Here is a 72,089-nt window from a genome sequence, read left to right as displayed (position 1 = left end):
AGGTTCTCCAGTTTTGTTGAGTATATCCTTTTGTAGAAGGATCTGATGGTGGTTTGGATTTCTTCAGGATCTGTTGTTATGTCTCCCTTTTCATTTCTGATTTTGTTAATTAGGATGCTTTCCCTGTGCCCTCTTGTGAGTCTGGCTAAGGGTTTATCTATCTTGTTGATTTTCTCAAGTAACCAGCTCCTCGTTTGGTTGATTCTTTGAATAGTTCTTCTTGTTTCCGCTTGTTTGATTTCGCCCCTGAGTGATTATTTCCTGCCATCTACTCCTCTTGTGTGAATTTGCTTCCTTTTGTTCTAGAGCTTTAGGTGTGTTGTCAAGCTGCTAATGTATGCTCTCTCTAGTTTCTTTTTGGAGGCACTCAGAGCAATGAGTTTTCCTCTTAGAAATGCTTTCATTGTGTCCCATAAGTTTGGGTATGAAGTGGCTTCATTTTCATTGAACTCTAAGAAGTCCTTAATTTCTTTCTTTATTCCTTCCTTGACCAAGGTATCATTGAGAAGAGTGTTGTTCAGTTTCCACGTGAATGTTGGCTTTCTATTATTTATTTTGTTATTGAAGATCAGCCTTAGTCCATGATGATCTGATAGGATGAATGGGACAATTTCAAAATTGTTGTATATGTTGAGGCTTGTTTTGTGACCAATTATGTGGTCAATTTTGGAGAAGGTACCATGAGTTGCTGAGAAGAAGGTATATCCTTTTGTTTTAGGATAAAATGTTCTGTAGATATCTGTTAAATCCATTTGTTTCATAACTTCTGTTAGTTTCACTGTGTCCCTGTTTATTTTCTGTTTCCATGATCTGTCCATTGGTGAAAGTGGTGTGTTGAAGTCACCCACTATTATTGTGTGAGGTGCCATGTGTGCTTTGAGCTTTACTAAAGTTCCTTTAATGAATGTGGCTGCCCTTGTATTTGGAGTATAGATATTCAGAATTGAGAGTTCCTCTTGGAGGATTTTACCTTTGATGAGTATGAAGTGTCCCTCCATGTCTTTTTTGATGACTTTGGGTTGGAAGTCAATTTTATTAGATATTAGAATGGCTACTCCAGCTTGTTTCTTCAGACCATTTGCTTGGAAAATTGTTTTCCAGCCTTTCATTCTGAGGTAGTGTCTATCTTTTTCTCTGAGATGAGTTTCCTTAAGCAGCAATATGTTGGGTCCTGTTTGTGTAGCCAGTCTGTTAGTGTATGTCTTTTTATTGGGGCATTGAGTCCATTGATATTAAGAGATATTAAGGAAAAGTAATTGTTGCTTCCTATTATTTTTGTTGTTAAAGTTGGCATTCTGTGCTTGTGGCTGTCTTCTTTTAGGTTTGTTGAGGGATTACCTTCTTGCTTTTTCTAGGACATGGTTTCCGTCCTTGTATTTGTTTTTTTCTGTTATTATCCCTTGAAGGGTTGGATTTGTGTAAAGATAATGTGTGAATTTGGTTTTGTCGTGGAATGCTTTGGTTTCTCCATCTATGGTAATTGAGAGTTTTGCTGGGTATCATAGCCTGAGCTGGCATTTGTGTTCTCTTAGTGTCTGTATAACGTCTGTCCAGGCTCTTCTGGCTTTCATAGTCTCTGGTGAAAAGTCTGGTGTAATTCTGATAGGCTTGCCTTTATATGTTACTTGACCTTTTTCCCTTACTGCTTTTAATATTCTATCTATATTTAGTGCATTTGTTGTTCTGATTATTATGTGTCAGGAGGAATTTCTTTTCTGGTCCAGTCTATTTGGAGTTCTGTAGGCTTCTTGTATGTTCATGGGCATCTCTTTCTTTAGGTTTGGGAAGTTTTCTTCTATAATTTTGTTGAAGATATTTGCCGATCCTTTGAGTTGAAAATCTTCATTCTCATCTACTCGTATTATCCGTAGGTTTGGTCTTCTCATTGTGTCCTGAATTTCCTGGATGTTTTGAGTTAGGATCTTTTTGCATTTTCAATTTTCTTTGATTGTTGTGCCGATGTTTTCTATGGAATCTTCTGCACCCGAGATTCTCTCTTCCATCTCTTGTATTCTGTTGCTGATGCTCGCATCTATGGTTCCAGATTTCTTTCCTAAGGTTTCTATCTCCAGCGTTGCCTCACTTTGGATTTTCTTTATTGTGTCTACTTCCCTTTTTAGGTCTTGGATGGTTTTGTTCAATTCCATCACCTGTTTGGTTGTGTTTTCCTGCAATTCTTTAAGGGATTTTTGATCATCCTCTTTAAGGTCTTCTACCTGTTTAGCAGTGTTCTCCTGTATTTCTTTAAGTGAGTTATTAAAGTCCTTCTTGATGTCCTCTACCATCATCATGAGATATGCTTTTAAATCGTGTCTAGATTTTCGGGTGTTTTGGGGTGCCCTGGACTGGGCGAAATGGGAGTGCTGTGTCTGATGATGGTGAGTGGTCTTGGTTTCTGTTAGTAAGATTCTTACATTTACTTTTCACCATCTGGTAATCTCTAGAGTTAGTTGTTATAGTTGTCTCTGTTTAGAGATTGTTCCTCTGGTGATTCTGTTACCCTCTATCAGCAGATCTGGGAGATTAGCTCTCTCCTCTGAGTTTCAGTGGTCAGAGCACTCTCTGCAGGCAAGCTCTCCTCTTACAAGGAAGGTGCACAGATATCTGGCATTCGGATCTCCCTCCTGGCTGAAGATGAAGGCCCAAAACAGGACCTTTCCCAGAAGCTGTGTTGCTTTGGCCTGTCACAGAAACTGTTAGCTTCTGTAGTCCACACTCTCACCTGTGCAGACTACTTTCAGCGGAGTCCCGGAACCAAGATGGCTCCCTCTGATCCTGAGGTAAAGGCCTCCCGGGCCGGGCGGACACCTCTCCTCTGGCCAGGAAGGTGGCCGGATGTCTGGAACCTGAAAAGGGTGCTGCCTCAGAAGCTCTGTGGCTCCCGCCTGGCCCAGAAGCTGTCAGCTTCTGTAGTCTACTCCTACTATTCTTAGATTTGGACTTTTCATTGTGTCCTGAATTTCTTGGATGCTTTTTGTTAGGAGTTTTTTATGTTTTTAATTTTCTTTGATAGTTGTGTCATTCTGACCTCTTTCCTAGGTTTTCCAGTTCCATGTTTGCCTCCATTTGTGTTTTCTTTAGAATCCACTTAGGAAGTCCTTGACAGTCCCATAGGTAGAACATGAACTGCACACTCACACTTGATCTTACTTGTCCATCTTCCTGTTTGTATTATGTCACCAGGCCCTTGATCCATCCCCCTCCAGTTATTTTCTAAGTCTATTAGTTAGTTTCATTAATTTGTTTTGTCTTGAAACAGATTCTCAGTATGTGTGCCTGAATTGTCTGGAACTTACTATGCAGACCAGGCTGGCACTGCTTCTGCATCCTGATTGTTTAGATTAAATGTATGCACCACTACTCCCAGCCTTAACCAATCTATTTGCATAAATTTATGCTTACATCTCTCTAAAGTCTTCCCTTTCTTACTCTTTGTTGCCTTCCCCCATGTCTCCTCTGCCTATGGCTCTCACCCTTCTTGGCACCACAAGGATTGCTCCTTGCCATATAGAAGCACAAATATCATCTTTCTGTTTACTACAATTTGAAAGTTTTATCCAGAAGCATTTATTTTTGTTTTTCCTAGAGGCTTTACTTTTTTCCCCCAATTTCCTGTAACTCCTCAAACAGTCTTTTCTGTCCTTGTAAACTGGGCACCATCCACCACCCCTTTTCTTATTTTACTTTGTAAAATTCTTCTCTCATCCTGACTGTAGTTTCCCCTTTCTTCCTTCCCTGTGTCTTCCCTTTCCCAGACACACCAACTGCCTCCCCTAAGAAAAGATCAGGCCTCCCAGGGACATCATACAAACATAGCATAATGAGCTGCAATAAGACCAGAGACATTCCATCACATCAATGCTGGACAAGGCAACCCAGTAGGAAGAAAGGGATCCCACTAGCAGGCAAAGAATCAGGAACAAAAGCCTCAGTTACCACTGTTAGGAGTCCCACAAGAACATCAAGTTACTCATAGTCAATATCTATAGCTATATGTATCTATATATTTGCATATAGATATATTATGTTGTATATATCTATCTTTATCTCTCTCTATATCTCTATCTATCTATCTATCTATCTATCTATCTATCTATCTATCTATCATCAATTAGCTAGATCAGACCCTACAGGCTCCATGATCTCTGCTAGACTCCATGAGTCTCAGTCCGTTGTTTCTGTGTGCCATGTTCCTGTGGTGTCTTTGAGTTTTCTGCTTCCTCCAATATTTCCTCTCCCTCCTCTAAAGGACTCCCCAAGCTCTTTCTACTGTTTGGCTGTGGGATTCTGCATCTGCTCCCATCAGTTGCTGGATGAAGTCTCTCTGGTCTCTTTGATAATGATTCTGCTAGGCTCCAGTACCAACACACTTTCAGACAAACTGTAGGTGGAGGGTTTTATGGTTGGATTGGTATTTCAGTCCTTCCACCAGAGGCCCTACCTGGTTATAACACATGGCTGGTTCAGGCTCTGTGTGCCCCATTAATAGGAATCGTTGTTAGGTTTGCTCAAGTAGATCCCATGGAGTTTCGATTGCAGTTTCCCCTTTCTTCCTTCCCTGTGTCTTCCCTTTCCCAGACACACCAACTGCCTCCCCTAAGAAAATATCAGGCCTCCCAGGGACATCATACAAACATAGCATAAAAACCATGCCTCCGAAATGCCCTTTCCCCGATTCCATTTCAGTTTCCCAGTATTTTTCCCCTACTCCCCCACCTGGTCCCTCCTGGTCCCAATTGCTCCTGTCCACCTGTGAAATCTATTTCCCTTCCTCAGGGATATCTTTTCATCCTCCCATGAAGCCCCCTTGTCATTTAAACTCTCTGGGTCTGTGGGCTATAGATGATTGTCTTTTAGTTTACAGATAAATCCACTTATAAGTGAATATATAATATGTTTGTTTTTCTGGGTCTGGGTTACCTCACTCAGGATGATGTTTTTTCTACTTCTATCTATGTAGCATACAAACTTCAAGAAGCCATTATTTTTAACCACTGACTAATACTCCATTGTGTATAATACCATATTTTCTTTTTCCGTTCACCAGTTGAGCAACATCTAGGTTGGTTCCAGTTTCTGGCTAGTATGAATAAAGCTGCTTGCTATAAACATAGTGGCTGTATAAATTTCCATTCCCACCAACAATGGAGAAGTGTTTCCCTTGCTCTACATCTTTGCCCTATTCCTTGGGTTGTTGATCCTAGCCATTGTGACATGTATAACCTAGAATCTCAAATTTGTTTTGATTTGCATTTCCCTGGTGGCTAGGGATGTAGAACATTTTTGTCAGTGCCTCTCAGCAATTTGATATTTCTCTGTTGAGAATTCTCTTATTAAATCTGTACCCTATTTTCTAATTGGATTATTTAACTTATTGATGTCTGTTTTCTTGAATTCTTTAATTATTTTGGATATTAGCTCTCTGTCAGATGTGGAGGTGGTGACAACCCTTTCCCATTCTGTGGGCTCCAGTTTTGTCCCATTGATAGTGTCCTTTGCCTTACAGAAGCTTTCAGTTTCATGAGGTCCCATTTATTAGTTGTTATCTCAGTGCCTGTGCTATTGGTGTTCTAGTCAGGAATTTGTTTCCTGTGCCAGTGCCTTCAAGGCTATCCCCCATTTTCTGTTCTATCTGGTTTAATGAATGTGGTTTTATCTTTAGGTATTTAATTCATTTGGAGTTTGTTTTTGTGCAGGGTAATAGATATGGATTTATCTGCCTTCTTCTACATGCCAATATCTGGTTAGATCAGCACCAATTGTTGAAAATGCTTTCTTTTTTCATTGTATATTTCTGGCTCCTTTATAAAAAATCATATGTGCATAGGTAAATGGATTTTCTTCTATTTCTTTGACTTGATTCCACTGATAAAAATAATATGTCTGTTTTTATGCCAACACCATGCAGTTTTGTATTACAGCTTGAGATCAAAGATGGTGATACCTCTAGAAGATTTTTTTGTTGCATAGAATTTCTTTAGTTATTTTTTCCTTTCTGTTTCTCCAATAATGAGTTCAGCATTTTTCCTTCAAAGTCTGTAAAGAATTGTTTTGGAATTTTGATAGAATTTATGTTGAATTTGTAGATTGCTTTTGGTAAGAAGGCCATTTTTATTATGTCAATCCTACCAATCCCTGAGTATGGGAGATCTTTCCATCTTCTGATATCTTCTTCAATTTCTTTCTTCAAAGACTTGACATTCTTGTCATACTAGTCTGTCACTTGCTTGGTTAGAGATACTGCAAGATACATTATTTGTAACTATTTTGAAAGGTATTTTTTCCATAGTTTCTTTCTTAGCCCATTTGTTATTTGTGTACAGAAGGGTTACTGGTGCCCCCCCCCCCTTGGAGTGGTTCTTATATCTAGCCACTTTGCTGAAGGTGTTTATCAGCTGTCAGAGTTCTCTGGTAGGGCCCTGGGATTTATTTATTTTTCCAATTGGGAGATTTTAATGACTTTCTATTTCCTTAGGGATTATAGGTCAATTTAAATTGTTTATCTGATCTTAATTTAACTTTGGTAAGCGGTATTTATCAAGGAAATTGCCTATTTCTTTTAGATTTTCCAATTTTATGGAGTATAAGCTTCTGAAGTATGACCTAATTATTATTTGAATTTCCTTGGTGTCTGTTGTTATGTCTCCCCTTTCCTTTCTGATTTTGTTAATTTGAATATTCTCTCTTTGTCTTTTAGTTAGATTGGACGAGGGTCTGTCTATCTATTGATTTTTCTCAAAAAAAAACTTTAAAAATTTTGATTCTTTGTTTTATTCTCTTTGTTTCTAATTTACTGATTTCAGCTCTCACCTTATTTCCTTTCATCTACTCCTCTTGGGTGTGTTTGCTTCTTTTTCTTCTAGAGCTTTCAGGTATGCTGTTAAGTTGCTAGTATGAAATCTTTCCAAGTTCTTTCTCTCTCTTTTTCTTTCTTGATTCTAAAGACAGGGTTTCTCTGTGCAGCACTGGCTTTCCCAGAACTCTCTCTGTAGACCAAGCTGGCCTTGAACTCACAGAAATCTACCTGTCTCTGTGATTAAAGACTTGTGCCACCATACAGCTCTCTTTCTTTCTTCTTTTTTTTTTTTTTAAGGACACTCATTTTTAAAAAATAATTTGTTTATTTTCTATCTTATATGCAGTAGTGTTTTATCTGAATGTATGTCTGTGTGAAGATGTCAGATCTTGGATTTATAGACAGTTGTGAGTTGCCATTAAGGTGCCAGGTATTCCTCTGGAATGCTCTTAACTGCTGATCCATTTTTCAGTTCCTCTCTCAGTTTTTTTATGAAGGCACTTTTTGCAATGAACTTTCCTCTTTTAGCACTACTTTCGTTATGTTCCATACAGTTGGGTATGTTGTACATTCATTTTCATTAGGTTCCAGGAAGATTTTAATTCTATCTTTGTTTATGTCTTGACACCAAAGTCATTCAGTAGGGAATTGTTCAGTTTCTCTGAGTTTGTAGGCTTTCTGTTTTTTCTGTTTTTCTTGAAATCCAACTTTAACCCATGGTGGTCTGATAGGATACAGAGGGTTATCTTTGTGTTTTGTATATGTTGAGACTTGTTTTATAAGCAAGGATTGTGGCCACTTTTTGATAATGTTCCATAAGGTGCTGAGAAGAAGGTATATTCTTTTGTCTTTAGGTGAAATATTCTGTAGATATCTGTTAGGTTCTTTTGAGTCATAAAGTCTGTTATCTCCATTATTTCTTTCTCAATGAACTGTCCATTGGTGAGAGTGGGAAACTGACGTTGTCTACTATTAATGTGTGAGGTTTGTTGTGTGATTTAAGTTTCGGAATATTTCTTTGACAAATGTGGATTCCCTGAGTATGAAGTGCCCTTCTGTGGGAAAACTCTGTAATTAAGGTTGAAATCCACCATGAATGGATATCTCTCTGGGAAACTCCCTTCAAGTGGGACTTCTTCTCTGACCTTGTCTGGGGAATTCTAAGCCCCTACACATGTTTCTACCTGAGGAATGTCACATTGCCTTAACTAGATGACAGGATCAATTTCCTTTCTCTTCATTAGAACCTATTCAGCTAGCACCTGAGATTCCTGAAATGCTTCCCCATGTTAATGAGGCATTTTGGTACCCTAAGCCCTCAGCCAATGACCTTTGCCCATCCTGGCTCATTCCCCCAAAATTTAATAAGCCCTGAATCACTCTAAATAGAGTTGATTTGCCTTCTGATCCTGGTCCCAGTGTGGTTATTCATTGTGCATACTCATGGGGCTTCTGCAACCTGCCCCCTCCCCATTGTCTCTGCCGCCACTGCCCTTGTGGATCATATTGGCTGACAATCCATGAGATCAAGGAGACCCACATCCTTCCTCATCTCTTTTGATTAATGCTGATAGGAAGTCTATTTTGTTAGACATTAGAATAGCTACAATTGCTTCTTGGGTCTATTTGCTTGGAAAATCGTTTCCAACCCATTACTTTGAAGTAATTTCTATCTTTGATATTCAGACATATTTCTTGTATGCAGCAGAAGGATGGATCTTGTTTTCACACTCATTCTGTTAGCCTGTGCCTTTTTATTTGGGGAATTGAGTCCACTGATATTGAGAGATATTAATGACCAATGATGGTTAATTCCTATTATTATGGTGCTGTTGTTTGTGCATGTGTGTGTGTGTTCCCTCTTTAGGTTTTGCTGGTGTGATCTTTTTTATTCCCTCTGTTTTAATGGGTCTAGTTAACCTTCTTGGGTTAGAGTTTTTCTTCTAGTACTTTCTGTTGGGCTGGAGTTGTTTAAATTTGACTTTGTCTGGTAATATCTTGATTTTTCTATGTATGGTGATTAAAAGTTTTGGTGGGTTATAGTAGTTTGGGCTGGCATTCGTGGTCTCTGAGAGACTGTCAAGGCCCTTCCTTTAAGAGTCTTTGTTGAGAAGTCTTGTGGAATTCCAATAGGCCTGCCTTCATGTGTTACTTGGCCTTTTCCTGTGCAGCTTTTAATATTATTCTTTGTTCTGTGTTTAGTTTTTTGATTATTATTATTTTATCCAGAAGCCTTTATTTATGTTTTATCCCAGAGGCTTCACTTGTTTATCCCAGAGTCTTTTCTGGACCTGTGAACTAGGCATCATGCACCTTAATTTTTCAAAATTATTTTTAATTAAAATATAATTGCATAATATTCCCCATCTCTATAACCTTAACCCCTTTTATATTCCTCCTTTTTATTATCCCTCTCAAATCCATGGCCGCCTTCTTTATTATTCACACACACACACACTCACACAACGTGCTGTTTAATGCTTAGTGTAGTTTATTTGTATGTGCTTTTAGAGATTACTAAATCATATTGGATAGCCAATTAAGGGCTCATCTCTGGGGGAAAACTAATTTTACTCTCTTAGCAGTCATTAAATACATTAAATACTCTTTATCTAGAATTGGCACCCTGTAAGATCCTTCAGCTAAGCTCAGATATCAACTGATGTTTTTGTTCAGGGCATGTTTAAGTAGCCATACTTTTGATGTATCATGTGTGTAGTTTCCATGTTATATCAATGTTTGCTTCTCCTTGTCCCTGTTTGCTATGTGCAAGGAATTTACTCTTGTCTCTTGGATCTCAGTGGAAGTATTCCTTCTTTGTCATCCAAGGGAGTGCATCTCTGATCTCACCTGTCTCTTGAGAGTTATATGCTCATCTCCTTACATTAGTTGCAGCCTTGCTGCCATTATATTGGACAATTCTTTTCTCAACATCAATTTTCCCTCCCATACTTTCCCTTCAAATGGAAGAAATTGTGTTCTTATATAAGTCAAACCACGGAATCATAGAAAGCATCTCTAGAAGATATTAAACATGGTAAAAGAATGAGTCAAGGGAGGAGAGCAGACTAGAGAATGTTGGTCTAAAGGCACATAATATCATTTGCTCATAAATAATGACAGGAGGCATATTGTGCAGTAGCAACTATACATTTGTAAGCTTGGAAACTGATAAGGGCAGGGGCGGTAAATATTCACAAAAAGGTAAATTCACATGCTTTAAATTTGTCTCTTGATATATGTATGTATATGTATATATGTGTATATACATATATGATTTTATGGGGGTGCTCCTACATCTAGGTAGTTTGAAGCAGGTAGGATTTTTAGCTCCAATAACAGAATGGAAAGAAGGTGGAGATAAAGGTAGAGAACACAGAGGTCCCTGAAGTAAGCGGGGGGGGGGGGGGGGAGCAGTGGGCTCTGCAGCAGACATGTCAAGACTGTTGTTCTGAGATTGCCTTGGATCAATCTTTACCAGACTCAACATGTGGTCAATAAGGTCCTTATTGCCATATGATGGGTATTAATGTGCACAGAAAGTGGAGATATTATAATGCTGGAGTTTGATCGTGTCTAGAGAACTCTAAATTTGGTAAGAAAATGGATTGGTGCACCTAAATTGGTTTTCTGTTATGGCACTGTCCTCACTGTGTATATTAAGATTCCTGCTCTCCTCTCTTCTAGGTTCTCTGCCTGATATTACCATCTTCCCTAATTCAAGTCTTATGATCTCCCAAGGGACTTTTGTAACTGTTGTGTGCTCATACTCTGATAAACACGACTTGTATAACATGGTCCGCCTGGAGAAGGACGGCAGCACCTTTATGGAAAAGAGCACTGAGCCTTATAAAACAGAGGATGAATTTGAGATTGGGCCAGTGAATGAAACCATTACTGGACATTATAGCTGTATCTATTCGAAGGGGATTACCTGGTCCGAACGTAGTAAGACGCTGGAGCTAAAGGTGATCAAAGAAAATGTCATCCAGACTCCTGCCCCAGGTCCAACCTCAGGTTTGTTCTTACAACCCTGGATTCTACCCATAGTTGTGATTCCTTGCCTCCATCGCCTTTGTTATTTCTTAACCCCAAGGTTCCTTTCCCCAACCCCACTCATCACATGTCCCCCTTAATCTAACACTTCAGATTCTCTGGAACTTTACTCTTACTAGACACCATGAATGGCTTGGATACAGCTACAGTCTGAGGGGTAGAGTACAGAGCTGTCGCTTCTTACTGGGTAGCAACTGAGCCTCAGCAGTGGTAGGGGCAGTCTGCTCTCAAGGTGATTTACGTCTTTTTACTGGTTACAGTAAACTCTCCTGTCCTTCTACCAAGTCAGAGCCCGTCGTGGCTGCAGGAAATAATCTCCTGTAGGGAGGTGTCATCTCACTAGACAGGTAATGTGGTTCAAGGATGGCTTGTGGGCAGGCCTGGGTCGTTGTTCTGGGGGTGCTTTGGTACGAAATGGTCAGGCTCCAGAATGTCCCGGAGTCAGGTCCAGGGAGAAGCTTTAGTCTACTTCCCATTGTCTTCCAGGTCTTCCCAGGAGTTGCTTAGTACTGATTCTGTGAGGCCATGCAGAGCAAATGAGGAAAGAACAGAGGAAGGGTCACCTCACCCCCACTCCCCCCCCCCCCCAGCAGGAGGTATTGAGGAGGGACTCTGTCGGGTTTCTTGTTTTCCATGCCCTGCCCTTTCAGGTGTTTCTCATAATTTGTGACTGAGTGATTGGCAGTTCACTCATTTTGGATGAATACTTAGGATGGAGAAGAGGTCTACATAGCTGCTCTCATAAGCTCTCAATCCTTCACCCTGCCTCTTTGATGGTGTAGTAGTTTGTTAGAGCTTATATGCTGGGTTGATGTCACAACCAGCCTTTTGCTTAACTTTGGAACGAGGCATCAGGATGTCATTAATACTATTTTTTGTTGTTATTTTGTTTCATTATTTTGTTTTTAAGACCGGGTTTCTCTATGTAATGCTGGCTGACCTTAACTTGCCACATAGACCAGGCTAACCTTGAACTTACAGAGATCCTCCTGCTCATGCCTTCTGAGTTCTGGGATTAAAGGAGTATGCCAGCATGCCCATGCCCAGAGATCCTACTTTTTTTTTTTTTTTAAGGAGGAACATCAATATGAACTAACCAGTACCCCTAGAACTCCTTGGAACTGTAACATCAATCAAAGAAAACACATGGTGAAACTTGTGGCTCTAGCTATATATGTAGCAGAGGATGGCCTATTTGGTTATCAATGAGAGGAGAGGCCCTTGGTTCTGTGAAATCTGTATGCTCCAGTATAGGGGAATGCCAGGAATGGGAATGGGTATGTTGGGGAGCAGGGGGAGGGGAGAGGGGATAGGGAATTTTCAGAGGGGAAACTAGGAAAGGGGATAACATTTGAAATGTAAATAAAGAAAATATCTAATTAAAAAAAAGATTTATTCTGTTTACACTGTCTGTGTGCATGCCAGAAGAGGGCACCAGATCTAATTATATATGGTTGTGAGCCTCCATGTGGTTGCTGGGCTTCTGGAAAAGTAGTCAGTGCTCTCAACCTCTGAGACATCTCTCCAGCCTCCTTCTATATTAAATATGAAGAAAATTAACTTTTGGTCAAAGACACCAAGTTCTGAAGACTCTGGGAAGAAGCAGAAGCAGTCTTCACAGCGACAGCCAGACCACTGCACAGCTGTATGCTACCCCCTTGTGGTATGTGTCTCATTGTACACATTGTGTGAGCAAGATCATTAGGGCTCAACCTGAGCCAGTTTCGTCTCTGTGACAAAGAAGAGAACTTTCTCAGTGTCTGTGCAGACACAATGGGAAGAATCCCTGAGATGAAAGGGGCATGAGAAGGGTGTGGCCTGTGAACAGTCAATCTGCGGTGCTGTGTGATGTGAATAAGCTTTTCTCACTCCTCCTGTCCCAGGCTGTTGGGCTGTATTACTCCCTAGGTGTTGCTGCACTTTGGCCACAACTCTCTCAGGAGGAGATGTAGTCCTGAGTCTTCTATGCTCATTCTGATCTAGGCCATGATAGTGTAAAGCTAAGATCCTAGCTCAGGCAGGTTGATGGTGGTCAGAAACACACGGTGTGGGGAAAGTAGAGGGGACCAAGATAATGAATGCTGTTTCGTTCAGAGCCTATTGTGTGCCATTTTGGTGGGACATGCCATGATGTGTTTCCCAGCTGAACAGATCTGGGTCACCATCCTATCTTTGAATTTATTAATAAATATCCTCTCATTTGAAATGCATTAGTCTGAAAGTGAGTTGAAGCAGACACTTTTGGAGAGGGAAGAGAAATGCTCCCGCCCTTCTGAGCATTAATGGAGAGATGGGGCAAACCAAAGAAACACATTAAAATTTCAGATCTAAAACTAAATTTATATTAAATTATATAAATTTATATGACTTATATAAACACATAAGCAATATTATTGGTGTAACAGTATAATGTATCTTTTTAAATTACATGTTATAATTTATTTTTTAATTGGTTATTTTATTTATTTATATTTCAAATGTTGTCCCCTTTCCCAGTTCCCCCTCCGCAAATCCCCCATCCCATTCTCCCTCCCCTTTGACTCTAAGAGAGTGCTCACCCACCCACCCACCCACTCTTGCCTCACCCCTCTATAATCCCCTTACATTATGGCAACAAGCCTCCACAGGACCAAGGGCCTACCTCCCACGGAGGCAGATAAGGCAATACTCTGCTACATATGTAGCTGGAGTCATGAACCCGTCCATGTATACTCTTTGGTTGGTAGTTTAATCCCTGGATACTCTTGGGGGTCTGGTTAGCTGATATTGTTCTTCCTATGGGGTTGTAATCCCCTTCAGCTCCTTTAGTCCTTCTCCTCACTCTTCCCTTGGGGTCTCCAGGCTCTGTCTGATGATTGGCTGTGAGTATCTGCATGTGTCTTAGTCAGATGCTGGCAAAAACTCTGAGTCATCCTAGGGTCTTGTCTGGGAGCACTTCTTGGCATCAGCAATAGTGTCTGGGCTTGGTGTCTGCAGGTGGGATGGACTCAAAGGTGGAGCAGTCACTGGATGGACTTTCCTTCATATTTTGTCCCTGCATTTCCTTTACCCAAAACAATTCTGGGTTAAAAATTTTGAAATGAGTACATGGTCCTATTCCTCAACTGGGGGCCATGCCTATCTACTGGAGTTAGTTTCTTCAGATTCTATTTCCTCCTTGTTGGGTATTTCAGCTAATGCCATTCCTGTTGGGTCCTGGGAACCTTTCACTTTCCTGGCATCTGGGATTTTTTAGTGGTCCCCCCTCCTTCTTCCCTACCCTGCACTGCAATGTATTTCTATTCATTCACTTGAGCCTCTGGACTTCTCTCTTGTCTCTTCCTATACCTGATCCTGCCCCCTTTTCCCTTCCCATCTTCTCTCCCTCTCAGGTCTCTTCCTTCTTCTTCTTCCTGTGGTTATTTGTTCCCCCTTCTAAGTAGGATTGAAGCATACACACTTTGGTCTTTATTCTTGTAAAACTTGATATGATTTGTGAGTTGTATTGTGAGTATTCTGACATTTTGGGCTAATATCCACTTATCAGTGAGTGTCCATGTGTGTCCTTTTGAGTCTGGGTTAGTTCACTCAAGATGATATCTTCTACTTCTATCCATTTTCCTGCAAAATTCATGAAGTCATCATTTTTTAATAGCTGTGTAGTACACCATTGTATAAACATACTGCATTCTCTGTATCCATTCTTCTGTTGAGGGACATCTGAGTTGTTTCCAGCTTCTGACTAGTATAAAAAAGGTTGCTATGAACATAATGGAGCATGTGTCCTTGTTATATGTTGGAGCATCTTTTGGGTATATGCCCAGTAGTAGTATACCTGGGTCTTCAGATCAAATTATTTCCAATTTTCTGAGGAACTGCCAGATTGATTTCCAAAGTGCTTGTACAAGTTTGCAATCTCACCAGCAACGGATTAGTGTTCCTCTTTCTCCACATCCTCGCCAGTATCTGCTGTCACCTGAATTTTTGATCTTAGCCATTCTGACTGATGTGAGGCAGAATCTCAGAGTCTTTTTGATTTGCATTTCCCTGATGACTAAGGATGTTGAACATTTCTTTATGTGCTTCTCAGCCATTCAAGTTTTCTCAATTGAGAATTCTCTGATTAGCTCTGTTCCCCAGTTTTGTTTTTTTTTTATCCTTCTTTTTTTTTTTTTTTCATATTCTCTAGGTTTTTTTTTTTCCATTTTTTATTAGGTATTTAACTCATTTACATTTCCAATGCTATACCAAAAGTCCCCCATATCCACCCACCCCCACTCCCCTGCCCACCCACTCCCCCTTTTTGGCCCTGGTATTCCCCTGTACTGGGGCATATAAAGTTTGCAAGTCCAATGGGCCTCTCTTTCCAGTGATGGCCGACTAGGCCATCTTTTGATACATATGCAGCTAGAGTCAAGAGCTCCGGGGTACTGGTTAGCTCATAATGTTGTTCCACCTATAGGGTTGCAGATCCCTTTAGCTCCTTGGCTACTTTCTCTAGCTCCTCCATTGGGAGCCCTATGATCCATCCATTAGCTGACTGTGAGCATCCACTTCTGTGTTTGCTGGGCCCCGGCATAGTCTCACAAGAGACAGCTACATCTGCGTCCTTTCAATAAAATCTTGCTAGTGTATGCAATGGTGTCAGCGTTTGGATGCTGATTATGGGGTGGATCCCTGGCTATGGCAGTCTCTACATGGTCCATCCTTTCATCTCAGCTCCAAACTCCGTCTCTGTAACTCCTTCCATGGGTGTTTTGTTCCCAAATCTAAGGAGGGGCATAGTGTCCACACTTCAGTCTTCATTCTCCTTGAGTTTCATGTGTTTAGCAAATTATATCTTATATCTTGGGTATCCTAGGTTTGGGGCTAATATCCACTTATCAGTGAATACATATTGTGTGAGTTTCTTTGTGAATGTGTTACCTCACTCAGGATGATGCCCTCCAGGTCCATCCATTTGGCTAGGAATTTCATAAATTCATTCTTTTTAATAGCTGAGTAGTACTCCATTGTGTAGATGTACCACATTTTCTGTATCCATTCCTCTGTTGAGGGGCATCTAGGTTCTTTCCAGCTTCTGGCTATTATAAATAAGGCTGCTATGAACATAGTGGAGCATGTGTCCTTCTTACCTGTTGGGGCATCTTCTGGATATATGCCCAGGAGAGGTATTGCTGGATCCTCCGGTAGTACTATGTCCAGTTTTCTGAGGAACCGCCAGACTGATTTCCAGAGTGGTTGTACAAGCCTGCACTCCCACCAACAATGGAGGAGTGTTCCTCGTTCTCCACATCCTCGCCAGCATCTGCTGTCACCTGAATTTTTGATCTTAGCCATTCTGACTGGTGTGAGGTGGAATCTCAGGGTTGTTTTGATTTGCATTTCCCTGATGATTAAGGATGTTGAACATTTTTTCAAGTGCTTCTCTGCCATTCGGTATTCCTCAGGTGAGAATTCTTTGTTCAGTTCTGAGCCCCATTTTTTAATGGGGTTATTTGATTTTCTGAAGTCCACCTTCTTGAGTTCTTTATATATGTTGGATATTAGTCCCCTATCTGATTTAGGATAGGTAAAGATCCTTTCCCAATCTGTTGGTGGTCTTTTTGTCTTATTGACAGTGTCTTTTGCCTTGCAGAAACTTTGGAGTTTCATTAGGTCCCATTTGTCGATTCTCGATCTTACAGCACAAGCCATTGCTGTTCTGTTCAGGAATTTTTCCCCTGTGCCCATATCTTCAAGGCTTTTCCCCACTTTCTCCTCTATAAGTTTCAGTGTCTCTGGTTTTATGTGAAGTTCCTTGATCCACTTAGATTTGACCTTAGTACAAGGAGATAAGTATGGATCGATTCGCATTCTTCTACACGATAACAACCAGTTGTGCCAGCACCAATTGTTGAAAATGCTGTCTTTCTTCCACTGGATGGTTTTAGCTCCCTTGTCGAAGATCAAGTGACCATAGGTGTGTGGGTTCATTTCTGGATCTTCAATTCTATTCCATTGGTCTACTTGTCTGTCTCTATACCAGTACCATGCAGTTTTTATCACAATTGCTCTGTAGTAAAGCTTTAGGTCTGGCATGGTGATTCCGCCAGAAGTTCTTTTATCCTTGAGAAGACTTTTTGCTATCCTAGGTTTTTTGTTATTCCAGACAAATTTGCAAATTGCTCCTTCCAATTCGTTGAAGAATTGAGTTGGAATTTTGATGGGGATTGCATTGAATCTGTAGATTGCTTTTGGCAAGATAGCCATTTTTACAATGTTGATCCTGCCAATCCATGAGCATGGGAGATCTTTCCATCTTCTGAGATCTTCTTTAATTTCTTTCTTCAGAGATTTGAAGTTTTTATCATACAGATCTTTCACCTCCTTAGTTAGAGTCACGCCAAGATATTTTATATTATTTGTGACTATTGAGAAGGGTGTTGTTCCCCTAATTTCTTTCTCAGCCTGTTTATTCTTTGTATAGAGAAAGGCCATTGACTTGTTTGAGTTTATTTTATATCCAGCTACTTCACCGAAGCTGTTTATCAGGTTTAGGAGTTCTCTGGTAGAATTTTTAGGGTCACTTATATATACTATCATATCATCTGCAAAAAGTGATATTTTGACTTCCTCTTTTCCAATTTGTATCCCCTTGATCTCCTTTTGTTGTCGAATTGCTCTGGCTAATACTTCAAGTACTATGTTGAAAAGGTAGGGAGAAAGTGGGCAGCCTTGTCTAGTCCCTGATTTTAGTGGGATTGCTTCCAGCTTCTCTCCATTTACTTTGATGTTGGCTACTGGTTTGCTGTAGATTGCTTTTATCATGTTTAGGTATGGGCCTTGAATTCCTGATCTTTCCAAAACTTTTATCATGAATGGGTGTTGGATCTTGTCAAATGCTTTTTCTGCATCTAACGAGATGATCATGTGGTTTTTGTCTTTGAGTTTGTTTATATAATGGATTACATTGATGGATTTTCGTATATTAAACCATCCCTGCATCCCTGGAATAAAACCTACTTGGTCAGGATGGATGATTGCTTTAATGTGTTCTTGGATTCGGTTAGCGAGAATTTTATTGAGGATTTTTGCATCGATATTCATAAGAGAAATTGGTCTGAAGTTCTCTATCTTTGTTGGATCTTTCTGTGGTTTAGGTATCAGAGTAATAGTGGCTTCATAAAATGAGTTGGGTAGAGTACCTTCTACTTCTATTTTGTGAAATAGTTTGTGCAGAATTGGAATTAGATCTTCTTTGAAGGTCTGATAGAACTCTGCACTAAACCCATCTGGTCCTGGGCTTTTTTTGGTTGGGAGACTATTAATAACTGCTTCTATTTCTTTAGGTGATATGGGACTGTTTAGATGGTCAACTTGATCCTGATTCAACTTTGGTACCTGGTATCTGTCCAGAAATTTGTCCATTTCGTCCAGGTTTTCCAGTTTTGTTGAGTATAGCCTTTTGTAGAAGGATCTGATGGTGTTTTGGATTTCTTCAGGATCTGTTGTTATGTCTCCCTTTTCATTTCTGATTTTGTTAATTAGGATTTTGTCCCTGTGCCCTTTAGTGAGTCTAGCTAAGGGTTTATCTATCTTGTTGATTTTCTCAAAGAACCAACTCCTCGTTTGGTTAATTCTTTGAATAGTTCTTCTTGTTTCCACTTGGTTGATTTCACCCCTGAGTTTGATTATTTCCTGCCGTCTACTCCTCTTGGGTGAATTTGCTTCCTTTTTTTCTAGGGCTTTTAGATGTATTGTCAAGCTGCTAGTATGTGCTGTCTCCCGTTTCTTCTTGGAGGCACTCAGCGCTATGAGTTTCCCTCTTAGAAATGCTTTCATTGTGTCCCATAGGTTTGGGTACGTTGTGGCTTCATTTTCATTAAACTCTAAAAAGTCTTTAATTTCTTTCTTTATTCCTTCCTTGACCAAGGTATCATTGAGAAGAGTGTTATTCAGTTTCCACGTGAATGTTGGCTTTCCATTATTTATGTTGTTATTGAAGATCAGTCTTAGGCCATGGTGGTCTGATAGGATACATGGGACAATTTCAATATTTTTGTATCTATTGAGGCCTGTTTTGTGACCAATTATATGGTCAATTTTGGAGAAGGTCCCGTGAGGTGCTGAGAAGAAGGTATATCCTTTTGTTTTAGGATAAAATGTTCTGTAGATATCTGTCAGGTCCATTTGTTTCATAACTTCTGTTAGTTTCACTGTGTCCCTGTTTAGTTTCTGTTTCCACGATCTGTCCTTTGAAGAAAGTGGTGTGTTGAAGTCTCCCACTATTATTGTGTGAGGTGCAATGTATGCTTTGAGCTTTACTAAAGTGTCTCTAATGAATGTGGCTGCCCTTGCATTTGGTGCGTAGATATTCAGAATTGAGAGTTCCTCTTGGAGGATTTTACCTTTGATGAGTATGAAGTGACCCTCCTTGTCTTTTTTGATAACTTTGGGTTGGAAGTCGATTTTATCCGATATTAAAATGGCTACTCCAGCTTGTTTCTTCAGTCCATTTGCTTGGAAAATTGTTTTCCAGCCTTTCACTCTGAGGTAGTGTCTGTCTTTTTCCCTGAGATGGGTTTCCTGTAAGCAGCAGAATGTTGGGTCCTGTTTGTGTAGCCAGTCTGTTAGTCTATGTCTTTTTATTGGGGAATTGAGTCCATTGATATTAAGAGATATTAAGGAAAAGTAATTGTTGCTCCCTTTTATTTTTGTTGTTAGAGTTGGCATTCTGTTCTTGTGGCTGTCTTCTTTTTGGTTTGTTGAATGATTACTTTCTTGGTTGTTCTAGGGCGTGATTTCCGTCCTTGTATTGCTTCTTTTCTGTTATTATCCTTTGAAGGGCTGGATTCGTGGAAAGATATTGTGTGAACTTGGTTTTGTCGTGGAATACTTTGGTTTCTCCATCTATGGTAATTGAGAGTTTGGCCGGGTATAGTAGCCTGGGCTGGCATTTGTGTTCTCTTAGTGTCTGTATAACATCTGTCCAGGCTCTTCTGGCTTTCATAGTCTCTGGTGAAAAGTCTGGTGTAATTCTGATAGGCCTTCCTTTATATGTTACTTGACCTTTCTCCCTTACTGCTTTTAATATTCTATCTTTATTTAGTGCATTTGTTGTTCTGATTATTATGTGTCGGGAGGAATTTCTTTTCTGGTCCAGTCTATTTGGAGTTCTGTATGCTTCTTGTATGATCATGGGCATCTCTTTTTTTATGTTTGGGAAGTTTTCTTCTATTATTTTGTTGAAGATATTAGCTGGCCCTTTAAGTTGAAAATCTTCATTCTCATCAATTCCTATTATCCGTAGGTTTGGTCTTCTCATTGTGTCCTGGATTACCTGGATGTTTTGAGTTAGGATCCTTTTGCATTTTGTATTTTCTTTGACTGTTGTGTCGATGTTCTCTATGGAATCTTCTGCACCTGAGATTCTCTCTTCCATTTCTTGTATTCTGTTGCTGATGCTCGCATCTATGGTTCCAGATCTCTTTCCTAGGGTTTCTATCTCCAGCGTTGCCTCACTTTGGGTTTTCTTTATTGTGTCTACTTCCCCTTTTAGTTCTAGTATGGTTTTGTTCATTTCCATCACCTGTTTGGCTGTGTTTTCCTGCTTTTCTTTAAGAGCCTGTAACTCTTTAGCAGTGCTCTCCTGTAAATCTTTAAGTGACTTATGAAAGTCCTTCTTGATGTCCTCTATCATCATCATGAGAAATGTTTTTAAATCTGGGTCTAGATTTTCGGTTGTGTTGGGGTGCCCAGGACTAGGTGGGGTGGGAGTGCTGCGTTCTGATGATGGTGAGTGGTCTTGATTTCTGTTAGTAGGATTCTTACGTTTGCCTTTTGCCATCTGGTAATCTCTGAAGCTAGCTGTTTTAGTTTTCACTGTTAAGAGCTTGTTCTTCAGGTGACTCTGTTAGCCTCTATGAGCAGACCTGGAGGGTAGCACTCTCCTTAGTTTCAGTGGGCAGAGTATTCTCTGCAGGCAAGCTCTCTTCTTGCAAGGCAGGTACCCAGATATCTGGTGTTCGAACCAGACTCCTGGCAGAAGTTGTGTTCCACTCACTAGAGGTCTTAGGATCACGTGTGGAATCCTGTGTGGGCCCTTGCGGGTGTCAGGCGACTCAGCTGGCAAGGTAGCCGGGGCTCGAGTGGAGTGGAAGGGGTTTGTGCCCCAGATCAAGCCCGGGTAGCCTGCTTCCCTATGTACCGCAGTCTCAAGTTCCACGCGATTGGATTGGGGTAGGCGCTGTGTTCCACTCACCAGAGGTCTTAGGGTCCCGTGGGGAGTCCCGTGTGGGCCCTTGCGGGTGTTGGGCAAGACTCTGCTGTCAAGGTAGCCCGGGGCTCGAGTCTCGAGTCGAGCGGAAGGGACTTGTGCCCCAGATCAGGCCCAGGTAGCCTGCTTCCCTATGTACCGCAGTCTCAAGTTCTGCGCGATTGGATTGGGGCAGGCACTGTGGTCCACTCACCAGAGGTCTTAGGGTCCCGTGGGGAGTCCCGTGTGGACCCTTGCGGGTGTTGGGCAAGACTCTGCTGGCAAGGTAGCCCGGGGCTCGAGTCTCGAGTCGAGCGGAAGGGACTTGTGCCCCAGATCAGGCCCGGGTAGCCTGCTTCCCTATGTACCGCAGTCTCAAGTTCCGCGCGATTGGATTGGGGCAGGCACTGTGATCCACTCACCAGAGGTCTTAGGGTCCCGTGGGGAGTCCCGTGTGGACCCTTGCGGGTGTTGGGCAAGACTCTGCTGGCAAGGTAGCCCGGGGCTCGAGTCTCGAGTCGAGTGGAAGGGCTGTTCCCCAGTTTTAAATAGGGTTATTTAGTTCTTTGGATCTTCCTTCTTGAGTTCTTTGTATATATTGGATATTAGCCCTCTATCGGATGTAGGATTGGTAGAGATCTTTTCCCAATCTGTGGGTTGCTGTTTTGTCCTATTGACAGTGTCCTTTGCCTTACACAAGCTTTGCGATTTTATGAGGCTCCATTTGCCGATTCTTGATCTTAGAGCATAAACCCTAAGTTCTGTTCAGGAACTTTTCCTCTGTGCCCATGTATTTGAAGCTTTCCCCCACTTTACCTTTTATCTTTGTATCTGGTTTTATGTGGAGGTTCTTGATCCACTTATATTTAAGCTTTTTACAAGGAGATAAGAATGGATCAATTTATATTCTACATGCAGACCTCCAGTTGAACTAGCACCATTTGTTGAAAGTGCTTTCTTTTTTCTACTAGATGGTTTTGGCTTCTTTGTCAAAAATGGTGTGACCATTAGATGTGGGGGCTTATTTCTGGGTCTTCAATTCTGTTTTATTGATCTACGTGTCTATCTCTGTACAAATACCATGCAGGGGTTTTGGTTTGGTTTGGTTTTGCTCTGTAGTACAGCTTGAGGTCAGGGATGATGATTCCCCCAGAAATTCTTTTATTGTTGAGAATGGTTTTTGCTATCCTGGATTTTTTTTTTTTTTTGTTATTCCAGATGAAATTGAGAATTGCCCTTTCTATTTCTGCATAGAATTGAGTTGGAATTTTGATGGGGATTGTATTGAATCTGTAGATGGCTTTTGGTAAGATAGCCATTTTTACTATGGTAATCTTATAGATCCATGAGAATGGGAGATCTTTCTATCTTCTGAGATCTTCTTCAATTTCTTTCTTCAGAGACTTGAAGTTCTTGTCATACAGATCTTTCACTTGTTTGGTTAGAGTTAAGCAAGATATTTTATATTATTTGTCACAATTGCAAAGTATGTCTCCCTAATTTCTTTCTCAGACTTTTTACCCTTTGAGTAGAGGAAGGCTACTGATTTGTTTGAGGTTGTTTATCAGCTGTAGGATTTCTCTGGTGGGATTTTTGGGATTGCTTATGTATACTATCATATTATCTTCAAATAGTGATATCTTGGTTTCTTCCTTTTGAATTTGTATCACTTTGACCTCCTGTTGTTTCCTAATTGCTCTAGTTAGAACTTCAAGTACTATATTGAATAAATGGGAAGAGAGAGGACAGCCTTGTCTTGTTTCTGATTTTAGTGGGATTGCTTCAAGTTTCTCTGCATTTAATTTGATGTTGGTTATTGGTTTTCTGAATATTGCTTTATTATGTTTAGGTATGTGCCTTGTATTACTGATCTTTCCAATACTTTTAAATGAAGGGGTGTTGAATTTTGTCAAAGGCTTTTTCAGCATCTAATGAAATGATCATGTGGTTTTCTTCCTCTTAGTTTGTTTATATAATGGATTACATTGACGGATTTCTATATATTGAACTACCCTTGGATCCCTGGGATGAAGCCTACTTGATCATGGTGAATGATTATTTTGATGTAGTCTTAGATTCAGTCTTCAAGAATTTTATCGAGTATTTTGCATTGATTTTTATAAGGGAAATTGGTCAGAAGTTCTCTTTCTTTGTTGGGTTTTTGTGTGGTTTGGGTATCAGAGTAACTGTGCTCCTTCTGTTTCTTTTTTTTTTTTTTCTAACTTTTTTTTAAAGATTTATTTTCTTATTTTATATATGTGAGTACACTGTAGTTGTTTTCAGACACACTAGAAGAGGGTGTCAGATCCCATTACAGATGATTGTGAGCCACCATGTGGCTGCTGGGAATTGAACTCAGGACCTCTGGAAGAGCAGTCAGTGCTCTTAACCATTGAGCCATCTCTCCAGCCCCTTTCCTTCTGTTTCTATTTTGTGGAATAATTTGAGAAGTATTGGTATTAGGTCTTTTTTGAAGGTCTGGTAGAATTCTGCACTAAATCCTACTCCTCTTGGATGTATTTCATTTCTGAAGGTACTCATCACGATGTGTTTTCTTAGTACTGCTTTCATTGTGCTCCATTATGTTTGGGTATGCTGAGCCTTCATTTTCATTAAATTCTAGAAAGACCTTAATTTCTTTCTTTTTTCCCCCCTGACCAAGTTATCATTCAGTAGAACATTGTTCATGTGTATGTGGACGTTCTGTTGTTTTCGTTGTTGTTGAAGACCAGCCTTAGGCCATGGTGGTCTAATAGGATGCATGGGATTATTTCACTCTTCTTGTATTGGTTGATGCTTGTTTTGTGACTGATTATGTGGTCAATTTTGGAGAAGGTACCATGAGGTGCTGAGAAGAAGGTATACTCTTTTGTTTTATGGTGAAATGTTCTGTAGATATGCGCTAAGTGCATTTGGTTCATAACCTCTCTTAAATTCACTTGTTTAGTTGTTTCAATGACCTGTCCATTAAGGAGAGTGGGGTGTTGAAGTCTCCCACTCTTATTGTGTGGGGTTCAATGTGTGTTTTTAGCTTTAGTAAGGTTTCTTTTATGAATGTGGGTACTCTTGAATTTGGGGCATAGATATTAAGAATTGAGACATTCTCTTGGTAGATTTTTTCCTTGCATAAATATGAACTGTCTTTCCTTATCTTTTTTGGTAACTTTTAGTTGAAAATTTATTTTATTTGATATTAAAATGGCTACTCCAGCTTGGTTTTTGGGACCATTTCCTTGGAAAATTTTTCCAGCCTTTTACTCTGAGATAGTGTCTTTGTCACTAGTGTATGTGTGATTCCTGTATGCAGCAAAATGCTGGGTCCTGTTTACATATCCAGCCTGTTATATCTTTTTATTAGGGAATTGAGTTCATTGATACTGAGTGATATTAAGGACCAATGATTGTTGCTTTCTGTTATTTTGTTGTTAGAGGTAGAATTATGTTTGTGTGTTTCTCTTCTTTTGGGTTTATTGTGAGTAGGTTAATTTCTTCTTTTTTCTTGGGTATAGTTTCCTTCATATTTTCCTTCTATTATAAGAGTATAATAGAAGAGCTGGTTTACTGGATTGTTTAAATTTGTTTTTGTTATTGAATATCTTGTTTTCTCCATCTATGATAATTGAATGTTTTGTTGGGTATAGTAGCCTGGGCTGGCATTTTGTCCCCTTACATTCTGTATGACAACTTCCCAAGAGCTTCTGGGCCTTTAGAGTCTCTGTTGAGAAGTCTGTTGTAATTCTGATTGGTCTGCCTTTATATGTTTCTTGACCCTTTCCCCTTATTGCTTTTAATATTCTTTCTTAGTTCTGTCCATTTGGTATTTTGATTATTATATGTCAGAATGAATTTCTTTTCTGGACCAATCTATTTGGTGTTCTGTAGGCTTCTTGCAAGTTTATGGGCATCTCTTTCTTTATGCTAGGAATTTTATTCTTCTAGAATTTTGTTGAAGATATTTACTGGCCCTTTGAGTTGGGAATCTTCACTCTCTTCTATACCTATTATTCTTAGGTTGGGTCTTTTCATTGCATTCTGAATTTCCTGGATGTTTTGGGTTAGGAGCTTTTTGCACTTTTGTATTTTCTTTGACTGCTTTTTCAAATTTTTTTATGGCATCTTCTACAATGAGATTCTCTCTTCTATCTCTGGTATACTGTTGGTGATGCTTGTGTCTGTAACACTTATCACTTTCATAGGTTTTCCATCTCCAGACTCATCTCTGTTTATGATTTTTTATTGTTTTTATTTCCATTTTTATATCCTGGATCATTTTATTCAGTTCCTTCATCCTTTTTATTGTGTTGTCCTGTATTTCTTTAAGGAATTTATGTGATTCCTCTTTAAGGGCTTCTACCTATTTAACTGTGTCCTCCTATATTTCTTTAACAGATTTATTTATGTCCTCCTTAAGGTATTCTATCATCCTCATGAGATAGGATTTTAGAGCTGAATCTTGGTTTTCTGGTGTTTTAGGCTATCCAGGGCTTATTGTAGTGGGAAAGCTGGCTTCTGATGGTGCCAAATGGCATGGTTTTTTTTGCGTATGTTCTTGCACTTGCCTTTCACCATCTGATTATCTCAGGTGTTAACTGGCCTTGCTGTCTCTGACTGGAGCCTGTCCCTCCTATGAGCCTAGTTATGTTGGGCCTCCTTGGGTCAGGCTATCTATGAGTGTGAGAGAGTGTCTGGAGTACCTCATCTGTGAGCCTGGCTGTGATATTTCCCTTGGGAATCAAGCTGACTCTGCGTGTGGGCAGGGTTGGGGATGCTGGAGCACAAGATCTGCTTCCAGGCACAGTTGAGGTCCAGAAGAAAGATGTGTCTCCAGAAGGGTGAGAGGTCTTGGGTCCCAGTTAGGCCAGGTATTGGGGTAGAGGGGGAACTCACCTGTGAGCCTGGTAGTATCAGAACTCCTGGGGGTCAAGCTTTCTCTGGGTGTGGGTAGTTTGTGTGTGGGGGGGTGGCTGGAGTGCATGATGGGCTCCCAGGCACAGTTGCAGATTGGAAAGAAGCATAATGTATCTTATACATAAGTATAATGCGTGTAACCGGGCGTGGTAGCACACACCTTTAATCCCAGCACTCCGGAGGCAGAGGCAGAGGCAAAGGCAGAGGCAGAGGCAGGCAGATTTCTGAGTTTGAGACCAGCCTGGTCTACAAAGTGAATTCCAGGACAACCAGGGATATACAGAGAAACCCGGTCTCCAAAAAAACAAAACAAAAAAAACAAAACAAAACAAAAAAAAACTAAAAAAGAAAGTATAATGCGTGTTATTCCATTTTGAATATGCTATTTAATATTTGCACTATGCAACTTAACATAGTATTTATTACTATTACCCACATGTAGGTAAACACCATTTATTATGATAGCTTTATGTAATTTATTTCCTTGAAAGATAACATTCAGTAGTAAATGACATGTTATTTATATATTAATTTATGTGATAGAAGTTAGCTGTAATGTGCTATTTTCTTTCTCGTCCCAAGTTCCCAGAATAACAACTCAGACTCAAATATATATTTACAAATACTGAGGCCATATAGCTAGGCTCATTCCCTCACTAGCTAATGATGTAGAATAACCCATTTGTACTAATCTAAATTCTGCCACATGGCTGGTTACCATGTATCTGTCCTCCTTACATCTTCCCTGATGACTCTGAGCCTGTCTCTATCTCAGAATTCTTTCTGCCTCCTTGGTTCCCCACCTTCTATTCTACCTTTTCTTATATGCTATCATTTTTTGAAAAAGATTTATTTATTGTATGTATATGAGTACATTGTAGCTGTCTTTGACACACTAGAAGAAGACATTGAATCTGCTACAGATGGTTGTGAGCCACCATGTGGTTGCTTGGAAGTGAACTCAGGACCTCTGGAAAAGCAGTCAGTGCTCTTACCTGCTGAGACATCTCTCTAACTTGGCCATAGGTTTTTAATTGATAGGTGATGCATTCATACAATACCTAAGATATTCTCGCTACTGTTGGAATATAATTTTATTTTATATTTTCTTATTATGTTTTTTATTTGCCTAGATATGTGTGTTATGTACATAGGTATGTTTGTGCGTTCACTGTGTTGGCATGCATGTGGGTGCAGGTGAATATATATGCATATATGTCTGTGTAAGTCCACGACTGATGCTAAGCTTATTATTTAAGTGTTCTCCACCACATTGAGGTATAATCTCTGACTGACCTCAAAATTTACTCTTTCAGCTAGTCTGTCTAGCCAGTTTGCGCAGGGGATTTTCAGTCTTTCTCTCCTTGCACTGAGATTATAGGTAGGCAGTTATAGCGAGTTAACTTTTTCTGTGAACTCTGGGAATTCAACTCTGATTCTCACTCTTGCATACCAAATGTTTTACTCATTGAGCCATATCAATAGCACATTGGCTGTGTTTATTTATATCACATGGGAATGTACAGCCATGAGGTAATTAATGCTGCCTTGTTCTGGAGCTTGTGTCCATAGGCAACGTGGTCATGTGACATCTGTGTTCTGAGAAATGCATCATTGGTAGCCATTGTATCATTGTGTGAAAAAGATGGTATTTATAGCAGCTTAGAAGACAGGGTCTTTTGCACACCTGGCCATATAGTATATAGTAAGCAACTTTTAGACTGTAGTCCTGCAGAAATGTTGCACCAAATGCTACAGGCAACCAAGATTCCATGGCAGGTACAATGCCACTAGGACATAGAAAGTTCTTACCTCACTTATAATCTTACCACAGATCTATGGTTAATCGTAATATCATTGCACTTCATGGGTGACTCCATTTGCATATGTAATATATAATTATAAATATATCCTGAGCATGCATATGCCATGTCTAATTTAAGTTGTGATATGATATGTGGAAAGGACAGAATAGCATGTATGGTCTTGAGTTGGACACGGGCGAGGGGTTAAGGGAACAGCCTCTACAGAGAAATTGTCTGATTTTCATTAAAGGACTTTGACGATTCTGCCTCAGGAACAAGTGAGGGGAGTGGGTACCATCCATGAAGAGGGAGCAGGTGGACTCTATCTTGTATGGTCACCTCTATAGTGTAACAGTGAGTAGAGAAGGGTGTATTTAAGGAAGAGGATGAGATGGGCACTAGATGCTGTCTTTAGGGCTTCAGGCAACAAGACAACATTGGAACTGAGTTCATTTCTATCAGGGGATACCCCGAGGAACATACAAGATGGAAATGAGAGCCCAAAGTGGGTTTGCTGAGGGAGTCCTGATTCTTTTCTTATTGGTTTTCAGTCTCTGCAAAGCTCTACAGTGTGTAGTGGGCAATGCTATTCTACTTGATGTCAATCATGAAGTTAATGCTCTTAGCTGTGGGAACTCAAATGGATGTCATTAGCCACATCTGACTTCTTAGTCCTTAAAACAGCTCTGCCAGTGGCGTGGGCTCCAGAGCACAAATCAGGCCAACACTTATGACCAGTGACACAAGGAAACTAATTACATGTTTCAAGACCACTATACACTTAAAATTTTACATAGTCACGTGCTCATGAATACCACCCAGCATATGTGTGCTATTCAGTGGGTACTCAATAAATGTATGCTGATGATAACCTGGTTCCCATCTTTCCTAGATACATCTTGGCTAAAGACATACAGCATTTACATTTTTACTGTGGTCTCTGTGATTTTCCTCCTTTGTCTTTCCGCCCTTCTGTTCTGCTTCCTCAGGCACCGTCAGAAAAAGCAGGGTAGGTATCTGTGGTGAGAACTGGCTTTCAGGGGTTGTTGGGTGTTCTGGGAACAAGAAATCCCTCCTAAATGTGAACTGATTCTGACTATTCTCAGGACTCCCAAACAACAAAAGACAGCAGCAGAGGCCAGAAGAGAGGTGAGACACTTGGAATAACTCCCATTGCATTGTCCAGTCCTTTGCCTCCAACCAGCCTCTAATGTTCATCTATTCTTTCTGCTCAGGCTAAATCTAGCTACTAATGGCCTGGAGATGACTCCAGGTAAGGAATCTGAGAAACAGTGAAGGGGTTATCCAGTATATTGGGAACCAATTTGGATGAAAATCATCTAGAAACATTCTAGAGGGTGGTGATGTGATATAAAGTGGTAATAATTGTCTTCTAGTATCCACCAAATAGCATTATCCTTTGGTATCTTTTCTATAGACATAGTTGCAGATGACAGGCTTCCTGAGGACAGATGGACAGAAACCTGGGTAGGTATTTGTATTCAGCATCTACAAAACTACTCCCCAATTTAGCAGCTTAGTAACATGTCTTCAGTCTCTTGGATAAGGAATCCAGGGGCAGAAGAATTTAAAAAGTATTGACTGCAGCTGCTGTCATCTCAGGCTTAGTGGATAGAGGATTCTTGTCCTGAGTGGCATATTCTGATGACTACAGGCAGCAGGGCTCTCCATAGCATCTGACTTTCCCCAGAGAGAGCATCCAAAACAAGAGAGGGCAGAAGCTACTTCTGCCATGTCTCTGGGGCATGTAGTCCAATCCCAACACCATTGGGAGAGAACTACAGTATAACATGACTATGACTCATAGAGCAGGTTAGCTTCTCATTCTACAGCTCCTCCCCTCTCCTCAGCAGTCTTAACTCTCCTGGGCCCTTCTTTCCCAGACCCCAGTTGCAGGAGACCTTCAAGAGGTGACGTATATCCAGCTGGACCATCACTCCCTCACACAGAGGGCAGTCGGAGCTGTGACCTCACAGAGCACAGATATGGCTGAGTCCAGCACATATGCAGCCATCATCAGACACTGAGCCTGGGCACACCTGGAGACACACATGGAAAAGCCTGAAGAATCCACTAGGGCCTTCTTTTGGGATCAGCCTGGTGTGGAAAGCTAGGTCCCTGTTCCCCATCCAGATGATGAATTGTATATGTGTTAGTATCATCACTTAGGAAGACTATATTGCAATAACTTTCAGAGCCCTAGTTACACTTACCTAGCTATTTCCAGAGACACAGTTATAGCTCTTTTAGCTGTTTCTTCAGACCCATCCACGTCCCATATTATTTAATGAATAGCACTGTAATTGTCCAGCTGCCTTTACATCCCCAGTTGTGTAATGAGCCCAGTGAACCCTAAAGGCTTCCTTGGATCTCCCTGCTGACTCTGACTGGGATGTACTCATGCAGCTGAAGGCTGAGTCCCTTCTCAGTGCCAGGCCTTATGGAGTGCATCATGGGTATTTTTGAAGATGGAGCATCTACAGTCCATGTGGGTCTTGGAATACAGACTGTAAGGACTCAAACTCTGTTTTCATTGTTATCCAAAGATGAGTGGAGAAATGAAGGCTACAAAAGGGTGCATATAATTCCCTTTTCTTTAAAATATATGTTTAATTGACCAAGATTGTGCATACTCAAGTGTGAACTATCAGAACTCGGTTTGACATTGTGTATGTAGCCATTATCACAAATACTCAACACAACTGCCACTGGATGACTTGAACATATTCACTGATGATTGAACTTTGGGTTGGTGTTTCTTGATGGTATGTGTTGATCAGGATTGGAAGAAAAAGGAGCACTGAAAGGGAAAGGCAGGCTGAGGGTGGGTAGAGGGAGGTGTTCTATCTGTGTACACCTATACTCAGTGATACACTGGGAGATACACAGATATGAATACGCACACAAACATATGTACACAAGTATATTAGTGCACATGGAGTGGAAGAACACTGAATCACTGTGAGATTATATTTGTCAATATCTCTGCTCCATACCCCTTACCTGGAGTCAGATTCAGTGATCCCATACCCATGCACATATAGTCAGCACTAGTTAGACTCAGAGACAGATCAGCAACAACAACAGTGGTAACAGTAATAACTTCAAACAGGACATACCAGGACATGGTGGCACACACCTTTAATCCTGCTACTTAGGAGACAGAGGCAGATGGTTTTTGTGAGTTCTAGACCAGCCTTGTGTATGTATCATGTTCCAGGCCAGCCAGGGCTGCACAGTGAGACCCTGTTTCAAAAAATAGCTGAAACTACCCCAAAAGACATGAAGTCCAGCATGAGACAAATCCTACAACGGTAGGACCCAAAGGGAGTTTGGTAGAGGTATTGGAGAGGGTCATTTCCAAACATTGATTTTTCACTTTTGTGAAAATTTCAGAAATAAATTTAAAATATTAGTTAAAAAAGAAAAATACTCATATGAACTTACAAAAATTGAAGCAGCAAGCACAGGCTCTGCACAGGTTTGCACCAGGTTCTGTATATATATTGTGACTTCCAGTTTAGTTACTTATGGAACTCTTGAGTGTGTGAACAAATGGATCTCTGATTCTCTGTCTTCTTGTGGGCTCCTTTTCCTTCTGCTGGTTTGCCTTATCTGACTTTGATGTGGTGTTTTTTGTTGTAACTTATTATAAGAAGATAAAAGAAAAGAAAAATACCCAGAGGACCACTAGGGGGAATGAGAGTGTCTCATTTTGATGGTCAAAATAAACATGGCTGCAGAAAAAACAAAAACAGAAACAAAAAACAACAACAAAAAAACCCAACCAACCATCACCAAAAACAAAGATCCCCCAACTCCCAAACCTGATTGTTAAAACAATGCTTTCCTAAAAAATGCCCAGTAAGAAATCCTCTCACAAGGAGAAAATTGGATGGTGTCACTCTGGTAGGATACAGAGAGGCAGACTTACTGACATATACACATGAAGACATAACCAGCATGGGAGAGATAGCTTGATGATTAAGAGCACTGGCTACTCTTGTAGAAGCCCTAGGATCAATTATCAGCACCCACCTTGTGGTGCACAATCACCTCTAACTCCAGCTCTAGAGGATTTGACACATTTTTTTTTAAGAAACCATTTTATTTCTATGTCCTTTAGTAGTATTTAGGTTTCCCATATATCTCTTGCATATCTAGTCTCAGGTTCATGGTCCTGTGTACAGTGTCAGGCATGGGTACCAGTTCTTTGAGTGCCAATTACATATTGGTTGGTTAGTTCTAGAAGCTTTGTATCACTATTGTACTAGTCCTTCTTGTAGGCAGGTACATTGTAGATTCAAAGGTTTGTAATCAGGTTGGTTTTTACCTTTCTTCTTTTGTAGTGTGCACTGTACCTCATAGTACTCTGAACACTTGTCCGTATGGGTGAAGGCTACAGGTCATCTCTTGCTCAACTTCTCCATGTTCAATGAATTTTGAAGGTGTGGTGTTCTGAACTAATACACTGTAGTCAATTTGTAAAGAGCAACTAATAGCTTTGGAAAGAGACTTGGTGGTTTGGGGGTTCCCATGGCCAACACATCAAATAGATGTAACCCATTTCCAGAATGGGAGGCAGAAAACTATATATGTAATAAATAAATAAATCTTTAAAGAAGGAGGAGGAGAAGGAAAGGTGATCCTCAGCTGTGGCATCTTCTTCTGGTCTGCCGTCACCTTCTCTAGTTCTTTCATTCCTCTTTTGGATCACCCTTCTATTGAAAGGCCCAGGTAGCTGAAGATGGGGACATCAGTGTGCAACAATAGCTGAAGACAGAGGTTGGTGAAAATATCCATAGTTTAGCTTCTACTTGGCAGCTTTGAATAGCTTAGTCTTGTCACTTTCTCTCCCCTTAGTGAGGAGATGAAGCAGCTGAGAAAGTTGTGTATGGCCTTTACCCCCAAACAGGAGGTTCAGGAAACTGGGAGGACCTATCACTGGAATCCATATGGAGACAGTTGGCTCTGTTTGAATGAGGCTGTTCCAGGTTTATACTGATCATCTTCCTGGATGATCCAGCCTCAAGCCCACCTCTGAGAACCTGACGTCCTTGAACTTCGTGCAGGTCCAGGAACCCCTGAGCCAACTCCAGCTGTTTCCGGGGACCCTAGATTGCACTCCTCACCCCTGGAGCAGGGTACAATGGCTTCCAATACCCTGATGCCTGCCTGGAGCTGGCATGGGGAAAGCACAGTCAAAACTCCTGAGTCCTGCCTCCACCAGCAGCCTGAGCCCTGGTGCAATGCGGGCCATCACTTAACCTACAAACCATAAATATATCAAGACAGTTATAGATGATTTCGGTAGCAACACATCACTTATCTACTTTGATTGCACATATTCAGCTATGACAAGTGAACAATACATATAGGTTTAATCTAGCTTGTAATCTAGCTTGTAACCTTGCTTCAGCCAATTGCAAAAGACATCAGTACATGAAACTAAGAATTTCTGTAACTTACTTGTGGAGGTCCAAATGTTGTTTGGATTTCAGTACCTCCATTCCTGTGATATAGCCCTGTGAGCTCCCTCTTCCTGGTTGAAGAGTCTATCCTTCTACCACAGGGCAGACAGAGCAAGCTGAGCCACTGGACCATGTCCCCATCATATTCCATATACATCAAGGTCTTGCAGAGAGTATGCGAATGAAGAGAGATCAGAGAAACAGAGAGGAAGGGAGACACAAGCCTAAGATCCCATTCACTGTATAGCCCAGGAGTGCCAAATTTCTACGGGGAGGGGCCATTCATACCCACAAGCATCTACCAGCCTAATGTCCTGAGCCAACCCTGAGGACATCTGAGTGTGTGTAGCTCTCTAGTGTGTCATTGAAAGTTGGAGAAAAGTGGATTTAAATGGGGTCATCTGGAGGTTGTTTGATTCTTTTCAGCTTTCTATTACAGAGGAGAATACTCTCATTGGGAAAGGATCCTGATTAGAAAGTTTGCAAGTTTCATGTCACACTTGTTCTCTGACTTTTGACCCCCAGCTGAAGGAACCTGGGCAGTGTATATTTTTCTCACTAGCATTTCTCTTTCAGGATTCTGACTGGGCTGGATCACTCACATGAAGGATGGAGAGTCATATCTACGTGATTCTAACCCCTCCCCATCAATGGCCATAGTAGATAGTAGTTGCATGTATTTGAAGCCTTCTTAAAAAACCCACTTTAAGCCACATGACTATCACACAATAGTCTCCTCCTCCAACATACTATAAATTTTGCAGGTTTCTCATCTACACATACCTGATCTTTCACCCTTGTCTTTGGTGCTGTATCAGATAACAGAGTCTTCTTTGATTCCCTTTTATGTTCACCATCACTTATTAAAAACCAGAATCCAGGTAACTTAGCCATACATTTCTTGACCTCGCCCATCTCTCTTGCTGGTCTCCTTCCTACAAAGTCTGAAACCTCAACAGGGATTCTGTGATAGCAACAGTAGGTTCCCAGAGATGGAGGCTCCTTCTTTTCTCAGTCTTTGTTCTTACACACTCATATTAAACTCATATTTTAATTCACAATGCCACTGCAGCTCCAACCATCACATGTATCTGCATAGTAGACAGAGAGCAAAAATTTTTATGAGTTCTTGAAGGTATCCCTAGCAAGGCTCCATCTCTTTAGCACAGTGTAACTGTAAGCCTTACATGAACCGGGTACTCCTGAAAGGCAGGCTGGGGCTGAAAGAGACTAGATAGCGAGAAAAGAATGAGGCTAAGACAAATTTTTCTCTGATCAAGACCCCAAAGTTTACTAAGAGTCTGTGCTTATAAAGAGGGGAGGCCAATCCCCCGCCAATCCATTCTTGGTGTCTGGAGCCAGCCTGTAGGCGACATGCAGGATAGGATGTGTCTCTGGAATGTCTCAAGGTCTCTCAGCAGGTAGCAGAGTCTTGGAGAACAGTGGTAGTTGACATAATATAGCCATCATAATATAGCTACACTCCAGGTGATCTTATATTCAGTGGCAGCCTGCTTCAAAGCTGAGGGAGGCTACAATTCCTCCCTAAATATATACTAAAAATTAGCTGGACTGAGGCATAAAATTATTTTTATGCTCCATAGTCCTGCCTGGGAGTTATGGTGGCTGGCGGCCGTGCCTGGCTTGGGATATCTCTGATTTTCCCGAACTATTCTTATCTGTCAACTATTCTTATCTTATTCTTATGCAGCTTGTTTGTGTTTATTTTACACCAACATGGCTCTGTGGTGTATTATTAATAAACCACGGCCTCTTGGCATATACCTCTGTCTTCGATTGATATAGTTCTGAAATCTGGTTGCCCGACATTGACTGAATGGCCCTCATACCACACCTTATTCCCAAATCAGACCAAAGCCACAATATATACTCAATATGCTTCTTCATATCAATGAATTTCTGCCACCTGTACTTGCTAGAGGCGGGGCTGCATGCTTGCTGAAAACAGGCTGTAAGGCGTTGACTGATCTGCTTGAAAAAACAAAGTCAGTTGAAAAACAACAGGATAAAAGCTTCTTCCGGGAAGTCCAGGTACTCTATTCAGTTGCAAATTAGCAATGAACAAGCTTAGACTCTGACCTTTCAGTGTAGGAGAGGTGACTCTGAGAATCAACAGAAAGGCTGTAAATTCTCTGGAAATGGAGGCTGAGCTCCAAATAACTTTTTCAACTAAAAAGGATTTTTAGCCATCATCGAGGTTAGAATCATACTTACTAGAAGATTCAGGATCTGTGTCCACTTGACGAACCAGTCTTTCAGGCAGCCATTGAAAGGAAATAAAACTTGAAACCTGTGACTCATGTAATGTATGTCAAAAAGCCCAAAGAGTTGTTTGTGAGCTTTAAAACCTGGGGCTGAGAACATAGCAGAACAGGCCAAGACATGCCCAGGCAGGCCGTTACAAGATGGCGCTGACATCCGTTGCTCGTAGTAAAATGTGCGCAGGCGTCAGGGTATCGTTCCATTACCTGAGCCCTGCCTTTCTCGTGGCGTTAACTGACTGATAGTGGGCAGCCAATCCCAGTGGTGCACATCTCCAACCATTTTTTCGCAGCCTATAAAAGGGAAGGGTTTTCTGCTCTCTGGGTCTCCTCTCCTGAAGCTGATCATCTATCTCTCGAGATGTATTAAAGCTGTACTGCAGAAGGATCCGAGTGGCCTGCATGCGTTTTGCTGGCGAGACGGTAGAGTGGGTCAGCTAGAGAAATGTAATTTATCATGATCACATCTAGTCAAAGCAACAGGATCTGAAATTAAGGCCTCTCCTATTAGAGCTCTGTCGATGAAATCATTGCCTGCAGCAAAAGGTACAGGAAGACCAGAATGTGCTCGTATATGACCAATATAAAACAGATGTTTTTGGGCAAGAATGATATTTTGCAATTGTGAAAACAGAGATCCTTCTTGCATATTAAAGTTAAATGTACCACAAGTCTCCAATAAGGGAATCGATTGTGCAACATATAAACTATTAGTAAAAACATAAAGAGCATCATTTACAGGCTGAAAAACATTCAGTACTGCTGTCAACTATGCTAACTGAGCTGAGAGGCCAGGAGTCTCTATGACTACTTGTTGATTATTCATGAGATATCCAGCTCACCCTTTAGAGGAGCCGTCAGAAAAAAATCAAAAGAACATTATACAAAGGCTGTAAAGAAGTCACATTAGGGTTTCTGGATCCCTCATAGACTAGTCTGTGCAGATGAGAGTGTGGACTACAGAAGCTGCACAGATTCTGCAACAGACAGAAGTGACACAGCTGCTGGGGCAGACCCTGTTTTGGGCTACAGACATCCAGGCACCTTCCCCACCGGAGTAGGGGTGTCCACCCGCCTGGGAGGGCTTTGCCGGAGCACTTGGGGGAGCCATCTCTGGTCCTGGATCTCTGAGGGACTAGTCTGTGCAGGTGAGAGTGTAGACTACAGAAGCTACACAGCTTCTGGGACAGGTCCTGTTTTGGGCCTTCATGTTCACCAAGAGGCAGGTCCGAACACCAGATAATCTGTGCACCTTCCCTGCAAGAGGAGAGCTTGCCTGCGGAGAGTACTCTGAACACTGAAACTCAGGAGAGAGCTAGTCTCACAGGTCTGCTGGCAGAGGTTAACAGAATTATGGGAGGAGCAAGCTCCAAACAGAGACAACTATAACAACTAACTCCAGAGATTACCAGATGGCAAAAGGCAAATGTAAGAATCTTACTAACAGGAACCAAGACCACTCACCATCATCAGAACCCAGCACTCCCACCTGAGCCAGTCCTGGATACCCCAACACATCCAAAAAGCTAGACTCGGATTTAAAAGCATATCTCATAATGATGGTAGAGGACATCAAGATGGACTTTAATAAATCACTTAAAGATGTACAGGAGAAGCCTTGAAGATATGGGCACAGGGGGAAAATTCCTGAATAGAACAGCAATGGCTTGTGCTCTAAGAGCAAGAATAGACAAATGGGACCTCATAAAATTGCAAAGCTTCTGTAAGGCAAAAGACACCGTCAATAAGACAAAAAGACCAACAACAGATTGGGAAAGGACCTTTACCTATCCTAAATCAGATAGGGGAATAATATCCAACATATATAAAGAACTCAAGAAGGTGGACTCCAGAAAATCAAATAATCCCATTAAAAAATGGGGCTCAGAGCTGAACAAAGAATTCTCACCTAAGAAATACCCAATGGCTGAGAAGCACCTGAAAAAAATGTTCAACATCCTTAATCATCAGGGAAATGCAAATCAAAACAACCCTGAGATTCCACCTCACACCAGTCAGAATGGCTAAGATCAAAAATTCAGGTGACAGCAGATGCTGGTGAGAATGTGGAGAAAGAGGAACACTCCTCCATTGTTGGTGGGATTGCAGGCTTGTACAACCACTCTGGAAATGAGTCTGGTGGTTCCTCAGAAAATTGGACATAGTACTACCGGAGGATCCCGCAATACCTCTCCTGAGCATATATCCAGAAGATGTTCCAACCAGTAATAAGGACACATGCTCCACTATGTTCATAGCAGCCTTATTTATAATAGCCAGAAGCTGGAAAGAACCCAGATGCCCCTCAACAGAGGAATGGGTATAGAAAATGTGGTACATTTACACAATGGAGTACTACTCAGCTATTTAAAAGAATGAATTTGTGAAATCCCTAGGCAAATGGATGGACCTGGAGGGCATCATCCTGAGTGAGGTAACCCAATCACAAAAGAACTCACACAATATGTACTCACTGATAAGTGGATATTAGCCCAGAAACTTAGAATACCCAAGATATAAAATACAATTTGCGAAACACATGAAACTCAAGAAGAACAAAGACCAAAGTGTGGACACTTTGCCCCTTCTTAGAATTGGGAACAATACACCCATGAAAGGAGTTACAGAGACAAAGTTTGGAGCTGAGACGAAAGGATGGACCATCTAGAGACTGCCATACTCAGGGATCCATCCCATAATCAGCATCCAAACGCTGACACCATTGCATACACTAGCAAGGATTTGCTGAAAAGAACGAGATATAGCTGTCTCTTGTGAGATTATGCCGGGGCCTAGCAAACACAGAAGTGGACGCTCACAGTCAGCTATTGGATGGATCACAGGGTCCTCAATGGAGGAGCTAGAGAAAGTACCTAAGGAGCTGGAGGAATCTGCAACCCTATAGGTGGAACAACAATATGAACTAACCAGTATGCCCCGAGCTCGTGTCTCTAGCTGCATATGTATCAGAAGGTGGCCTAGGGGGCCATCAGTGGAAAGAGAGGCCCATTGGTCATGCAAACTTTATATGCCTCAATACAGGGGAACATCTGGGCCAAGAAGGGGGAGTGGGTGGGGGATCATGTGGGGGACTCTTGGGATAGCATTTGAAATGTAAATGAAATAAATACCTAATTTTAAAAAAGGAAATACAGGAGAACACCGCTAAAAAGGTAGAAGTCCTTAAAGAAAAACAAGAAAATACAACCAAACAGGTGATGGAATTGAACAAAACAATACAAGACCTAAAAAGGGAAGTAGAAACAATAAAGAAAACCCAAAGTGAGACAATGCTGCAGATAGAAACCCTAGGAAAGAAATCTAGAACCATATATGGGAGAATCAGAAACAGAATTCAAGAGATGGAAGAGAGAATCTCAGGTGCAGAAGATTCCATAGAGAACATGGGCACAAGAATCAAAGAAAATGCAAAATGCAAAAAGATCCTAACTCAAAACATCCAGTAAATCCAGGACACAATGAGAAGACCAAACCTACAGATAATAGGAGTAGATGAGAATGAAGATTTTCAACTTAAAGGACAAGCAAATATCTTTAACAAAATTATAGAAGAAAACTTCCCAAACCTAAAGATAGAGATATCCACGAACATACAAGAAGCCTACAGAACTGTAAATAGATTGGACCATAAAAGAAATTCCTCTGACACATAATAATCAGAACAACAAATGCACTAAATAAAGATAGAATACTAAAAGCAGTAAGGGAAAAAGGTCAAGTAACATATAAAGGCAGGCCTATTAGAATTACACCAGACTTCTCACCAGAGACTATGAAAGCCAGATGATCCTGGACAGATGTTATACAGACACTAAGAAAACACAAATGCCAGCCCAGGCTACTATACCCAGCCAAACTCTCAATTACTATAGATGGAGAAAACAAAGTACTCCATGACAAAACCAAATTCACACAATATCTTTCCACGAATCCAGCCTTTCAAAGGATAATAACAGAAAAAAAAAAACAATACAACAACAAAAACTATGCTCTAGAAAAAGCAAGAAAGTAATCCTTCAACAAACCAAAGAAGACAGCCATGAGAACAGAATCCCAACTCTAACAACAAAAATAATGGAAGCAACAATTACTTTTCCTTAAAATCTCTTAATATCAATGGACTCAATTCCCCAATAAAAAGACATAGACGAACAGACTGGCTACACAAACAGGACCCAACATTATGCTGCTTTAAAGAAACCCATCTCAGGGAAAAAGACAGACACTACATCAGAGTGAAAGGCTGGAAACAATTTTCCAAGCAAATGGTCTGAAGAAACAAGCTGGAGTAGCCATTCTAATATCGAATAAAATCAACTTCCAACCAAAGTTATCAAAAAAAAAAAAAAAAAAAGACAAAGAGTGGCCTTTCATACTCAACAAAGATAAAATCTTCCAAGAGGAAATCTCAATTCTGAATATCTGTGCTCCAAATGCAAGGGCAGCCACATTCATAAAAGAAACTTTAGTAAAGCTCAAAGCACATATTGCACCTCAAACAATAATAATATGAGACTTCAACCTCCCACTTCCATCAATGGACAGATCATACAAACAGAAACTAAACAGGGACACAGTGAAACTAACAGAAGTTATGAAAGAAATGGATTTAACAGATATCTACAAAATATTTTATCCTAAAACAAAAGGACATACCTTCTTCTCAGCACCTCATGGTACCTTCTCCAAAATTGACCATATAAATTGGTCAAAAACAGGCCTCAAAAGATACAAAAATATTGAAATTGTCCCATGAATCCTATCAGATCACCATGGACTAAGGCTGATCTTCAATAACAAAATAAATAATAGAAAGCCAACATTCACATGGACACTGAACAACACTCTCCTCAATGATACCTTGGTCAAGGAAGAAATAAAGAAAGAAAATAAAGACTTTTTAGAGTTTAATGAAAACAAAGCCACAACATACCCAAACTTATGGGACATAATGAAAGCATTTCTAAGAGGAAAACTCATAACTCTGAGTGCCTCCAAAAAGAAACTAGAAAGAGCACACACTAGCAGCTTGACAACACACCTAAAAGGTCTAGAAGAAAAGGAAGCAAATTCACCCAAGAGGAGTAGATGGCAGGAAATAATCAAATTCAGGGGTAAATCAACCAAGTGGAAACAAGAAGAACTATTCAAAGAATCAACCAATCGAGGAGCTGGTTCCTTGAGAAAATCAACAAGATAGATAAACCCTTAGCTAGACTCACGAAAGGGCACAGGGACAGCATCCTAATTAACAAAATCAGAAATGAAAAGGGAGACATAACAACAGATTCTGAAGATCCAAAACACCATCAGATCCTATATCCCCTAAACAGACAGTCCGATATCCCCTAAAGAAGCAGAAGCAGTCGTTAATAGTCTCCCAACCAAAAAAAAGCCCAGGACCAGATGGGTTTAGTACAGAGATCTATCAGACCTTCAAAGAAAATCTAATTCCAGTTCTTCTCAAACTATTCCACAAAATAGAAACAGACGGTTCTCTACCCAATTCATTCTATGAAGCCACAATTACTCTGATACCCAAAGCACACAAAGATCCAACAAAGATAGAGAACTTCAGACCAATTTCACTTATGAATATTCATGCAAAAATACTCAATAAAATCCTCACATACTGAATCCAAGAACACATCAAAACAATCATTCATCCTGACCAAGTAGGTTTCATTCCAGGTTTGCAGGGATGGTTTAATATAAGGAAGTCCATCAATGTAATCCACTATATAAACAAACTCAAAGACAAAAACCACATGATCATCTCGTTAAATGTGAAGAAAGCATTACACAAAATCCAACACCCATTCATGATAAAAGTCTTGGAAAGATGAGAAATTCAAGACCCATACCTAAACATGATAAAAGCAATCTACAGCAAACCAGTAGCCAACTTCAAAGTAAATGGTGAGAAGCTGGGAGCAATCCCACTAAAATCAGGGACTAGACAAGGCTGCCCACTTTCTCTCTACCTGTTCAATATAGCACTTGAAGTCCTAGCCAGAGCAATTCGACAACAAAAGGAGATCAAAGGGAAACAAATTGGAAAGGAAGAAGTCAAAATATCACTATTTGCAGATGATATGATAGTATATATAAGTGACCCTAAAAATTCCACCAGAGGGGGCTCAGCAGGTAAGGGCACTGAGTGCTCTTCCAAAGGACCAGAGTTCAAATCCCAGCAACCACATGGTGGCTCACAACCACCCATAGTGAGATTTGACGCCCTCTTCTGGTGCGTCTGACATCAGCTACAGTGTACTTATGCATAGTACTAAATAAAGTACCATAAAAAAATTCCAGCAGAGAACTCCTTAACCTGATAAATAGCTGGATATAAAATTAACTCAAACAAGTCAATGGCCTTTCTCTACACAAAGGATAAACAGGCTGAGAAAGAAATTAGGGAAACAACACCCATCACAATAGCCATAAATAATATAAAATACCTTGGAGTGATTCTAATTAAGGAAGTGAGAGATCTATATGATAAGAACTTCAAGTCTCTGAAGAAAGAAATTAAAGAAGATCTCAGAAGATGGAAAGATCTCCCATGCTCATGGATTGGCAGGATCAACATTGTAAAAATGGCTATCTTGCCAAAAGCAATCTACAGATTCAATGCAATCCCCATCAAAATTCCAACTCAATTCTTCAAGGAATTAGAAAGGGCAATTTGCAAATTCATCTGGAATAACAAAAAAACCTAGGATAGCAAAAACTCTTCTCAATGATAAAAGAACCTCTGGTGGATTCACCATGCCTGACCTAAAGCTTTACTACAGAGCAATTGTGATAAAAACTGCATGCTACTGGTATAGCGACAGAGAAATAGACCAATGGAATAGAATTGAAGACCCAGAAATGAACCCACACATCTATGGTCACTTGATCTTCGACAAGGGAGTTAAAACCATCCAGTGGAAAAAAGACAGTATTTTCAACAAATGGTGCTGGCACAACTGGTGGTTATCATGTAGAAGAATTCAAATTGATCCATTCCTATCTCCTTGTACTAAGGTCAAATCTAAGTGGATCAAGGAACTTCACATAAAACCAGAGACCCTGGAACTTATAGAGGAGAAAGTGGGAAAAAGCCTCGAAGATATGGGCACAGGGGAAAAAATTCCTGAATAGAACAGCAATGGCTTGTGCTGTAAGATCAAGAATTGACAAATGGGACCTCATGAAACTGCAAAGCTTCTGCAAGGCAAAAGACACCGCCAATAAGACAAAAAGGCCTCCAACAGATTGGGAAAGGATCTTTACCTATCCTAAATTAGATAGGTGACTAATATCCAACATATATAAAGAACTCAAGAAGGTGGACTCCAGAAAATCAAATAACCCCATTAAAAATGGGGCTCAGAGCTAAACAAAGAATTCTCACCTGAGGAATACCGAATGGCTGAGAAGCACCTGAAAAAATGTTCAACATCCTTAATCATCAGGGAAATGCAAATCAAAACAACCCTGAGATTCTACCTCACACCAGTCAGAATGGCTAAGATAAAAATTCAGGTGACAGCATATGCTGTTGAGGATGTGGAGAAAGAGGAACACTCTTCCATTGCTGATGGGATTGTTCTGGGCATGTGGTTGTGGGAGGGCTGCAGAAAGCTTTCCACTTGGGCCTGCATAGGCATCTAAGCCACTGACCTCACTTCATGAGAGGTGGACAAGGAGCAGCCCCAAAACCAAGGGGCCCTGGGGTGACACTCAGTGCCCTGGGGTTATGGGAAAGAGGGCTGTGGGAGAGAGGTTCCCTTAAAGGTGAGAGTCTGTGCAGCAGGCCTTGATGAGCAGAGATTGTCTATGGTTTTAGAGCTTTTTTATAGAAAAGCAGGGAGAAAGTAGAGAGAAGGTGGAAAGAGAGAGAATGGCCATGGCCAAGAGGAGAGAAGGGGGAAAGGAGAGAGACAGAGAGACAGAGAGAGAAGAAAGGCTAGAGTGTAAGAGGGAGAGAGAGGAAGAGAGAGGGGAGAGGAGAGGAGAAGACAAAGAGAAAGGAGTGAGAGTGAAAGGGTGAGGAGGGGCCAAATAGCCCCTCTTATGGTGTGCCTTATCTTTACTGTTGCTAGGTAACTTGGGAAGAGTTTATCCTGAAGGTCAGAAGCTTGGGACATTGCCTACATGACTACTGACCATGCTTCTCCTGTGGGGAATGTGGGTGGGGTAACTTAGACAGGTGCCATAGTTCCAGGAGACAAGAGAGAACTCCTTCCATCCCATGTAGGTTAATTATCACCACTGGGTCCCAGGGTTCAGACCTCAGCTTGACTGGAGACCAGAATGTCTGTGTATAGCCCAATGTCCCACAAAAGGATGGTTTTTTTGTGATTCCTGGTCTCTCACTCAGAGATTCTAGCAATTGGTGAGTGAGTGTTACCAATTTGCTCTCAAGGTCAAGGTAAGATTGAAAAGACTGCTCTAAATCAAGGAATTTTCCTCCCCTGGCCAAATTCCACAGCTGTAGAGCATTCATCCTAGTCCAGGACTTCTGGTTCCAAAACTCAAACACCTTTAACAGATTTCATTGCTCTAGAGCAATATAATAATTTTATGATCAAGGGTCACCACAACATATGGAACTATAATTAAATAGTTGCAGCATTAGAAAAGTTGATAAGTGGTATTAGCCCAAAATATTGGAATACCAAAGATACAATTCATGGAACACATGAAGCTCAACAAGGAAGACCAAACTGTGGATGCTTTGATCCTTCTCAGAAGGGGGAACAAGATACTCACAGGAGAAAATATGAAGACAAAATGAGGAGCAGAGACTGAAGGAAAGGCCATCCAGAGACTGCCCCACCTGGGGATCCATCCCATATATAGACACCAAACCGAGACACTATCGTGGATGCCAACAAGTGCTTGCTGACAGGAGCCTGATACAGCTGTCTTCTGAGGGGCTCTGTCAGTGCCTGACAAATACAGAAGTGGATACTCACAGCCAACCATTGGATTGAGCACAGGGTCATCAAAGGAGGAGTTAGAGAAAGGACTGAAAGAGCTGAAGGGGTTTGTGGCTTCATAGGAAGAACAACAATATCAACCAACCAGTGCCCCAAGAGCTTCTAGGGACTAAATCACAAACCAAAGAGTCCACATGGAGGGGCCCATTGCTCCAGCCACATATATAGCAGAGGATGACTTTGTCAGCCATCAATGGGAGGACAGGCCCTTGGTCCTGTGAAGGCTCTATGCCCCAGTGTAACTGAATGCCAGAACAGGGAAGTTGGAGTTTGTGGTTGGGGGAGCACCCTCATAGAAGCAGGGGGAGGGAGGATGGGATGGGATAGGGCATTTCAGGAGGGGGAACCAGGAAAGGGGATAACATTTGAAATGTAAATAAATAAAATATCCAGTAACAAATAAATAATAAATAAATAAATAAATAAATAAATAAATAAATTCCAAAACAGTAACAACAACAAAGAAGTCCCATAATAAACCCAAGCTTAACAAGCATGGTATGTATGCAGAGGTCCTACCACAGACCCTACCAGGCACTACGATTGCTGTTTCAGTCTCTGGGAGCCCCCATGAGTCCTGCTTAGTTGATTCTTTGGGCCATGTCCTTCTAATGTCCTCAACCTCTCTGGCTCCTACAATCTTTCTTACCCCTCTTCTGTGAGGTTCCCCAAGCTCAGTCTAGTGTTTGGGTGTGGGGTGTATGCATATCCTTTCATCAGCTGTCAGAGGAAGCCTTACTGATAATGATTGTGTATCTATCACCTTTTTTATACAGCCAGATCACCCGGTTAAGGATGGTACCACCCACAGTAAGTAAGATTCTCCCATGTCATTTAAGGAGCTCAAGGGGTTTGCAGCTTCATAGGAGGAACAACAATATGAACCAAGAAGAACCTCCAGAGCTCCCAGGGACTAAACCACCAACCAAAGAGTACACCTGGTGGGATCCATGGCTCCAGGCCCATATGTAGCAAGGATGGCCTTGTGGGACATCAATGGGAGGAGAAGCCCTTGGTCCTGTGAAGGCTCTATGCCCTAGTGTAGGGGAATGCCAGGACAGGGAAGCAGGAGTAGGTGGGTTGGTGAACAGGGGGGATGGGATAGGGGGCTTTCGAAAGGGAAACAAGAAAAGGGGGTAATATTTGAAATATAGATAAAGAAAATATCTAATAAAAAATAAAATCAAATTAAAAAGAGTTTTTTTTTTTTTTTTTTTTTTTTTTTTTTAAAGGTGGAACCGAGCAATGAGGTCCCAAAGGCCAGCTGAAAACTATGCAGATAATGGGAGCAGCATTGGCCAGGGCAGAGCTCCGAGCCTGGCCGGGACTGGAGGTCATGCCTAGAGCTGGATGCGGGGTGGCCAAGGCCAGTAGCCTCTGCTAGCCCTGGGCCACGCCCTGGGACTGGCCATGAGCTGCAGAGGCTGAGGATGATGGTAGGTTGCCAGAGCTCTACGCTGGAGATTAGGCAAGAGCTGATCAACGGGGTCCTCTACTCTATCTTCCTGCACAAGGTTAAGTTACATATACCAAGGAGCCACCAAGGGCCAGCACTGGCTAGAGTGTGAGAACAAGTCTGCTCTGAACCTCTATGAGACCTGCAAGGTGCGCACGGTGAAGGCTGGTACACTGGATAAGTTGGTGGAGCACCAAGTGCCTGTCTTTAAGGGCAGTGACCTTTCCTATGTAACCTTCTTCCTGAGCTCTCTACAGAATGTGTGTAGAGAGAATGAATGTGTGGGGCAGTCCATGCCTTACATAATCAGAGAGTTGATTCCAGAATGGGACCTTGTCTGAGTGTGATGCTTGGCCAAAGATTACACTGCAAATAAACTCTTTATGTGAGGCCAATTTTATAGTACACATTGCATTGGACAGGAAATTCCCTTGGTCTGTCTCAGTCATGCAGTAAGTTCCAGAAATTGCCACCAGGGCTCAGTCTTAACTCCAGAGGTTCCAGGAGAACCCAAGTGTGGGGGATACTAAAGAAACAGTAAAAAGATACAACTTCTAACAAACTGTAAAAAACAAAACAAAACAACCAACCAACCAAACAAAAATAAACCCAGATACACTAAATCTAATAGTAGAGAAAGTGGGAAATACCCTTGAACTCATTGGTGCAGGAGACATCTTTCTGAAAAGAAGACCAACGCTCAGGTGGTAAGATCAACAATTACTAAATGGGACCTCATGAAACTGAGAAGGTGCTTCTGATTTCCATCTGCACACTCCAGAGCTGACCTGTGCCACGGTTTCCATACCCAGATCCCACTACGTTTTATGAAGCTAAAATCATGCTTATATCTAAACCACACAAAGACTCAACAAAGAAAGAGAATTTCAGGCCAATTTTGCATATGAATATTGAGACAAAAATACTAAATAAAATTCTCACAAACTGAATCAAACACATTAAAGTCATCATCCAGGATGATCAAGTAGACTTCATCGAAGGGATACAGGAATGGTTCAATATAAGGAAATCCATCAACATAATCCACTATATAAACAAACTCAAAGAAAAAATATATGATCATCTCATTAGATGCTGAAAAGGCATTTGAAAAAATTCAACACCCCTTTATGGTAAAAGTCTTGTAAAGATCAGGAATTCAAGGCCCATACCTAAACATAGTAAAAGCAATCCCACTAAAATCAGGGACTAGACAAGGCTTCCCACTCTCTTCCTACCTATTCAATATAGTACTTGAAGTCCTAGCCAGAGCAATTAGACAAAAATAGGAGATCAAAGGGACACAAATTGGAATGAAGAAGTCAAAATATCACTATTTGCAGATGATATGATAGTATACTTAAGTGATCCCAATAATTTCACTAGAGAACTCCTTAGCTTGATAAACTTCTTCAGCAAAGTGGCTGAATATAACATTAACTCAAACAAATCAGTGGCCTTTCTCTACTCAAAGGATAAACAGGCTGAGAAAGAAATTAGTGAAACTACACCTTTCACAACAAGCAAAAATAATATAAAATAACTTGGTGTGACTATAACCAAGCAAGTGAAAGATCTTTATGGCAAGAACTTCAAGTCTCTGAAGAAAGAAATTGAAGATCTCAGAAGATAAAAAGATCTCTCATACTCATGATTGACAGGATTAATATAGTCAAATGGCTATCTTGCCTAAAGCAAGCTACAGATTCAATGCAATCCCCATACAAATTCCAACTCAATTCTTCATAGAGTTAGGAAGAGCAATTTGCAAATACATTTGGAATAACCAAAAATTCAGATTATTGAAAACTATTCTCAACAGTAAAAGAACTTCTGGGGGAATCTCCATCCCCGACCTCAAGATGTACTACAGAGCAATAGTGATAAAAACTGCATGGTATTGGTACAGAGATAGGCAGGTGGACCAATGGAATAGAATTGAAGACCCAGAATTGAACCCACACACCTATGGTCACTTGATCTTTGGCAAAGGAGCTAAAACCATCCAGTGGGGGAAAAAAAGACAGCATTTTCAACAAATGGTACTTGTTCAACTGTTGGTTAGCATGTAGAAGAATGCAAATCAATCCATTCTTATCTCCTTGAACAAAGTTCAAGTCCAAGTGGATCAAGGAGCTTCACATAAAATCAGATACACTGAAACTAATAGAAGAGAACGTGGGCAAAACCCTTGAACACAGGGCACAGGAGAAAATTTCCTGAACAGAACACCAATGGCTTATGCTCTAAGATCAACAATCGACAAATGGGACCTTATAAAATTGCAAAGCTTCTGTAAGAAAAGGATGAAATGGCAACCCACCGATTGTAAAAAGATCTTTATCAGTTCTATATCTGATAGAAGGCTAATATCCAATATATACAAAGAGCTCAAGAAGGTAGACTCCAGAGAACAAAATAACCCTATTAAAAATGGAGTATAGAGCTAAAAAAGAATTTTCAACCAAGGAATATCGAATGGCCTAGAGGCACATAAAGAAATATTCAACATACTTAGTCATCAGGGAAATGCAAATCAAAATGACCCTGAGATTCCATCTCACACCTGTCAGAATGGCTAAGATCAAGAACTCAGGTGACAGCAGATGCTGGTGAGGATGTGGAGAAAGAGGAACACTCCTCCATTGTTGGTGGGATTGCAAGCTGGTACAACCACTCTGGAAATCAGTCTGGTGGTTCCTCAGAAAATTTGACATAGTGTTACCTGAGGACCCAGCTACACCACTCCTGGGCATATACTCAGAAGATGCTCCAACATGTAATAAGGACACATGCTCCACTATGTTTATAGCAGTCTTATTTATAATAGCCCGAAGCTGGAAAGAACTCAGTTGTCCTTCAACAGAGGAATGGATACAGAAAATGTGATACATTTACACAATGGAGTACTACTCAGCAATGAAAAATAATGAGTTTATGAAATTCTTAGGCAAATGGATGGATCTGGAGGGTATCATCCTGAGTGAGGTAACCCAATCACAAAAGAACTCACATAGTATGTACTCACTGTTAAGTGGATATTAGGCAAAAAGCTCAAAAATACCCATGATATAACTCACAGACCATATTATGTTCAAGAAGAAGGAAGACCAAAGTGTGGATGTTCTAGTTCTACTTAGAAGGGGCAAGAAAATAATCACTGAAGGTAGAAGGTGGGAGGTATTTGGGAGGAAGAGAAGAGGGGCGAGGGTAAAAAAGGGACAGAATTAGGTATGGGAGGAGATGGAAGGTGATTGCCATATCCAGAGATCCATCCCATGATCAGCTTCCAAACGCTGACACCATTGCATACACTAGCAAGATTTTGCTGAAAGGACCCAGATATAGCTGTCTCTTGTGAGACTATGCCAGGGCCTAGCAAACACAGAAGTGGATGCCTACAGTCTGCAAGAGAATTCTCAATAGAGGAATCTGGAATGACTGAGAAGCACTTTAAAGAAATGTTCAAAGTCCTTATTCATCAAGGAAATGTAAATCAAAATAACTCTGAGATTCCTCCTTATACCCATCAGAATGGCTAAGGTCAAAACCTCCAGCAACAGAACCTTTTGTCATTGGTGGTGGCAGTGCAAATGTGAACAACCACTTTGAAACTCAACCTGGCATTTTCTCAGAAAATTGTAAATAGTTCTACCTCAAGACCCAGTCATACCACTCCTAGGTATATACTCTAAAGATGATCTCCCATACTACAAGGACTCGGGCTTCACTACATTAATAGCGGCTTTATTCTTAATATCCAGAAACTTAAAACAGCTCACATTCCCCTCAACCAAAAATGGATACAGAATAGTGGTTCACTGACACAATGGAATACTACTCAGCTATTAAAAACAAGGACATCATGAATTTTCAGGCAAATGGATGCAACTAGAAAATATCCTGAGTGAGGTAGCTGAGACCCCAAAGGACATGCATGGCACCTTATAAGTGGATATTAGACATAAAGTACAGGATAGTCAAGATGTACTCCAGAGACCAAAATAAGCTAAAGAAAGGAGGCCCAAGTGAGGATGACTGAATCTCACTTAGAACTAGAAATCAAATAGTCATAGTGGAAGATGAAGGGAGAGAACTGAGTGGGAGAGTGAATGGGGAGGGCAATTGTGAGAATTCAGGTTTAGGTGTGAAGAGAGACCAGAGTGAGTGTCAGAGAGTCAGGAGAAAGAATGGAAATTGACAGCTGGTGGTGGTGAGTGTGAGGGGGAATCTCTAGGACACACCAGATACCTGGGATTGGAGAGGCTCCTAGGAGACTATGGTGTGTCTTTAGCTGAGACTCCTAGCAGTGGGGATATGGAACCTGAAGTGGCCACTTCCTGTTGCCAGTCAAGATCCCCATTGGAGTGATAAGGACACCAACCCACCCACAAAACTTTCCGCCCAAAATTTGTCCTGTCTTCAAGAAATGCAGGGACTAAAATGGATCAAACACTGAGGGAATGGCCAACCAATAACTGGCCCAACCTGAGACCCATCCCCTGGGCAACCACCAGTCCCTGATAATTAATGATACTCTATTATGGTTGAAGACAGGAGACTGGCATAACTGCCCTCTGAGAAGGTCCACCCAGCAGCTGACTGAAACAGATGTAGACCCACAGCCAAATATTGGACAGAACTTGCATAGTCTTATGGAGTAGTTAGGACAAGGATTGAGGATCCTGGGAGGTGGTAGAAACAGAGTCAACTAACCTGGAACCTTGGGGGGCTCTCAGGGACTGAACCACCAACCAAAAAGCATACATGGGCTGGACATAGGCTCACTACCCATTTATAGCTGATGTACAGTTTTGTCTTCAGGTGGATCCCCTAACAATTGGAGCAGGCTGTCTCTGACTCTGTTGCCTGTCTGTGGATCTCATTACCCTGTCTGGGTTGCCTTGTCTGCTCTCAGTGGGAGAGAATGTGCCTAGTTCTGCTGGAAGTAGATGTCCCAGGGTGGGGTGGTCCTGAGGAGTGCTTCCTCTTCTCTGAAGAGAAAAGGCAAGAATAGTGAGTGGAGGTGTTTGCAAGGGCAGGACTGGAAGGAGAGGAGGGAGGGGGTCTGTGATCAGTATGTAAAGTGAATAAAAAATTATTGAAGAAAAAATAGATGTGGCCTTGTTCGTGGAGGTATGTTACTGGGCTTGGACTTTTGAGGATTCAAATGCCCATATAAGGCCTTATCTCGTTCTCTGTCTCCTGACTATGGATGTATGTATGTAATACAGCCTATGAATATCAATGATTGGAGGTGAAGAGATAGATCCGCAGATAAATATGTGTGCTCCTCTTGCACAGGATGGTAGACTTTTTCCTCAGGATCAAGTTTCTTACAACTGTCTCTAACTTCTACTCCGGAGAATATGACACTTCCGACCTTAGCAGGTATCTAAACTAAAGTGTAGATTATCCTACACAGAAACACACCTATATACATTGCTTAATTTTTTGGGTTGGAAGGGGGTTTCAAGACAATTTTTTATAAGAAAAAAATCAAAGAATTGGGGAGTCTGTCCTATCTATTAATCTGAGTATTGACTATAAAGTAGTAGTAATATCAGAATTCTTACACAGATATACTAGAAATGCCTGTAAGAATGTTCATAACAAACACTTAAAGAAATGTTCAACATTGTTAGTCATCAGGGAAATGCGACCCTCAGATTCTATCGTACACCAATAAGAATGGCTAAGATCAAAACTCAAGGGACCACACATGCTGGAGAGGATGTGGAGAAAGAGGAACAATCCACCATTTTTGGTGGGTTTGCAAACTGAAACATCCATTTAGGAAATCAATCTGTGGCTCCTCAGAAAAGTGGAAACGTGAAGACCCAGCTATACCACTCCTGGGCATATACCCAAAAGATGTTCCACAATACCACAAGGACACATGCTGTAATATATTCATATCAGTCTTATTCAAAATAGCCAGAAACTGGAAGCCATACAGATGTCTCACAACCAAAGAATGAATACTTAAAATGTGGTTCATTTACACAATTGAATACTATCAGCTATTAAAAACATGAACATAATGAATTTTGCAGGCAAATGAATGGAACTAGGTAAGTAGGTATTAGCCAAAAAGTACAGAATACCCATGATACAGCCCATTGACCTTAAGAAGTTTATGAATAAGAAAGGTCGAAGTGAGAATTCCTCAATTCCACTTAGAAGGGTAAAAAAAAATAATCGTAAGAGGCAGAGAGAGAGAGAAAGAGGAATCTGAGAAAAGGAACAGGATCAGGTATGGGGTGAGGTATAGGAGAGAAGCCAGAGGGTTAGGTGGAAATATGCAGCTTTTCGGGGTGATACGTGATGGGGGAGCATCTTGAAAGTCCCAGAGACCTGAGATGTGAGAGACTCTCAGGACTCAGTGGGGGTGACCTTAGTCAAAATGCCCATCAGTGGAAGAGGGAACTCAGAGTCACCTCCACTAGATAGACGGGGCCCTAAGTGGAGAGATAGGTTGCCAACCCACAGTCATCATTTCTGACCCAGAATTGTTGCTGTCTAAAAGAACTACAGGGACAAAAATGGAGAAGAGACCAAAGAAAAGGTTGTCTAGTGGCCAGCCCAACTTGAGTTCCATCTCATATGTATGGGGGGAGGGGGACACAAAGGCCAGCTACTATTGCTGATTCTATGATGTGCTTACAGACAGTAGCATGGCTGTCCTTTAAGAGGCCCTACCAACAGCTGACTGAGACAGATGCAGATACTTACAGTCAACCATTAGACTGAAGTTGGGGACCCCTATGGAGGAATTAAGGGAAAGACTGAAGGAATTGAACGGGAGGGTGACCTCATAGGAAGACCACCAGTCTCAACTAACTTGGACTCCTGGGAGCTTCCAGAAACTGAACCACAAACCAGGCAGCGTACAAGGGCTGGTTCAAGGTCCCTGACACACATACAGCAGAGGGGCTGCCTGACTAACCTCAGTGGGAGGAGATTTGCCTAATCCTAGAGAGACTTGAGGCCCCAGGGAAGGGAGAGCACTTTCTCAGAGGCAAGGGGGAGAGGGAATGGGGTGAGGAACTGTGAAAAGGGGCAATAGATGAATGTAAATAAATAAAATAATTAATTAAAAGCAGTGTTCATAACAGCACTCTGTAACTTCAGAAAGAAAAAGGAAGACAGAATGTGTGCATGAAAACCACTGAAAGCCGATATCCTAGTCAGTGTTCTATTGTGGTGAAGAGACATCATGTATACAGCAACTCTTATAAAGGAAAACATTACATTTGGGTTTGATTTCATTTCAGAGGTTTAGTCTATTGTTGTCATGGTAAAGATCATTATGACATGCAGGCAAACATGCTGTTAGAGAGGTAGTTGAGAGATCTACATCTAGATTGGCAGACATCAGGAGAAGAAACACTGGGCCTGGCTTGGGCCCTTGGAGTCTCAAATTCTACCCTAAGAGACACAACTACTTCATTAAAGCCACATTTCCTATTTCCTGTTAAGTAGCACCACTCTATAATGACAACGCATTTATATCTATGAGGCTGTGGGGCCACATTATTCAAAGCACCACAGTGGGTATGTGCTTTACCTTCAACAAAAATAAATATGAGAAATAACGTTATTAATATTTGGTTGCAATTGGCCATTCCATGGTGCATGAGCATCACTTAAATTATATATGCACTTGTGTGTGTGCATGTGTATATGTGTGTGTGTGCATGTGTGTGTGTGTGTGGTGAGTGAGTGTAATTTTTATGTATCAGCTTACTGAACTGATTAATTAAAACATTTAGGATCAAGTCACTCAAATATTTCAATATGGCTAGGAGAGGGGCTCCTTAAAGTCTGCTCCTAGCTGAGGAGCTATTGACAATTGATGTGTTATGGGTGTTGTTATGAGATGTATTGCAGAGGTAATAGAGGAGGAGTTGTAAGGAGAGAGTAGAGAGAAAAATTGTATACATGCACAAAATTTCCAAAGCACAATAAATATAATTTTTATTTTACTTTTAGTTACATTTATCAGATAAACAGTAGTGTGTGCTTCTGTGTGTCTATGTGTACACAGTTGTCCAAAGTTTTCAGAAGAGGTCATCAGAGTTTCTGGAATTGCAGTCATAAGTTGTGAGCCATCATTAGGGTACTGGAAACAGACACCAGGTCGTCTTTTTTTTCTTTTCTTTTTCTTTTTCTTGGATATTTTCTTCATTTACATTTCAAATGCTATCCCAAAAGTCCCCTATATCCTCGCTGCCTCCCCCCCCCGCCCTGCTCCCCTACTCACTAACTCCCACTTCTTGGCCCTGGCATTCCCCTGTACTGGGGCAAATAAAGTTTGCTAGACCAAGGGTCCTATCTTCCCAATGATTAGGCCATCTTCTGCTACATATGCAGCTAGAGACATGAGTTCTGGAGGTACTGATTAGTTCATATTGTTGTTCCACCTATAGGGTTGCAGACCCCTTCAGCTCTTGGGTACTTTCTCTAGCTCCTACATTGGGGGCCCTGTGTTCCATCTTATAGATGACTGTGAGCATCCACTTCTGTATTTGCCAGGCACTGGCAAAGCCCCACAGGAGACAGTTATATCAGGGTCCTTTCAGCAAAATCTTGCTGGCGTATGCAATAGTGTCTGCGTTTACACCAGGTCCTCTTAAATAGCAAAAAGTGCTTTTAATCACTGTGGCATCTCCCTAGCCTCACTCACTGCAGAGTGATTGGGCTGCTGTATAGACTAATAGGAAGACCTATGGGTGACATTTCTTATAAACAGGAAAGTGGAAGACCTGGAAATATGCTCTCTGGTACTGTCCCAGAGAACCTTAGAGACTCTTTTCTTGGTTGACTCAATCAATACTGGGGACTGTCAGAGACTGTAAGAGTCCTGAGTATTTAAGAAAAGTGATGCCATCTATATAATTGGTGAAGGACACTTTCCTTGGAACAGTAGTCTCTTTCAAGACCAGATGTGAATGCAAGGTCCTGAAAACATCCAAGATGATGAAGCATATGAAACTCAGCTATTTTTGTATCAGAAGATGTGGAGGAACTTTGTGCTATGCCCTGGGGCTTCCAGATTACTCCAAATGTAGACTCAGCAGCTTAATACTTTTATTTTGCGGCAATCTGATGCCATCTCATTCTTTGTTAATGGTTACATTTCTAAATGTAACTTATTTTCATAATGCATTGGATCCCTTATTCAATATTTGCTCAAAAGTTTCAGTAGGTAAGGTGTCATCAGGTGGTTCTGGGTAATTGGCTTGGAAGGAACTTTAGAAATATATACAAGGTCCTCCTCTACAGCTCTGGCACCGTAGCCATCATGAATGACACAGTAACCATCCGGACCAGGAAGTTCATGACCAACCGTCTACTTCAGAGGAAACAGATGGTCATTGATGTCCTTCATCCTGGGAAGGCAACAGCACCAAAAACAGATTTCAGGAAAAGCTGGCCAACATGTATAAAGATGCCACACCAGATGGCATCTTTGTATTTGGATTCAGAACCCACTTCGGTGGTGGCAAGACCACTGGCTTTGGCATGATCTATGATTCCTTAGATTATGCAAAGAAGAATGAGCCTAAACACAGACTTGCAAGACATGGCCTTTAGGAGAAGGAAAAGACCTCCCGAAAACAGTGAAAGGAACGCAAGAACAGAATGAAGAAGGTCAGGGGCACGAAGGCCAATGTTGGTGCTGGCAAAAAGCCAAAGGAGTAGATCTGTGGTGACTTGATGTTTTGCTGTGATGTGCAGATTTCTTAGAGGTCAAATAAACTAAAAGGCTTCAAAAAAAAAAAAAAAAAGGAAATACATACAAGGAGAGATACCGAGCACAACGAGAAGGAGGTGCCGCTGCCTCCTTATGTCTAAGACCAGGCCACCCCCTCTTCACAGAGGTTTCTAACAAGACCATCTTGTCTGCCTGGCCAAGTCCCCTGGTTCCATTGGAGAGAATTTGACTCTGCAGTGTGAATCTCAGCTTGAGTTTGAAATGTTCCGTTTGCAGTCCACATCCTGGAGTTCCAAGACATCATATTTCAACACAGCTTTGATATGTTCCCTGTGACCATGGCACTTGTGGGGACTTATAGATGTCAGGGCTTGGATCCTAACCTCCCAAACACATTGTCAGAAGTCAGTGACCCCCTGTTGATCATAGTTACAGGTGAGAAAGTTTTCCAATCAGATGTGTTCTTCAGTAACCCCGCATTTCTATTAAGATTTTGAGATTGATTATTAGATAGGGGTCTTCAAGAATAGGAGGAATGATTTAAAGTGTCTCAGACTTCAGAGAAATCAGAACAGGGGAGTGGATGCTGATACAGTCAGGACAGTGTTCCCCTAATGAAATTCATATTCTCATCCTTAGATCCTATGAATATTTTCCATGTGCTTTGATGCTTTGCTTGTTTAACTTCTACCTAAAGTTCATGTGCAAAAATCTTGATTCCAAGTATGGATATGTTTGTGGATGGAGAAATCTGTAAGAGATGGGGCTTAAAATGAGATGGGTAGGATATGAGGGATACTGCACTCAGAAGATACTAATGTTCTCCTGAGATTCTGGTGAGTTTTACTAGAGTTTTACTAGTTTTACAACTCCTGTATGGAACGGGGAAAGAGGTTGAAGATGCAATTCACATTTTAATCAGTTGACATTAAGATGAAGGGAATGTCCAGGATGGTCCACACAGCCAGAGTAGTTACAATATCTCATAAAGGAAAAGTAGGAGGATGCTGAAGGTCAGAGCAAGGCAGCATGAGACATACTCCATTTTTCTAGTTCTGAAAATAAAGTGTCCACAAGCCACAGAGTGCTGGAGGTTTCTACAATCTGGAAAAGAAAAAGAAATATATTCTCTTCCTGGCCCTTTGAACAAAATGCAGACCTTAAACCATGAGACTCATACCAGTGGGCTTATTTCAGACTTCTTACCTCCAGAACTGTAAGATATTACACATATATTCTTTTCCTGTGCCTTATTTGTGGTCATTTCTAACACCAGCAATTAACATCTAGAAATATACCTGACTCAAAGTCAAACAGGAAGAGAATTGATGCTAAAAGACCAGTATGGCCAGGGTACTGATGCTGTCATTGTGTTGAGAGGAGGTGATGGTTCACTGATCTAGAATCATGGCTGCCCTGTTTGAGCTGGGATCACAGACAAGCTCCAGACAGACCAGTAGACACAGTCCAGGATCAGGAAGGAGACAGAAAAGCTCCTGTCAGCTGCCTTACTTCTAAGACATAGCCTGATAGGGACTCTACTTTTTTTTCCAAAAGAACATGACAGGGCATGACTAAAGGGCAGACAGAAGCCCAGCATTTCATATTTTCTACCCTCATCCATCATAGAAAATGGAAGTCTGTGGTAAATGAACAACACAGTTACTTGTGTGGGATAACTCTAGTTGAGTGGAACCTGAAAGTATTAGAGAATTGAGTAAAAACCAGAAAGGAATGGACAGGTGTGTGGATAGGGAGACATAGCTACAGGAGAGAACATGGAGATGTGAGTGGGAGGAAAAACGCGATGTGGGAGAGCCTCTGTTACTCCCTGAGGTGGCATGAGGAAAGGTGACTCCCAAAGTCACAATCTCTTTGTTTTTAGGAGTCTACAGAAAGCCCTCTCTATTGGCCCTACCACCTCTTCCCATAAAATCAGGAGAGAGGTGATGTTGTAATCTGTTCAGAAACTATGTTTGAAACCTTCATTCTGGTTGTGTAGCGAGAAGGGGTAGAAGAAATCTTTATGTATCTTGTTGGGAAGCCGTATGCTGCTGACTCCCAGGCCAACAGCTCCATAGCTCCCATGACTGCTGCACATGCTGGAGCCTACAGATGTCACAGTTCTCTCAGTCGAGATGCCCATGTGTGGTCAGAGTCAAGTGTCCCCCTGGACATGATAGTCACAGGTAAGTGTCTCCAGACATATTCTTTAAATGAGTTTATATATGTATTGGATATTCTAAAATTGGAAAGTCTCAAGAGGTCAGGAGGATAATGAGTGTTGGGTACTTATGGAGTATAGACTTGAGAGTCTTAATGACAAAAACAATGATAAAAGGAACTCAAGTTCATGCTATTATGTAAAAAACAGAAAAGAGAGCTTAGAGGGGAGTAAAGGAGGAGTAGTAGAATAGACTGTAATCTCAAAAGTAAAAGATAATATTTTACAAACATAGGAGGATCAGAAGAGTTATGAACAGAGACTAAACGCTTAGAAACCAGGGTGATGCAGCACTCGGGTCAGAATGCAAATCCTTTCATTCTTACCTTTTCAAGTGACCTGGGCAGCTCAGAAATTGAGTTTCCACTTTATCACATTTCCCTTCTCAACTAGCAAAAACAGGTATGTCCTATATCTAACATGTACCTGACCTGCTGCTTCACCATGGTTCCTCACAATGCCTTTAGTTTGACACTCCCTCTTCTCTGTGGTTGAGTCACAATGGTCTTATGTTTAGTCCTGTGTAAAGAGGCTGAACACCAGTGTCACTGTAATTTTCTTTCCTATATCTCCTAACTGGCTATTCAAGACCATATACTAAAATAATCATTGTTGTTATTTGAAGACTCCAGAGAAAGTGGCAATTTGAGTTGCAAAGAGATAAGTACAGTCAGGCTATGAGCACTTGATTCTCTTACAGAGTTTCAGGGTTCAATTCCCAGCACTAACAGAGACTCACAACCAATTCCAGTCCCAGAGAATCTGATGCCCTCTTCAGACCTCATTGGGCACAGCACATATGTGGTGAACATACATACAAACATTCATTCAGACAAAACATTCAAATACAAAGAAAATAAAATTTAAAAATTAAAAAAAACTCCATAGAGGTAGCTAAGTGTTCCTCTCCCATAGGAACCAAGTTCAATTCCCACCTATAATTCTATTAATCTACAAAGAAATGTACACTAGTTTTTTAAAAAGAGCATGCTTTGTTTCCCCAAAAGTGATAGAAAAATATTTCCATTCTCATTCTGGTCTGGCATATTGTATTGCTGCCAAACCCACTGATAGCTAAAACTTATAAACTAAATTAATATTCAAGAGAATGACATCACAAATTAAATTCAAATGAAGGTGCTAGAAAGTTTTGTGACCATCCTTGTCAGTAATCCCAGAGAATTGACTTTATTTTTATTGTTTAATTAATTGGTTGTTTTATGTATTTTATTTCAAATGTCCCATTTCCTGGTCTTCCATCTGCAAACTCCCAACCCCATCCCACCTCCCCTTTGCCTCTAAGAGGTGTTCACCCACCCACTCCAGCCCCACCTCTCTAGCATCCCCCTAAGCTAGGGCAATAAGCCTCCACAGGACCAAGGGCCTCCCCTCATATTGATGCCAGATAAGGCAATTCTCTTCAACATATGTAGCTGGAGTCAAGGACCCATTCATGTACACTCTTTGATTGGCTGTTTAGTCTCTGGGAGCTCAGAAGAGGGGTCGAGTTAGTTGATATTGTTCTTCCTGAGGGGTTGCAATCCTTTTCCTCTCTTTCAGTCTTTCCCCTAATTCTTCCATTGGGGTCCCTGGGCTCAGTCTGATGTTTGGCTGTGAGTATCAGCATCTGTTTTAGTCAGATGTTGGTGAAATCTCTCAAGGGACAGCCCATATTGTCAGCAAGCACTTGGCATCAGCAATAGTGTTGGGAGTTAGTGTGTGCAGATGGGATAGATCCCAAGGTGCAGTAGTCTCTGGATGGCCTTTCCTTCAGTTTCTGCTCAATTTTTTGTCCCTGTGTTTCCTTTAGACAGGAACAATTCTGGGTTAAAAAATTTGAGGTGGGTGAGTGGCCCATCCCTTAACTGGGAGCTGTGTCTATCTACTGGAGGTCGGCTCTTCAGGTTCTATCTCCCCTCTGTTGGGTATTTTGGCTAATGTCATCAACCCTTTTGGGTCTTGGGAACTTCTAACTTACCTGGCATCTGGAACTTTCTAATGACTATTCCCAGTCCCCCACCTCCCTCTGCTACATATTTCTATTCATTCTCCTGACCCTCTCTGTACATCTCTCCTGTCTCTTCCCATAACTTATCCTGACCCCAATCCCTTTTCCCTTACCCACATCTCTCCCTCACAGGTCCCTTCCTCCCTCTCCCTACCATGATTATTTTGTTCCTTCTTCTAAGTGGGACCCAAGCCTCCACACTTTGGTCTTCCTTCCTGTGTAGCTTCAAACGGTCTATGAGTTGTGTCTTGGGTATTCTGAGCTTTTGCGAAAATATCCGCTTATCAGCAAGTACATACCATGTGTGCACTTTTTGGTCTGGGTTACCTCACTCAGGATGATATTTTCTAGTTTCATCCATTTGCCGAAGAATTTCAAGAATTCGTAATTTTTAATAGCTGGATAGTACTCCATTGTGTAAATGTACCACATTTTCTGTATCCATTCTTCCATTAAAGGACAACTGGGTTGTTTCCAGCTTCTGACTATTATAAATAAGATGGTTATGAACATAGTGGAACATGTGTACTTGTTATATGTTGGAACATCTTCTGGGTATATGTCCAGTAGTGGTATAGCTTCAGGTAGAACTATGTCCAATTTTCTGATGAACTGCCAGACATATTTCCAAAGTAGTTGCACCAGCTTGCAATCCACCACAATGAAGGAGTGTTCCTGTTTCTTCACATCCTTGCCAGACCCTCTGTCACCTGAGTTTTTGATCTTAGCCATTCTGATTGGTGTAAGGTAGAATCTTAAGGTCATTTTGATTTGCATTTTACTAATGACTAAGAATGTTGAAAATTTCTTTAGGTGCTTCTCAGTCATTCTATATTCCTCAGTTGAGAATTCCTTTTTTAGCTCTGTGACCCATTTTTTAAAAAAAAATTTTATTACATATTTTCTTTATTTACATTTCAAATGTTATCCTCTTTCCTAGTTTTCCCTCCAAAAATTCCCTCTCCCTTCCCCCTGCTCCCAACCCACTCACTCCCATTCCTGGCCCTGGCATTCCCCTATACTGGGGCATAGAACCTTCACAGGACCAAGGGCCCCTGCTCCCATTGATGACTGACTAGGCTATCCTGTGCTACATATATAGCTAGAGCCACAAGTTCCACCATGTGTTTTCTTTGATTGGTGGTATAGTTCCAAGGAGCTCTGGGGGTACTGGTTAGTTCACATTGATGTTTCTCCTATGGGACTTCAGTCCTCTTCAGCTCCCTGGCTCTCTGGCTCCTTTTTGGGGGACCTTGTGCTCTGTCAAATGGATGATTGTGAGCATCCACTTCTGTATTTGCCAGGCACTGGCAGAGTCTCACAGGAAACAGCTATATCAGGCTCCTGTCAGCAGTCTCTTGTTGGCAACTGCCTAGTGTCTGGGTTTGGTGGTTGTTTGTATGGTAGATCCCCAAGTGGGGCAGTCTCTTGGTGGTCGTTCCTTCAGACTCTGCTCTAAACTTTGTCTCTGTAACTCTTTCCTTGGGTATTTTGTTCCCCATTCTAAGAAGGAACTAAATATCCATACTTTGGTATTCCTTCTTCCTGAGATTCATGTGTTTTGCAAATTCTATCTAGGGTATTAAACATTTCTGGGCTAATATCCACTTATCAGTGAGTGCATATCATGTGTGTTCTTTTGTGATTGGGTTACCTCACTCAGAATGATATCCTTCAGATGCATCCATTTGCCTAAGAATTTCATAAATTCATTGTTTTTAATAGCTGAGTAGTACACCATTGTGTAAATGTACCACATTTTCTATATCCATTCCTCTGTTGAGGGACATCTGGGTTCTTTCCAGCTTCTGGATATTATAAACACGGCTGCTATGAACATAGTGGAGCATGTGTCCTTATTACAAGTTGGAACATCTTCTGGGTATAGGCCCAGGGGAGGAATTGCTGGATCTTCTGGTAGTAGTAGATCCAATTTTCTGAGGAACCACCACATTGATTTCCAGAGTGGTTGTACCAGCTTGCAATCAAACCAAAAATGGAGGAGTGTTCCTCTTTCTCCACATCCTTGCCAGCATCTGCTGTCACCTTGCCTGTCATCTGCTGTTATCTTAGCCATTCTGACTGATAAGAGGTAGAATCTCAGGGTTGTTCTGATTTGTATTTCCCTGATGATTAAGGATATTGAACATTTTTTTCAGGTGCTTCACAGCCATTTGATATTCCTCAGTTGAGAATTCTTTGTTTAGCTCTGTAACCCATTATTAATGGGGTTATGTGATTTTTCTGGAGTCCAGCTTCTTGAGTTCTTTGTATATATTGGATATTAGTCCCCTATCATATTTAGGATTGGTAAAGATACTTTCCCAATCTGTTGGGTGGCCTTTTTGTCTTATCAAAAGTGTCTTTTGCCTTACAGATGCTTTGCAATTTTATGAGGTTCCATTTGTCAATTCTCGATCTTACAGCACAAGCCATTGCTGTTCTGTTCAGGAATTTTCCCCCTGTGCCCATATCTTCGAGGCTTTTCCCCACTTTCTCCTCTATAAGTTTCAGTGTCTCTGATTTTATGTGGAGTTCTTTGATCCACTTAGACTTGAGCTTTGTAAAAGGAGATAAGAATGGATCAATTTGCATTCTTTTACATGATAACCACCAGTTGTGCCAGCACCATTTGTTGAAAATGCTGTCATTTTTCCACTGGATGTTTTTAGCTCCCTTGTCAAAGATCAAGTGACCATAGGTGTTTAGGTTCATTTCTGGGTCTTCAATTCTATGTCATTGATCTACCTGTCTGTCACTGTACCTGTACCACGCAGGTTTTTTTTTTTCCCCCCACAATTGCTCTGTAGTACAGCTTGAGTTCAGGCATGGTGATTTCATCAGAGTTTCATTCATTGTTGACAATAGTTTTTGCTATCCTAGATTTTTTTGTTATTCCAGATGAATTTGCAAATTGCCCTTTCTTTTTTTTTTAAATTAGGTATTTTTCTCGTTTACATTTCCAATGCTATCCCAAAAGTCCCCACCCCCCCAATCCCCTACCCACCCACTCCCCCTTTTTGGCCCTGGTGTTCCCCTGTACTGGGGCATATAAAGTTTGCAAGTCCAAAGGGCCTCTCTTTCCAGTGATGGCTGACTAGGCCATCTTTTGATACATATGCAGCTAGAGACAAGAGCTCCAGGGTACTGGTTAGGTCATATTGTTGTTCCACCTATAGGGTTGCAGTTCCCTTTAGCTTCTTGGGTACTTTCTCTAGCTCCTCCATTGGGGGCCATGTGACCCATCCAATAGCTGACTGTGAGCATCCACTTCTGTGTTTGCTAGGCCCCGGCATACTCTCACAAGAGACAGCTATATCTGGGTCCTTTCAGCAAAATCTTGCTAGTGTATGCACAAATTGCCCTTTCTAATTCTGTGAAGAATTGAGTTGGAATTTTGATGGAGATTGCATTGAATATGTAGATTGTTTTCAGCAAAATAGCTATTTTGACTATATTGATCCTGCCAATCCATGAGCATGGGAGATGTTTCTATCTTCTGAGATCTTTGCTTTCTTACTTCAGAGATTTGAAGTTCTTTTCATATAGAACTTTCACTTCCTTAGTTAGAGTCACACCAAGGTATTTTATATTATTTGTGACTATTGAGAAGGGTGTTGTTTTCCTAATTTCTTTCTCAGCCTGTTTATTCTTTGTGTACAGAAAGGCCATTGACTTGTTTGAGTTAATTTTATATCCAGCTACTTCACTGAAGCTGTTTATCATGTTTAGGAGTTCTCTGGTGGAATTTTTAGGGTCACTTATATATACTATCATATGATCTGCAAAAAGTGATATTTTGACTTCTTCCTTTCCAATTTGCATCCCCTTGATCTCCTTTTGTTGTCGAATTGCTCTGGCTAGGACTTCAAGTACAATGTTGAATAGGTAGGGAGAAAGTGGGCAGCCTTGTCTAGTCCCTGATTTTAGTGGGATTGCTTCCAGCTTCTCACCATTTACTTTGATATTGGCTACTGGTTTGCTGTAGATTGCTTTTATCATGTTTAGGTATGGGCCTTGAATTCCCAATCTTTCCAAGACTTTTATCATGAATGGGTGTTGGATTTTGTCAAATGCTTTCTCAGCATCTAAGGAGATGATCATGTGGTTTTTGTCTTTGAGTTTGTTTATATAGTGGATTATGTTGATGGCCAAGATCAAAAATTCAGGTGACAGCACATGCTGGCAAAGATGTGGAGAAAGAGGAACACTCCTCCATTGTTGGTGGGATTGCAAGCTTGTACAACCACTCTGGAAATCAGTCTGGTGGTTCCTCAGAAAATTGGACATAGTACTACAGGAGGATCCCGCAATACCTCTCCTGAGCATATATCCAGAAGATGTCCCAACCGGTAAGAAGGACACATGCTCCACCATGTTCATAGCAGCCTTATTTATAATAGCCAGAATCTGGAAAGAACCCAGATGCCCCTCAACAGAGGAATGGATGCAGAAAATGTGGTACATTTACACAATGGTGTACTACTCAGCTATTAAAAAGAATGAATTTATGAAATTCCTAGGCAAATGGATGGACCTGGAGGGCATCATCCTGAGTGAGGTAACCCAATCACAAAAGAACTCACATGATATGTATTCACTGATAAGTGGATATTAGCCCAGAAACTTAGAATATCCATGATACAAGATACAATTTGCAAAACACATGAAACTCAAAAAGAATGAAGACTAAAGTGTGGACATTTTGTCCCTTCTTAGAATTGGGAACAAAACACCCATGGAAGGAGTTACAGAGACAAAGTTTGGAGCTGAGATGAAAGGATGGACCATCTAGAGACTGCCATACTCGGGGATCCATTCCATAATCAGCCTCTAAACGCTGACACCATTGCATACACTAGCAAGATTTTGCTGAAAGGACCCAGATATAGCTGTCTCTTGTGAGAGTATGCCGGGGCCTAGCAAACACAGAAGTGGATGCTCACAGTCAGCTATTGGGTGGATCACAGGGCCCCCAATGGAGGAGCTAGAGAAATTACCCAAGGAGCTAAAGGGAACTGCAACCCTATAGGTGGAACAACAATATGAACTAACCAGTACCCACCCCCCACCCCCCAGAGCTCGTGTCTCTGGCTGCATTATATATCAGAAGATGGCCTAGTCGGTCATCATTGGAAAGAGAGGCCCCTTGATCTTGCAAACTTTATATGCCTCAGTACAGGGGAACGCCAGGGCCAAGAAGTGGGAGTGTGGGGGGGGGGAGGTTAGTGGGGGGGAGGGTATGGGGGAATTTGGGGATAGCACTGGAAATGTAAATGAAGAAAATACCTAATAAATAAAAATATTTAAGTTTGGTTTTGTCTTGAAATATCTTCTTTTCTTGATTTATAATGGTTGAGAGTTTTGCTGAGTATACTATTCTATATTGGCATCTGTGGTTTTTAGATTTCAGAGTCACTGTTGAGAAGATGAGTGTAATTATGCCTCTTTTTGTTACCTGGCCATTTTCTCTTGCTACTTTTAATATTATTTATTCTGTAGATTTATTGTTTTAATTATTATGTTCTAGAAGGATTCTTTTTTTGGGGGGGGGGTCTGGTGTAATTTTTGTTGTGTAAGTTTCTTGTATGTTTATTGGCCTCTCCTTAGGTTGGGAAATTTTTCTTTTGTGATTTTGTTGAAAATATTTTCTGGTCCTTGAAGCTGGGAGTCTTCACCTCCTTCTATTCCTATTATTGTTACATCAGGTCTTTATATTACCCAAGTTTACGTGAATATTTTGTTTCAGGGATTTTTTTTTATACTTAGCATTTTCTTTGACTGATGTATAGTTTCTTCTATTGTATCTTCTACATCTGAGATTCTCTCTTCCATCTCTATTGCCAGAGCTTTTGTCCTCGCCGGCAAGAACACACTCAGGACAACCGGAATCTTCTGCAGCAAAGCTTTTATTGCTTACTTATCAGGAGGGAAGACCCCGAACCGGGAAAATGGCGCTGCTTATATAGCCCGCAGCATGACATTTCAGCACCTGATGTGGCGTGACAGCTCCTGATTCGTTGCTCGCCCATCACCCCATTACTAGGCGAGATGGGCAGTGACTAGGTGTGAGTTCACTCTTGCACTTGCGCATAAGGCTTGTTTACTAGTTAGGTGCAGTGGAAGCCAGTGCCATCTTATAATGGCGATTGCTCACGGCACGGCTCTCCACACATCTCCTGTATTCTGTTCTTGATGCTTGTACCTGTTGTTCGTGTTCTCTTCCCTAGGTTTTTCATTTCCAGGATTTCCTTAGTTTGTGTGCTCTTTATTGTTCTTATTTTTACTTTCAGGTCTTCCACAGTTTTATTTATTTCTTGTTTATTTTTATTTTTTCTGAGTTTCTTTAAAAGATTCACTTATTTCTTCTTTAATGACCCCTATCATTATAATAAAATTCGATTTAGCTCCTTTCTGACCTGGGCCTTTAACTGGGATAGATCATCAGTTTGTCTGTTCCTCTGAAGATCCCATAGTCTGAAGGCCTTCCAGAAGATCAGCTGCATTCAGGGCACCATGTAAGGGACCCTCTGAAACAGCCACAGTAGCTAGGAACTCTGAGGAGTCCAGCAGATTCAGGAACCATTTTGAGAAAAGATTGTTACCAACCCTACATCTGACAGAGCGTTATTATCCAAAATTTATAATGAACTCAATGAGATAAACACTAAGAAATGCTCCTCCCACCAAAAAACAATTTTTAAAAATAGGGCACAGAGCTAAACAAAGAATTTTCAATGGAGGAATATGGAATGGTTGAGAAGCATTTAAAGGGCATATGCCCAAAAGATGTTCAACCATACCACAAGGACACATGCTCCACTATGTTTATAGCAGTATTATTTGTCATAGCTAGAAGTGGGAAACAACCCAGATGTCCCATGATGGAAGAATGGATACAGAAAATGTAGTTATTTTACACAAGGGAATAGTCATCAGCTTTTAAGAATGAGGACATTCAGGAACAGGGACACAGGAAACCTGCCCAACCAGTGGCTGGGGTTCATTCCAGTTGGCACCACCCCCCCCCCCATGCCATACTGGGCACAAACTCTGTGGGCCCTAGCAGTCCCAGGATCTTGAGATCACTGGGCCACAGAAGCAACAGAGCTTCTTGGACAGGACACCTTCAGGCCTTCATCCTCAGCCAGGAGGCAGAGCTGAGACCCAGACACATGGGCACCTTCCCTGACAGAGAAGAGTTGGCCTCCAGGGAGGACTCTGACCTCAGGAATCAGGAGGTGGATCTGAGCTCTAGACTTCTGTGCACCTTCCCTGCAGGAGGAGAGCTTGCCTGCAGAGAGTTTTCTGACCACTGGGACTCAGGAGAGAATTGGACTCCCAGGAGTGCTGACAGAGGCTAACAGAATCACAGGAGAAACAAGCTTCAGCCAGAGACAGCTAGAACACCTAACACCAGAGATTACCAGATGGCCAAAAGCAAATGTAAGAATCTTACTGACGAGACATCTTGGTTCCGGGACCCCACCCAGTGTATTCTGCACAGGCCCCAGACATCCGGCCACTTTCCCGGCCAGAGGAAAGGGGTCCGCCCGGCGCTGGAGCGCTTTGCCTGAGCATCGGCAGCAGATATCTTGGTTCCAGGACCCCGACGAGTGTATTCTGCACAGGTGAGCGTATGGAATACAGAAGCTAAAAGCTTCTGGGACAGGCGGGAGCCACAGAGCTTCTAAGCCAGCCCCCTTTTTGGGGCCCAGACAGCTGGCCACTTTCCCGGCCAGAGGATAGGGGTCCACCCGGGCCGGGAGTGCTTGGCCTGAGCATCGACTGCAGACATCTAGGTTCCAGGACTCCTCCGAGGGTATTCTGCACAGGTGAGAGTGTAGAATACAGAAGCTAACAGCTTCTAGGACAGGCCAAAGCAACTCAGCTTCAGGACAGGTCCTGTTGTGGGCCTTCATCTTCGGCCAGGAGGGAGGTCCTAAGGCCAGATATCTGTGCACCTTTCCTGTAAGAGGAGAGCTTGCCTGCAGAGAGTGCTCTGACCACTGAAACTCAGAGGAGAGAGCTAGTCTTGCAGATCTGCTGATAGAGGCTAACAGAATCACCTGAGGAACAAGCTCTAACCAGAGACAACTATAATGACTAGCTCCAGAGATTACCAGATGGTGAAAGGCAAACTTAAGAATCCTACTAACAGAAATCAAGACCACTCACCATCATCAGAATGCAGCACTCCCACCCCACCTAGTCCTAGGCACCCCAACACAACCGAAAAGCTAGACCCGGATTTAAAAGCATATCTCATGATGATGGTAGAGGACATAAAGAAGGACGGGAGAACACTGCTAAAGAGTTACAAGTCCTTAAAGAAAAATAGAAAAACACAACCAAACAGATAGAAGTCCTTAAAGAAAAACAGAAAAACACATCCAAACAGGTGATGGAAATGAACAAAACCATACTAGACTTAAAAAGGGAAGTAGACACAATAAAGAAAACCCAAAGTGAGGCAACACTGGAGATAGAAAACCTAGGAAAGAAACCTGAAACCATAGATGTGAGCATCAGCAACAGAATACAAGAGATGGAAGAGAGAATCTCAAGTGCAAAAGATTCCATAGAGAACATCGGCACAACAATCAAAGAAAATACAAAACGCAAAAGGATCCTAACTCAAAACATCCAGGAAATACAGGACACAATGAGAAGACCAAACCTACGGATAAAAGGAGTTGATGAGAATGAAGATTTTCAACTTAAAGGGCCAGCAAATATCTTCAACAAAATTATAGAAGAAAACTTCCCAAACCTAAAGAATGACATGCCCATGAACATACAAGAAGCCTACAGAACTCCAAATAGACTGGACCAGAAAAGAAATTCCTTCCGACACATAATAATCAGAACAACAAATGCACTAAATAAAGATAGAATATTAAAAGCAGTAAGGGAGAAATGTCAATAACATATAAAGGTAGGCCTATCAGAATTACACCAGACTTTTCACCAGAGACTATGAAAGCCAGAAGAGCCTGGACATATGTTATACAGACACTAAGAGAACACAAATGCCAGCCCAGGCTACTATACCCGGCCAAACTCTCAATTACCATAGATGGAGAAACCAAAGTATTCCACGACAAAACCAAATTCACACATTATCTCTCCACGAATACATCCCTTCAAAGGATAATAACAGAAAAAAACAAATACGAGGACGGAAACCACGTCCTAAAAAAGCAAGAAAGTAATCCCTCAACAAATCAAAAAGAAGACAGCCACAAGAACAGAATGCCAACTCTAACAACAAAAATAACAGGAAGCAACAATTACTTTTCCTTAATATCTCTTAATATCAATGGACTCCATTCCCCAAGAAAAAGACATAGACTAACAGACTGGCTACACAAACAGGACCCAACATTCTGCTGCTTACAGGAAACCCATCTCAGGGAAAAAGACAGACACTACCTCAGAGTGAAAGGCTGGAAAACAATTTTCCAAGCAAATGGTCTGAAGAAACAAGCTGGAGTAGCCATTCTAATATCGAATAAAATCGACTTCCAACCCAAAGTTATCAAAAAAGACAAGGAGGGTCACTTCATACTCATCAAAGGTAAAATCCTCCAAGAGGAACTCTCAATTCTGAATATCTATACTCCAAATGCAAGGGCAGCCACATTCATTAAAGACACTTTAGTAAAGTTCAAAGCACACATGGCACCTCACACAATAATAGTGGGAGACTTCAACACACCACTTTCATCAATGGACAGATCATGGAAACAGAAACTAAACAGGGACACAGTGAGACTAACAGAAGTTATGAAACAAATGTACTTAACAGATATCCTCAGAACATTTTATCCTAAAACAAAAGGATATACCTTCTTCTCAGCACCTCACAGGACCTTCTCCAAAATTGACCATATAATTAGTCACAAAACAGGCCTCAACAGATACAAAAATATTGAAATTGTCCCATGCATCCTATCAGACCACCATGGACTAAGGCTGATCTTCAATAACAACATAAACAATGGAAAGCCAACATTCACGTGGAAACTGAACAACACTCTTCTCAATGATACCTTGTTCAAGAAAGGAATAAAGAAAGAAATTAAAGACTTTTTAGAGTTTAATGAAAACAAAGCCACAACATACCCAAACCTATGGGACACAATGAAAGCATTTCTAAGAGGAAAACTCATAGCTCTGAGTGCCTCCAAAAAGAAACTGGAGAGAGCACACACTAGCAGCTTGACAACACAGCTAAAAGCTCTAGAAAAAAAAGAAGAAAATTCACCCAAGAGGAGTAGATGGCAGTAAATAATCAAACTCAGGGGTGAAATCAACCAAGTGGAAAGAAGAACTATTCAAAGAATTAACCAAATTCGAAGTTGGTTCTTTGAGAAATCAACAAGATAGATAAACCCTTAGCTAGCCTCACTAGAAGGCACAGGGACATTATCCTAATTAATAAAATCAGAAATGAAAAGAAAGACATAACAACAGATCCTGAAGAAATCCAAAACACCATCAGATCCTTCTACAAAAGGCTATACTGAACAAAACTGGAAAACCTGGACGAAATGGACAAATTTCTGGACAGATACCAGATACCAAAGTTAAATCAGGATCAAGTTGACCATCTAAACATTCCCATATCCCCTAAAGAAATAGAAGCAGTCATTAATAGTCTTCCAGCCAAAAACAGCCCAGGACCAGATGGGTTTAGTGCAGAGTTCTACCAGACCTTCAAAGAAGATCTAATTCCAGTTCTACACAAACTATTCCACAAAATAGAAGTAGAAGGAACTACCCAACTCATTCTATGAAGCCAAAATTACTCTGATACCTAAACCACAGAAAGATCCAACAAAGATAGAGAACTTCAGACCAATTTCCCTTATGAATATCGATGCAAAAATCCTCAATAAAATTCTCGCTAACCGAATCCAAGAACACATTAAAGCAATCATCCATCCTGACCAAGTAGGTTTTATTCCAGGGATGCAGGGATGGTTTAATATACGGAAATCCATCAATGTAATCCATTATGTAAACAAACTCAAAGACAAAACCCACATGATCTACTCCTTAGATTTGGAAAAAGCATTCGACAAGATCCAACACCCATTCATGATAAAAGTCTTGGAAAGATCAGGAATTCAAGTCCCATACCTAACCATAATAAAAGCAATCTACAGCAAACCAGTAGCCAAAATCAAAGTAAATGGTGAGAAGCTGGAAGCAATCCCACTAAAATCAGGGACTAGACAAGGCTGCCCACTTTCTCCCTACCTATTCAACATTGTACTTGAAGTCCTAGCCAGAGCAATTCGACAACAAAAGGAGATCAAGGGGATACAAATTGGAAAAGATGAAGTCAAAATAATCACTTTTTGCAGATGATGATAGCATATATAAGTGACCCTAAAAATTCCACCAGAGAACTCCTAAACATGATAAACAGCTTCAGTGAAGTAGCTGGATATAAAATTAACTCAAACAAGTCAATGGCTTTTCTCTACACAAAGGATAAACAGGCTGAAAAAGAAATTAGGGAAACAACACCCTTCTCAATAGTCACAAATAATATAAAATACCTTGGTGTGACTCTAACTAAGGAAGTGAAAGATCTGTATGATAAAAACTTCAAGTCTCTGAAGAAAGAAATTAAAGAAGATCTCAGAAGATGGAAAGATCTCCCATGCTCATGGATTGGCAGGATCAACATTGTAAACATGGCTATATTGCCAAAAGCAATCTACAGATTCAATGTAATCCCCATCAAAATTTCAACTGAATTCTTCAACGAATTAGAAAGAGCAATCTGCAAATTCATCTGGAATAACAAAAAACCTAGGATAGCAAAAACTCTTCTCAAGGATATAAGAACCTCTGGTGGAATCACCATGCCTGACATAAAGCTTTACTACAGAGCAATTGTGATAAAAACTGCATGGTACTGGTATAGTGACAGACAAGTAGACCAACTGAATAGAATTGAAGACCCAGAAATGAACCCACACACCTATGGTCACTTGATCTTCGACAAGGGAGCTAAAACCATCCAGTGGAAGAAAGACAGCATTTTCAACAAATGGTGCTGTCACAACTGGTTGTTATCACGTAGAAGAATGC

General features: G+C 41.1%; 1 protein-coding gene, 1 long non-coding RNA gene and 2 pseudogenes across 16 annotated transcripts in view; 3 read left to right on the top strand and 1 right to left on the bottom strand.

The window, feature by feature from the left end:
• The window catches only part of Lair1 (leukocyte-associated Ig-like receptor 1), a 66,495-nt gene extending 34,048 nt beyond the window's left edge, over nt 1–32,447 (top strand). For 3 of the 15 annotated variants that reach the window (XM_006540176.4, XM_006540175.4, XM_017322357.2), the window contains 6 exons: nt 10,484–10,813; nt 28,674–28,790; nt 28,888–28,930; nt 29,017–29,054; nt 29,220–29,269; nt 29,686–32,438. In XM_006540176.4, the coding sequence (XP_006540239.1) occupies nt 10,484–10,813; nt 28,674–28,790; nt 28,888–28,930; nt 29,017–29,054; nt 29,220–29,269; nt 29,686–29,829 (722 nt within the window). In that variant the 3' untranslated portion in view covers nt 29,830–32,438. Of the gene's footprint in view, nt 1–10,483; nt 10,814–12,409; nt 12,516–28,673; nt 28,791–28,887; nt 28,931–29,016; nt 29,055–29,219; nt 29,270–29,685 lie in introns of those variants that run through there. The other 12 variants (NM_001302676.1, NM_178611.6, NM_001302683.1 and 9 more) reach the window with 8 other exon arrangements.
• A 12,566-nt stretch (nt 32,448–45,013) lies between these two features.
• On the top strand, nt 45,014–46,420 carry Gm15928 (annotated as a pseudogene).
• Nucleotides 46,421–55,312: 8,892 nt separating this feature from the next.
• Nucleotides 55,313–55,796, top strand: Gm7363 (annotated as a pseudogene).
• An 844-nt stretch (nt 55,797–56,640) lies between these two features.
• On the bottom strand, nt 56,641–58,410 carry 1700095K22Rik (RIKEN cDNA 1700095K22 gene). The gene is made up of 2 exons (NR_168141.1): nt 58,297–58,410; nt 56,641–56,850 (listed from the first exon to the last, which is right to left on the bottom strand). It is a non-coding gene; the product is annotated as an RIKEN cDNA 1700095K22 gene (long non-coding RNA).
• Nucleotides 58,411–72,089: the final 13,679 nt, after the last annotated feature.

Source organism: Mus musculus, chromosome 7 (genome assembly GCF_000001635.26).
Source record: "Mus musculus strain C57BL/6J chromosome 7, GRCm38.p6 C57BL/6J".
Lineage (NCBI taxonomy): Eukaryota > Metazoa > Chordata > Mammalia > Rodentia > Muridae > Mus > Mus musculus.
Note: the sequence above shows the minus strand (reverse complement) of the source record. Positions and strands in the feature narration are given on the sequence as shown.